This window comes from Amphiura filiformis, chromosome 1 (genome assembly GCF_039555335.1).
Source record: "Amphiura filiformis chromosome 1, Afil_fr2py, whole genome shotgun sequence".
NCBI classification, from domain to species: Eukaryota; Metazoa; Echinodermata; class Ophiuroidea; order Amphilepidida; family Amphiuridae; genus Amphiura; species Amphiura filiformis.
The window spans coordinates 3,732,929-3,805,017 of record NC_092628.1 but is presented as its reverse complement, the minus strand read 5'-3'; the positions used below and the strand labels follow the sequence as shown (position 1 = coordinate 3,805,017).

Genomic DNA, 72,089 nt, shown 5'->3' with positions numbered 1-72,089 from the left:
AACCTTAAAGATTTAAGTAGGCCTGGGAACATGCTAATTCATTCATTCAGGGACTCATCACAAAGTTAAAAAAAGTAAAACGTAGTGTTAACCCATTTTGGTACTAAAAATCATTTTCTTGGATAAAAAACCTTTTTTTCTGTTCTACTAAGAACCCTTTGAGGCAGGGCCGTCGCAACCGGGGCGGCCGGGCGGCCATGGCCGCCCCACTTTTTAAAAAAAAAAAAAAAAAAAAAAAAAATCGATTTTTTTTTTTTTTTTTTTTTTTTTTTTTAATTTTTGATTTTTTTTTTTTTTTTGATTTTTTTTTTTGGGGAGCACTGCACGGTACCAGCCTCTCATCCTTGCCACCCGAGAAGAAAATATTATGCAACCAAATATCAATGAGAAATAGTCATCAGATCATAGACTATTATAGTTTAGGGACACCTCACTAGACTCCATGTCTAGTCGATTTCTTCATTTTCAGGCTGGCCCGTGCCGCTCCTATCAATAATTATAATTGTTTTATTTTTTGTCCTAACCATTCATTAAAAAAAAACGTACAGGCTTAACCCTGAACTATACAAATCCTTGACCCTCACCCAGAACCCCCCCCCCCCAGGTAAATAATCATTGGGAAAAAAATTAATTTCCCCTATAGGCCTAATATAAAAACTTTGGCTAACCTATTTTTAGTGTTATTATGCATGAATATGCAATTTGTGTTTTAATTAATTTCTTCAGCCTCATTTCATTGAAATTACCCGATTTATATTGCTAATAAAATAAAGGAGAAACCTTCCAAAGAATTTTGGAAATACAAAAAAAATCTTTCATGCATGAATTTTTTTCTTGAATGCAAGAATAATTTTCTTGTATGTTTGCATTTTGTACTGTGTGCATGCAAAAGCTTTATCTTGTGTGTTTGAAAACTAAACACAATACATTTTGTGTATGATGACCTACTTTCAAATTTCTTACATGCAAGAAAAAAGCTCTTGCAGGGAAGAAAAATATTTAAACATGAACGATTTTCACCACATCATTCCAACATTCTTATATTATATGTGTGTAGTTCTTGCGTTAAGGTTAAAAACATCTAAATGAAATAGGCCAATTTTTGACCATATGGCAGTAAAAAAAAAAACGATACAAGTTTTGATACCCCTAAAACTAGTTTTTAGCACTTTATGTACATTTATACAAATGATGTGAGTAATTTCAATTCACATACCGGGTTTTACGCACATTGTGTACCTCAAAATGCGAGAGCTTCAGGGGCCTTCGCCCCCTGACCCCCACAAGGGGCTCTACCCCCTTGACCCCCGCTGGGGGCCTCAGCCGGCCCCAGACCCCCGCCATATGGCCGCCCCACTATTTCATACCTTGCTACGGCCCTGCTTTGAGGGTTCTTTCTTTAAGATTCTTTAAAGGTTCTTCAAGCTTAAGGCTCTACAAAGAACCTTTTTTTTTTGCTAGAGAACCTTTTTTGGTTCTACAAAGAACCCCATTGGGTTTCAGTTGGGTTCTTTGTAGAACCAAAAAAGGTTGTGTAGCCAAGAAAAAGGTTCTTTGTAGAACCTTAAGCTTGAAGAACCTTTAAAGAATCTTAAAGAAAGAACCCTCAAAGGGTTCTTAGTAGAACAGAAAAAAAAAGGATTTTTTTATCCAAGAAAATGATTTTTAGTATCAAAATGGGTTAACACTACGTTTTACTTTTCTTAACTTTGTGATGAGTCCCTGAATGAATGAATTAGCATGTTCCCAGGCCTATTTAAATCTTTAAGGTTCTTTATAGAACCTTTTAAGGTTCTTTTTAGAACCTTATTACTGCTTAGGGTTCTACATAGAGGACAAAAAAAGGTTCTAAGTAGCACCTTTTTTTCTGAGAGTATATACTAGTCCAATACCGTAGATGGTCGTAACCATTGTGCAAATCATGTTACACCAAGCAAAATTTTACGCCCAAGATAATTAATGTTTCGTTTATGGTGGTGTGGACATGGTTAAAAGTGCTAACCACTATATTGGGCATTGTTTAGGGGTATTATGTGTACCCCAAGGTGGTTGCATAGGGGGAAAGAGGATTCATCACCTGGAAGTGCAAGTCCCTTATACGTGTTTAATACCTTCACATATTAAATCAAAACCACTCAACATTTAGAAACAATTTGTTGTAATAGGCCTCAATGCATGCTTACTTGCTTATTTCGGGTGGTTTTCCCGAACCACGACAGCTTTCCATATCCTCCTGTCCTGCATCGCCGTTCCCAGGTCTGATGCTTGTAGTCCAGTGTCCTGCTTGAGAACATCTACATATGTAAGGGGTGGTCTTCCAGGGTTTCTTGTTCCGTGTTTGGGTGTCCAGGTTATCAGGTTGGCGACAGGTTCGCACTTACTCCTGAAGCAGCGTCCAGCGAAGCGTGTCCTCCTTTCTCTAATCTTCTCTGAGAGTCTTGGAAGGTCTCCATACAGCTCTTTGTTGTTTATATGCTGCTTCCAATGGATGTTGTACACTGCCCTAAGCATTCGAGTGTAACAGCCGTCCAGCTCTTTAGATAGTTTTGGAGTTATGGTCCAGGCTTCGCATCCATATGTTAACACAGACTCCACTGTTGCACTGAAAACCCGCAGTTTAAATTTCTTTGGTAGAGCAGACTTCCAGATCTTGTTTAGGCTGTTACATGCTCTCCAAGCCGCTGCCTTACGTGTTTTGACATCGTGCTCTGTGGTAGCCATCCATGCTCCAAGATATTTGAAGTCTTTCACTTGGCTGACAGTTGTTCTTCCCACTCTGAAACCATTCTGGTTGTTTCTCAGAAGTCTATCAACTTCAGGTCTTATCCTGTTGAGTATCATCCTATTGAAGGTTTTGGCTACTATTGGGGATAGGCTGATGCCACGGTAGTTACTTCCTTGACTATATAAGGTCTCCTGACTTCGGTATTGGGATTATATTTAGAATAGACCATTGATCAGGCATTTTTTTTTCAGCAATGCATCGTTGCAAAAACATAGCACCAGGTCATCCAGGTCACATCTCTTTAAGACTTCTGGTGGGATGCCGTCTTCTCCACTACTCTTTCCTTCTGCTATTGCTGTCTTTGCCTTTGTATATTCCTCATGGCTAAAAGGACCCACCTCAATCGCGAGATCATCTGTGATGGGTTCTATTATATCATCTTCTCCCTCTATATCTGGGGAACTTCCTAGTAGGTCTTTGAAGTGATGATACCAGTTGTTGACCCTTTCCATCTGAGTATCTCCTTTCAGCTGGCCCCTCATTGACGATTTTCTTCCTGTAATCATGGTAATGTCATTAATCAGTCTCCAACTCTGACTGTGTTTACAGTTGTCATGTGCCATTTCAACTTCTTTTAACTTTGTGTTGAGATCATCCTCAATTGCCTGATTATAGGCTCCTGCTAATTCAGACTTTGCCTGGTTATAACTGAGCCTGTTGTTTTCTGTTGTGCTTTCTTGATATGTCTCATAAGCATCTTTGATTTTCAGTACAGTCTTGCTGATGTTACTCTGTGATCACTTGAGAAGCACGCCTTCCTGATTTTCTTTCTAACAGGGATGATCTTCTCTGTTGCTTCTGCAGTGGCGCTTATAAATTTCTCATATCGTTCGGTAGCATTTTCATCAATATCTTCTAGAGGTTGGAATCTGTTGCGTACCTCGATTGTAACATGCTGCTGTAGCTTGTTATCAGAGCATAGAACCCTCCAGTCGTAGTTTTTCTTTCTTGGCAATGCCTTGCTCTTTCTTAGACTTAGTCTGATCCTTGCTGATACGATCCTATGATCAGATCCTATGCTAGAAAAGGTGCTATAGGCTTCAGCATCCAGCAAGCTGTTCTTCCACTACTTCCGAATCAGAACGTAGTCCAATTGGTATTTGCTTCCTGTTGGGCTCATGTACGTCCACAGCTTCCCTTTCCTCTTTCGAAAGTAGGTATTAGCGATTACAAGGTTTTTCTCAATTGCTAAATCTACCATATATTTTCCATTTCTGTTGGTTGTAGGTAAAATTTACATCTCCTGTTCCAACTCTACCATTGAAGTCTCCTACTATTACAAGGACATTGTGAGCTGGGATGGAATCAATGGCTCTTCTTAGGTTGTCATAGTGTGCTTCAATGTTGTCTTCATTGTCCACGTTAGTTGGACAATAGGTAACTATCCAGTGGCGTAGCCAGGATTTTGGAACCGAGGGGGCACAACTTGCAAATGTACCGACGGAAATATTTTTTACCGACGGAAGTTGTGATTTGTTGACCCAAAATTTTTGCATAGTTTGAAAAGTGAAGAGCAAAAAAAAAAGGATAATAGGCGCTACTAACATAAAAACACATACTTTTTATGTGCAATTGTCAATTTTTCATCATTTTCGTTACAATTCTCCTAATTTTTCTGTCCCCTGGATGGAAAATAGTATATTGTTAACCCAATTTTTTTCAACAACGCCTTCCGCCTACCGACGGCCTTACATGAACCGACGCCCATGACGAGCGGGGGGGGGCACCGGCCCCTGGTTCCCCCACTGGCTACGCCACTGTAACTATCTGCTGTTGCAGGGTTACCCTGAAAGTTGGCAGCCAGGATACGGTCTGTGTGTTGTGTCACACTAGCTAGTGAGCTTTTTGCATTAGAACTGAGAACAATGCCAACTCCGCCAGTTGCTGCACCTGCTCTATTTCTGACAGCTGAAGTTGTAATTAGCGTCTGGCCAAGGATGTCCTCATATCTGACTGGTTCTTTGTGGACTATGCGATGTTCCTGTACATGCTGTATCACCAGTATATCTATGTTGGTTGTATGATGTATATAGAATTGGCTTCATTATTAACTAAATGAAAACTATAGATGGCGCTATTTATCATAAATCATATTTCTTTATTTGCAAGGGTTTGGTGATTAATACCGCCATTAAAACAGCTGGAATAGGTGAAACAAGCAACAAGGAAATTTTATAAACATATTTTATCAAACAATAAAAGGAATTATTTGTATTAATTTGTCCTGTGGCCGATGTATAACGATAAATCATTTAATCTACGCCCTCCACTCCTACCACTTCTGTCTCCAACCAGATATGGTAAGATGTACAGGTCTCAGGACTCCCTGCTTGTGTTCACTGACCTCAATGCATGGAAGATAAAAACGGAGCAACTAAATTGAGCGTCCAATTGAAGCACACGTGAAAACGTGTCTTATCTTTGCGCGATTTAAGAACTTTTCATGAACAAATTGAATACCACCAATTGATTGCAATTGACCAGCTCTGGCAATTGACTGTGGCTCTATTTTCTTCACAAGACGCGCCCATGGCGTTTCATTTTAACAATTAATATTCAATTCAGAAAAATAGAAATAGGCTACATATAATTTTATAGTACGATAGGCCTATGGCTCGTTTATTGAGTTGAATTTAAATAATGCAATTATTTTCGTTTTTGGTAACGTGCATGGTTTAACATGTTTAACAAAGGAGTCATCAAAACGGCATGTTCGACTGGTATCCCCATTTCCCTTCGAATATGCCTACTACGCCGAAAGAACAGCCCAACTTGGAGAGCAAATCAAACATATTTATTTTTCTTGGCTCAAGTATGGAGATGAGGCCTGGAACACAAAGGAATCGTGCAGAAGCTCGTTGCAGGGCCTATTTTGGATTTTGTTTTGGAGGGGAACATTATTTTCCCATGTAAGAAATATATAAATTATGTGAAATTTAGGAATCGTGGAGTGAAATTTGGCCTATTTTCCCGATTTTGTTTCCAGCCCTCACAGTGATCCATAATGTGAAAATGTACGACATTGAAACATGGTATCAATTAAAAGTTCATTATGTTTAAATTGCATTTTCTAACAGTCCAATAATTATCCCAGTAGCTATACTGTTCATCGTCAAACATTGCCGATTGATCGGCGCAACCTATTATCGCCGATTGATCGAGTGTTCAAGATTTGAGCTTCCTTGCTATGACGAAGGAGCCGAGTCCAATGACAGCTACAACACCTCCTGCTACAAGGAGTTTGGTTTTCCAGGAATCACCGAGAAGGTTGCACATCCTGAAAAGAAATAAGAGGGAGAAGATCGTGATGATGATTATGATCAGATAATGAGTCATCATGTGGCTAAATTGTGTACAAAAGATCGATCCAATTCTTGTGAATTATTTGAAACAAAATAATTTTACCATGTAACTTTGTCAGATAAAAGTCATATTTTCACGAACAATATCAGATGTGTATCTAAAATCGGCCCAATTCATCGATATTTGACAGAATGTCGTTATGATTCATGGTGAAAATTAAGCCATTACAAATATTGAACAAAACAAGTTTAGGCCTATAAGATAAAGTCGTATTATTCCCGGGATTATTCCCAAAGATATCGGATGAACACACCCAAAATCATCATTAGTATTATCTTTGGCTTGAATCTCTCAAAAATTTTGTTGCACAATAAATGCTTCAAATTTGGAGAAAGTTTATTTTACAATTTTTTTTATCAAATTAACCTACTACTTTTGATAAATTGTTGAAGCATATGCCTCCAACAGCAAATCAATGACGAAATCGTTTGTCTTCACAAAAAGACTATTCTGTTAACCTTTTCCCCATTAAGTAGGATTTCATTAAAAATACCTACCAATTGGATGTCGAGCTTGTGGATGGATTCTTCTGGTCTGTGGTAGATTCAATCTGGTCTCCACTCTTGGTCCCTTGTTCTCTGACACCATTTCCTGGCAGCCTTCGTCGGGCTCTTCTGCCAGCCTTTCCATATTTGGCATCATACATCTCAGTCAAAGTTGGCGCTTTATCACTGAATGGGCAGGTAGATGGTGACAAACAACTCCATATCATAGCTGGTGAAGGGCTACCCTTCATTGCTTCTCTGACTTCAGACACTGCACTAGCAGATGGGCTTTTGCGTGCACGTGACATGGTTCTTTCTTCTCTCTCGCCAACATTATCTTCTGGCAGCCTTCTTCGAGCTCTTCTATGACTCTTTCCATATTTGGCATCATACATCTCAGTGAGAGTTGGTGCCTTTTCACTGAATGGGCATGTAGATGGGGACAAACAACTCCATATCATAGCTGGTGAAGGGCTACCCTTCATTGCTTCTCTGACTTCACACACTGCGGAGGCAGATGGACTTTTTCGTGCACTTGACATCTTTCATGAAAGTAGAAAAAAATGAAATTTTAAGTTATTTGAAAACTTAAACTATCTACAAAATATTAATTTAAGATGTGGAGACAAGTTGAGACACCGTGTAAATTACCTGCAACTGCAAGTCGCATCCAGGCCATATATCCAAACTATATTTATCTATAGGGGCGGATCCAGGTTTTGAAAGGGGAAGACAGTCATGAAAAAAATTCCGGCGCGCGATTATACGGCAAATACAACCCATGGGGGTGGGGTAAGAGTAGAAAAGCTGTGCAAAAATTTAAAATTATCTTTAAAAACTTTTAAAAAAAAACCTTCTGCATTCCGTCATTTACACCTGACTCGTTGAAACGGTTGCAAGGCTTACACATGCTTAGAGCCTATACTGGCTTACCAATGTGAGATGTGTAAATTCCCGTCGTGTCGTTTTAGAAACTGTTTTATCCTTGTTGGGCTATGTTGTATACAATGTACAGAGCATGCATGTTGAGCGTATAAAGAATTATGATACTAATAACTTACCTTTTATCACACTAGATTTTCCACTTCTAATCAACGGAACCCAGTGGGCACAATCGGGAAAAACTACGTTGTATGGACGTTGTAATAAGATCGGACGTCGGGCAACCAAATTCCAACGTTAACGCAAGTAATAATCTAGGACGTCAGTACACCTATTAGTGACGACGTCGCACAAACGTTGTGGTAATGTCGGCCGTAAGACGATCGTCGTACGACTTCAATACAACGTTGAGGCAACACTTCATTGCCGACATCAGTACAACTGACAATAAAGATGTTGCATTAACGTCACCTGTTGACTACCCTGCGACAGTTGTCGTACGACTTCAATATAACGTTGAGGCAACACTTCATTGCCGACATCAGTACAACTGACAATAAAGATGTTGCATTAACGTCACCTATTGACTACCCTGCGACAGTTGTCGTACGACTTCAATATAACGTTGAGGTAACACTTCATTGACGACATCGGTGCACCAATGATTGAAGACGTCGCAACAACGTCTGCCGTACGATGGTTGTCGTATGACCTCAATACTAACGTTGAAGCAACACTTTATTGACGACATCGGTACAACTGCGATAAAGACGTTGTATTAAGGTCACATAATGACTGCCGTGCAATGGTTGTTGTACGATCTCAATATAACGTTGAGGTAACACTTCTTTGACGACATCGTCTGCCATACGCTAGTCCGACGTGTAGGACCTTTTTTTCTTATTTCCCAGACAATATTCACCTCAGACTATGACCACTATCTCATATCTATGGCGCAAGAAAGACGAATCGCGAAAGTCCAGTGACCACGCCGCCCGATCGGGCGGCGTGGTCACTGGACTTTCGCGGTCAATCTTTCTTGAGCAATCAGAGCCTGAGCAGTGATAGATGGTAACTGAGAAAAAAACCAGGTCCTATTCGTCGGACTACCATACGCTGGTTGTCGTATGACCTCAATACTAACGTTGAAGTACGGTAACACTTCATTGACGACATCGCTACGACCGACGATAAATAGGCCTATGTTGCATTTGGCTTGTCTTAAAATGACAGTTTCTTACGCCGAGATTGGGAACGTCGCACAAACCTTAATATGACGGTCAGAATGCCGTCCGCGATATCGGACCAACGTTGGTAAACAGCATGACAGTTGACAGGCCTACTGTTTCCAAGTCATCGGAATGGTCAAGTTGGTCCAAAATTTTCTATTTACTAGGCGTATTAAAGTGTAACATTAAATAAAGACTATAAAAGCCCACTAGATAAACTAATAATAATAATAGGCCCTAATAATGATGAGGATGATGATGATGTTGTAACTCATGATGATGATGATGATGATGTTGATGATGATGATGATGATGGTGATGAATATAATGCTTAGTGATAATATAAACCTAATAAATATATAATTATATTTATAATAACAATAAAACTTTGGAATTCAATCGTCAGTAAGATTTTTTATTTTTAAAAAAAGAAAGAAAAAAAATCAACAAATTTAGTAAATGTTATCAATATTTACAGTAAATTTGATCAATATCCTTTAAATTATTCACTTTAGCAGGTTTAGCCATCAAAATATTGCTTATATTAACTTAAAACACTTCATCGAATATGTAAACCCCGTTAGCTCAGTCAGTAGGGCATCAGTCTCATAATCCAAAGGTCATGGGTTCGAATCCCGGAAGGTACGTCAAGGTAAGTGTTATGTATAAAATTAAGCTAGGAAATTTGCTTCCGTTGTAATATAGACAGTATTAAGTGTAAGACTCTGTGTAAGCAGAGTATATGCTACTAAATAATATTTTTCTTTCATTTTTTCATGATTTTTCGTCTCTTTGGGGTTACTTGCCAATGGTTGGATTAACGTTGGTTTAACGTTGGTCAATGGATGGATTAATAACATTGGCCCAACATCAACGATATTATGTTAGCCCAACGTCACAAATTACATCTTTATTAGGGTTGGGTCAATGTTGGATCGACGTTGGCTAACGTCTGCACAACGCTGAATGTGGACGTCGCACCAACGTTCTATTTTGGCATCAAAAAAACTTTCATATCCATCTTCCAGGCAACCGTCGTCCAACGTTAGATATTGACGTTGACACAACATAGTAGCAACCAATTGTGCCCACTGGGAAATGTATTAGCTGTTGTGCAAAATGTAGAAATGATCCAACCGTCAAATCAAAATGTTTCTACGGCAAGTAGTATTTTATCTTTGTTGGTGATCACATTGTTGTAGACGTTGCCTAGCTAGCGCGTAGCAAATCATGCGAGCAGGCAGACGTTAAACGCGAGCGGACAAAGCGCGCGTATTGCATAACTTTGATCCCGCGAATTTCGCAAACCAAGTCATCACATGACTTGGTTTGCGTTTTGTCCGCGTGTAAATTTTGTGCTACGCGGCATGGCTACGCGGCACAAAATGCGCGTGCTTTATCCAGTCGCGTTTAACGCTGCCCGCGCTGGACTTGGGCGCACGCAATAGCTAGGCAACGTCTACAACAATGTGATCACCAAACAAAGATAATATACTTGTTGCAGAAACATTTGAGTTGATATTTGGATCATCTCTGCATTCATTTTGCATAAAAGCTGATATAAAATTATTTTCGTTGATTAGAAGTGGCGAAATCTATGAGATAAAAGGTAAGAATCATATTTATTGTTTGTACACTAATGTAGGCCTAAATTATATTTATTTATTTTATTTTATTTTATTTATTTATTTGAACAGACGCTTTTGAATCAGCGGCACACGCCTAAATTGGCGGTGCGTTCATATAAAAGACAAAAAATACATTTCAAACAACAACAACAATAACTCATAGTAATCAATATAAATAATAAACAAGGAAAACGGATGTTAAAACGACGGGAATTAACACAGCTCATATTGAAAGCTTTTAACTAATAACAGTTTCAACGTCGTAAAAATAAAGGAGGTAGGCCTATCAGGGAAAGTTACTCCTATTTCCATAATTATTACAACGGTGAAACTGCTGCAAGTTTATGACACACTATAGTAGATGTTTCATTTAAATTTGTCTGGAAAAGTCACTATGGATTACCAGTTCAAAGGGTAGATTTTGGCAAGTATGATGCAGAAAGCATCCCTAGCAACGGTGGTTCCGGCCCGGGCGAACCCCTCCTCAACAAACAAGTTAAAAAGTGGGCAAAAAGTTGTTGACGATTCAAGGTTTTTTAAAGGCGATTTTGAGAATTTGATAAGTATTTTTGCACAATGTATCTACTCCATGCTTGGCGTACCCCATTTGGCTTATATAATAATCTGGATCCATCGGAGGTACGGTAAATGTTGTTTGTTCCACATCTTGAATTATAACGTTGATGATTGTAGTTAAGTTTTCAAATTGGCCTAATTTTAATTTCTAATTATTTCTTGTTTTCATGAAAGATGTCAAGTGCACGAAAAAGTCCATCTGCTTCCGCAGTGTCTGAAGTCAGAGAAGCAATGAAGGGTAGCCCTTCACCAGCTATGATATGGAGTTGTTTGTCCCCATCAACATGCCCATTCAGTGAATGCGCACCAACTCTCACTCAGATGTATGATGCCAAATATGGAAAGAGTCATAGAAGAGCTCAAAGAAGGCTGCCAGAAGATAATGTTGGCGAGAGAGAAGAAAGAGTCAAGTCACGTGCACAAAAAAGTCCATCTACCTCTGCCGTGTCTGAAGTCAGAGAAGCAATGAAGGGTAGCCCTTCACCAGCTATGATATGGAGTTGTTTGTCCCCATCAACATGCCCATTCAGTGAAAAGGCGCCAACTTTGACTGAGATGTATGATGCCAAATATGGAAAGGCTGGCAGAAGAGCCCGACGAAAGTTACCAGGAAGTGGTATCAGAGACAAGAAGACCAATAGTGGAAACCAAATTGAATCTACCACAGACCAGAAGAATGCATCTACAAGCTCAACATCCAATTGGTAGGCATTTTAAATGGAATTTGAAGAAAACAAACGAATACAGAAAAGAAGTTTTTTATACACATCATACAGATGGAGGCAAGACCCATAAACATATATCGGTTAATGCGATTTAATTTGTAATATAATTTGGCAAACTTTCTCTAAATTTGAAGCATCAATTGTGCAGCACATTTCAGGAGATTCTAGTGAACAATAATAACATGATGATGCCCAGGGATGGTGGGCGAAGATAAACTGCGTATAAATGGTATAATGATCTTTGTTTTGAGAAAATCTATCTAAGCTTATCTATACTTAACGAATCATAGCATGACGATTCATCTTCCTCATTTCTTTCTTCATTTTATTTTCAGGATGTGCAGCCTTCTTGGTGATTCCTGGAAAACCAAACTCCTTGTAGCAGGAGGTGTTGTAGCTGTCATTGGACTCGGCTCCTTCGTCATTGCAAGGAAGCTCAAATCTTGAACACTAATAACATTGATCAATCGGCGATATATGCATAGGTTGCGTACACACATCGATCAAACGCCGGGATCAATTGGCATGTATACAGCAGCTATACATAATTTGGACTGTTTGACGAAAAATGAAATTTGAACAAAATTAACTTTAATTGATACCTCAATGTTATACATGTTATACATTTGTACATTTTATCGATTGATAATGTATATATCTCCAACATCAGAGCTGGAAAATGTTTACTTGTTCGGAAGATAAGCCAAATTTTACTCTAAAATAGCAACATTGTTAAGTATTTCTTACATACATGCAGAAGCACAGTTTCCCTCCAAATTCCAACTTCCAACTTCCAAAATAATAATGAGCTTCATGGATTCCATGTTTTCAGACCTGATAGTGATATCGCCATCTCTCTTAATGAAAAAGAGTGAACCGAAAGAGAGAGTATTTGCACTCCAAAAAGAGTGAAAAACACTCCAAAAGAGTGAAATTTTTCACTACACAAGAGTTAATGTCACTCCAAAAGAATGACTTTTACACTCTTCAAATTAGGGAGCCATAATTCTATCAATCTAAACAAGTGGATCCTCAAAGAGTATAAATTTCACCTTTTGGAATGAAACTCACTCTTTTGAAGTGAAATTTCACTCTTTTTGAGCGATTTTTTGAGTGTATACTCACTCTTTTAATTCACTATCGGGCAAAAAAATAGTATAATCCGCCCAATTCGGGAACAAAATGAAGGCTTATAGTTTCTACAGGGCTTTCTCATCTCACTTGTTTTATACATATACGATCTGATCAGACCAAAGTCGGCAATAATGATGAAATTGAGATGAAGGCAAAAATAAGGAGTAAAATTAGTGAGAAAAAACACACACAAGGAAATGGACAAAAAGTTACTTTGCAACCAAGTATACAGGGCCATATGGATTTCAACATCAGTAAACGTTAATACTGAGCAAGTTGGCTAAGTATGATATTCGTTTTTGGTCTGTGTGGAATTGTCATATGCATATAGAGAAGGATAGAGGTCGTTGGAAGGCAATGTAACAATAATTTATTTATGTCCCGTGTTCAAAAAAATGAAAATTAATTGCATTAAAATCAAAGCAATGAACGAGCAATAATTATCACATTCAAGCAATGTCTATAGCTGTCTATTTTGTTCTGAATTTGTGACACGCCGTGATGCTTCCTGAGACGTTCGTCTGAGTGGTGCCCTGACCTATTAAACTACTATAATAGGCCTCGACGTCTCTCAATGATCAAGATCCAACTTAACACAACTCTGTTTTGTAGCTGTGACGCTTACTTCGGTACCATAATCTGGAAACCCATCGTTCACCTCTTCCAAGCTCTGAGTGTCCTGCTACTACGTTGGAGGACCCCGAAAATACCCCGAAAATAGTCTAGATTGGATGTAGGCCGTTAATAAAGTAATGAAATCAATCGGGAGAAATGTCAACCCAATAAGGCCTAATATTACAGGTTATAGGCCTTACCTGATTATTTTATTAACAGATTATTTTTATCATTATGTTAACCATTCTGGAGGACCTCGGGAATAGTCATGTTCTGCTGAAATAGGCCAATGCACGCGTTCCGTATTGAAATATGTATTGAAAGTAGGCCTCTTGGTCCGATGAGATACCTGTTAGTCATACTGTAGGCCTAATGCTTTCCGATGCAATGCACTGCGCCCGTCGGCACTCCGCGCGTTGATACTACGCGATAGCACCCCGCGAGCACGCGATTGTGCACCGCGAGGACGCGAACCGCGCGGACGCGAACGCGATAGCGCGCGGACAGAGGTACGGACGGACGGACGGACGGACTGACGGACGGACGGACACGCCATGATTAGTATTATGATGATATGTAGGCCCTACATACATAAAGTGTGTGTAGCTGGGAGGAAAGCCCGTCCATCAATTGAAAACGTTGACCTTTAATTGAAGATGCATATTTTTCCTCAAAAGACCTAAATTTTTTTGGTATTTTTGGGGAAAAATGTATATCTTCAATACGAATGGTCAAAATTTTCAATTGATGGACGGCTTTTCAGTAAAATAAGCCAAATAAATTCAGACTTTATTTTCCTGATCAAATAGCCCACCATGTTTTTCACAACCGGGAATCGAACCAGGTAGGCCTACCTCACGCACCAGAAGCGAGAATTCTGCACCAAGCTGATTTTTTTTCGAGACACCATGTGATTCCCTCTCATGCAATACACCGGAGCCTTTAAGTTGCAGTATCCGGTTTTTATATTGCATGTATCTTAAATGTTATTGTATAACAGCGTATTATAGGCCTACAGGACAAAGCTAGATTTTAGTGTCGGAAGGCCTACTTCTGTGCAGAAACCCGGGGCAGAAACATACTTGGATCTACGAAATAACAATTCAACAACTTCCAAGACTTGCTATATTTATCAAAATGTTGTCGAGATCCTTGCTATCGTCTGTCTTGTTGAAACGAACATCGTTCGCAGTAAAGTTTCAACTTCGCGTGATCACGACCAAGGTGGGTAGGCCTATACATAATAGGTTTTTTAAACTAAATCATGTTTTTTTTTGTTTTTTTTTTTTTGTTTTTGGCTCATTTCTAGTTCTTTCAATACTGATTTGGCTATTTTTTCCTAAATGCATCACAGATGCTACTGTATATATGATAACTCATTAATATTAACAAGTAGGCTTAGGGCCTATACAACGTTGATTAGGATTAGGGTTCAAAACCTTAAAGGGGCACTTCGTGATCCACAGCCTCATCCCACACTTACTAAAAAGTTGAAATTGCTACACAATTCGTTATGAATACGGCAGCAGCAGGGGCGTAAATCCATTTTTGAAAGTGGGGGGACACACACTGACAGTGGGGGAAATCAATAAATACAGTAAAAATGGGCGCAAAGCGGCCATCGCGTTGCGCTTGCGCGATGCAGGGGGTGTCTGAGTAAGAAACTTTTGCAAAATGAATACCTAATTGAAGCGATTTGGTGGCCCATTTTGGCACTATTAGTGTGTAAAATTTTAGTTTAAAAAAAACAAAAATTTGTGAAATGACGGTCCATGAAGCCTTTTGTGGAAAAGTTTTCCCTATTATTGTAGGCCTATTAAATTACATAAATTGGCAAATGTGGAAAGCAGAACCGAAAATGGCTACTTGTTTACCCACTACGCAGGGGTGTCTGAGGGGGGATGTTCCACCCTGAGAAGTTGAAGCCATTTGGTGCATCATAGGCCTATTTACACTATTTAAATCATTGCTTAAACAGAAAAAAGGGTTCGAACTCAATTAGCAAAATGTTAAATCTTACACAGGTCCACTGATCAGGCCCGTACCCAGGATTTTTTTTTTTTTTTTTGGGGGGGTGCTGATTTTGAAAAAGTGGACTTTTTTCTGGGGGGGCAATTTTGTAAAAAGTGGACTTTCTTCCCCAAATTTGGACCTTTTGACCAAAAAAAGCGTAAAAAAAGACTTTTGTATACTTTTGCAAATTTGGGGAGGTGCGGTCGCAGCCCCCCTGCGTACGGGCCTGCCACTGATATGAATAGGCCTATAACACCTGCCCCCCTGAATCCGCGCCTGCGGGTGTAAAAGTGAAAGCGACCACTTGTTTATAGGCCTATGGCCTATACACACAAGGGTAGGGGGTGTCTGAGGGGATGTTCCCCTTCAGACGTTGGAAAATTTTACAAAATGAAGGTCCAATTGAAGTCATTTTGTCAAAATTTTACTTGAGATTTGAGATTCACAATTACTAAAGCATGCATGGATTGATGTTGAAATCATTGTTTTGGTGATAAAATGTGACAGGCCCTGCATATAGGCGGGCCCGCAGGAATTTTCACACGCTTATGGGCCGTGGACCCACCTTCACGCAACGCCTAAAATAACCACAGGCCTATTACATAACCGACTGTGCGGTTTTTGTAGGCATGGGCAGTGTTGGGCATACTCAATTACATGCAATTTAACTTTTCTCTTCTTTTTTTCTCCCCATTCTCTTCTCTTTTTCTCCCTTTCTCTTCTCTCTTTTCCTTTTTTTTTTTTGTGTTGACTTAAAAGTGGGGGGGCATTTGATATTGTGTCCCCCCCCCCACTTTAAAAAGTGAGGGGACGTGTCCCCCTGTCCCCCACCAATTTACGCCCTTGTACGGCAGAGTGACGAATCCGCACAATCGCTGTTCTGAGTAAACGGCGTTTGAAAATATTGGTACCATTCCATCGGCCCTTCTAAAATATGAGAACATTCGTGAGCAGGGTTTACTTTAACGCACAAAACACGCGTATTTACGCGTTCAGGCACTTTGCTGACTCCTTCAAATTCCAAGTCCAACGCGTACAAAATCTTGAAAACGTACGCGTTCAGATATTGCAAGATTTGAATAGAGAAACACCCGATATTGTGTATTTATTCTCGGCTTTTGGCATTTAGGACCTACTCCCGATACGGTATGTAGGGCCCATCACATTGTCAGCATCGATCCATGCATGTTTTAGTGATTGCGAGTCTCTATTGTAGAGTGTCAGTTTGAAATCTTGCAATTGGGTTCGTGTCCTTTTTTCTGTTTAAATGATGCACCAAATGTCTTCAATTGGACTTTAATTTTGCAAAATTTTCCCTCTCAGAGGGGAACATCCCCATCAGACACCCCCATGCGTAGTGGATAAACAAGTGACCATTTTCGCTTCTACTTTCGACATGTTTAACACAATTTATAGGCCTAATAGGGAAAACGTGACAACGAAAGGCTTCAGCTTCATGGACCGTCATTTCACAATTTTCGGGTTTTCAACTTAAATTGTACACAGTAATAGTGCCAAAATGGTCCACCAAATTGCTTCAATTAGGTCTTCATTTTGCAAAATTTTCCAAGTTCTGAGGGGGGAACATCACCCTGCGTAGTTGATAAACAAATGGCCACTTTCACTTCAGCTTTCGACATTTGCTAATTTATGTTTAACACAATTTATAGGTCTACCATAATAAAAGGGAAAAACTTGCCGTCCACGAAAGGCTCCATGGACTGCTCATTTCACAAATGTTCGGCTTTTTAAACTAAAATTTTAAACATTAATAGTGCCAAAATGGTCCACCAAATTGCTTCAATTAGGTCTTCATTTTGCAAAGGTTTCTTACTTCTCAGGGGGCATTTTTAAATATTATTTTTTTTTTTTTAATTGCCACCAGCCCCTTCTGACTGCTCTAGAGCCGCCACTGCTCCAAACAGTGACGTAGATTTCTATTTGAAAAAAAAAAAAAAAAAAGTCTTGGAGTATAGTGAATCCAGAACCTTTTGGCGAAAGAATAACTTTATGGTACAAAAAATTTGCCATTTTGAAGCTAAACTGTGGAAATATGGTGCAAAAGTGAAATAAATTCGCGCTAAGCGCGCAAAAATGTGCACTTTTGGGGCTAAAATGACCAAATATGAGGTTAATTTGGTCAGAAACCCACATATAGGCCTATAGGCGTCAACATTGGGGGATGATTATATGGACCATCCCTTGGCAAAATATTGGGGAGATCCCCCCATCTACGCCTATGGCTCCAAAAACACACATATTGTTAAAAATGTCTTCAAAAATAATATTATAAAAATACCCCTTGGGCAATGTTTTGACCCCTTCAGAGAAAAAATTCACAATTGAAAGGGTCAAAAAAATTTGAAAAATACCCCTTCAGCAAAATGCTTAAAGAAAACCCTGTTCGTGAGCACTCATTTGAAATGTATTATGGAAGTGAATGTGCACTAATTATTTGCAATACTTGCAAGTTCTGAATATATCCCTCAAAACAGGTATTCGGCTTTTTGCTAAATCCAAAAAGTGTCAACCGCTGCGCAAAAAGTTACATACGGGGACGAATCCGCATTCAACTCAAGTATTACGTGTAAACTATAGCACTCATCCTTGCTGGTTGTCCTAAGGCTATAAACTCTAAACTTGGTAGGCCTATATAGGTTATAATTATTCATCCCCGTAATATTTAGTGAAAACTCCGGTTGAAATCAAGGATTTTAGAGTAGATGTAACAATATTGGCCTATATTTTGTGTATAATTTTCTGTGATTTCCCAATTTTGCGACGTATGTATAGCTACATATTGATATCAAAAATAACAGTATATGACTTGTAATATAGAAAATTCGGAATTTCCAGCTACAGTATACAATAGATCAACCTGATTTGTACAGCTAAGTATACGATTCGTCTTTTGGTCAAATTCACTTAGGTGCGATCCCGGGTGCGATTCCGAATTCATAACGAATGTCATAATGTTTGTATGGATAAACCTTTCTTGCAGATTCAGCCGTTTTACTAAGACATCGTCCAAATTTTATTATTTGTAACACAATATTGCATGATTTTTATGTATAGACGCACAGGTTACCAAGATATATAGCTCTACAACTGCATTGAGGGGTCCAAATGGCAAACTTTCGTCAGAGGGGTGGGGTGGGGGATTTATTGTCCCCGGCAGCTGCGCCACTCAGACGTAAATTCAAACCATTTTCTATTATGAGCATGCCTGCAATTCAGAATTATACGTAACTCGCAAATTTAATGTTCAAATCAAATGACATTTTGGAAATAAGATTTCTTTGTGGATTTGAACCACACCCTTTAAAGAGGATGTTAAAATCACAAATCATAACCCATAACTAAATATTGTATCTTGGGGCATTCGTACTGTATTGTTGCACGACCAGCTGCTGTATATTTTATATGAATTAATACTTGACTTGAAAATAATATTTTAAGATATCATTTTTTACAGCCCATCTTGACCAATGACATGAGAAGTAATGGCAACAAGCTGATCATCCCAGCAAATTCATCATCAAGGTAAATGGGGACATAATAGAGAGATTGCGATGTTCCAAACGCAGTACGTGGAACGTACGTTTTCACGTACGTTTTTACGTACGTTAATACGGTGTTAAATATTGCTAGTCTCGGTTCCAAACTGGATTGTGCTCATTCGTCACGAAGGAGAACAAGTTGCGGGAATAAAGACTATAATATTTGATCTAATCTAATCTAGGTCGATAGAGGGCATAGTGAATGAAAAAATAACAGTAAGCTGAGTCTCTGCCTAATTCAAACAGGCCGCTTTTGATTTTGACATCATGACTTTACTTTCAAAATGAGACTTTTTCGTCCTGAAAATTGGTCGCGTTGCATGGACTTAGACATGAGGTAAAATCAGCATATTTCAACGTAGCATCTGCGTTTTATTCTACGTTGGAATCCAAAATGGGAAATCGCAATGTCATTGTTTGTACGCAAAGTATCACACACATTTCAATGGGCAATCTCTGCGTATGAATATTGGTCCATTTTAACACACCGCTGTACCTTTATTATAATGATTTGTTACAAACAAAAAGGATCTTAATAATAATTAGACTTTCCTTCGTATGTTCATTATCTTTGACTGTCTTTAACATGTTGTGAAATGGACAAATCTTCAACGATGTATCTACGTCGATTTCGCACGTGGAATATCTTCAAAAATAGCTAAATACGTAACCTCGCTTCGATACAGGAGAGTGGTTTTGAATAGATCAACGTACGTCCGATGTCTACGTTTGGAAATCACAATGTCTCTAATAGAGAGATTGCGATTTCCAAACGTACGTATCGAACGTATGTGAAATCTATTCAAAACCACTCTCCTGTGAGTTGTGACGGGATTTTGAATAGATTCCACGTAGGCCCTACGTTCAATGCTTCGTTTGGAAATCGCAATCTCTCTAATAGTGTGGAGAGCACAGACTTAACATGTTTCTGACGCAAGTCATGGGTTCAATCCCGGCAAAGTCTGAATGTAGCCTAATACATCTCTAGGCTTATAGATTGAATCAAGAATCGGTGCATTTCCAATTGGGTAATTGACTCAATAGAATCAGTAGCACATATAGCACAATCAATCAATCAATCAATCAATCAATCAATCAATCAATCAATCAATCAATCAATCAATCAATCAATCAATCAATCAATCAATCAATCAATCAATCAATCAATCAATCAATCAATCAATCAATCAATCAATCAATCAATCAATCAATCAACGTATTTAGTTAATTATAGTGATTAATGCTTTTCTGTCTGTCTTCCCTTCTCTACCTGTCTGTATCTCTTCTCTCTCATCCACCTCTCCCCCCTCTTCTCGCTCTCTCTTTTTCTGTTTCTCTCAACCTCTCCCTCTCTCTCCTTCTCCATATCCCTCTCTCTATCCCCCTCTCGTTAATTACAGAGTGGACAAGACCAACTCATTCCACGTTTCTGGACCATTGTACACCAATTCAACCCATCAAAAAGTCTACACTGATGAATCTGGGATCGCAGCGGCAGGATATTGGAAAACCAATGGAGGTTGGTTTATATATCATTGGCCTTCAGTAATCACCAAAGCTAACCCAGGTAACGAATGGATGGAATTGTTTGCTATTGTGCTAGCTGCCAGGTTGTGGGGACCACACTGGAATAATTCCAACGTCATAATAAACACGGATAGCAAATCCACGGTAGAGGCTTGGCATCATGGTCACTTCCATTCCAAGAAAATGGAAGAGTTAAACTTGAAGCTGCGCCAGACGGCCCAACAGCATAGATTTTCAGTAGACCTGTCTTTTATCCATGGTGACGAGAATCCTGCGGATTCAATCTCTCGCGATAAGAAGGAGATATTTCGGCAGCGAAATCCATCAGCCAATTCGAGTCCGACATCCATTCCGCACGCGATTGTCAAAGATCTGTTTCCTCATTAAGAAAGTCGAGATGATTGAAGACTGTACATGTTGTCTGAGATCTTCTTGAATACGTAATATGAACAGCAAAACGCGCGAATTATATATAGCTTTATGATGACAATTTTGCAATCATTAAAAATTATTTTGTGTTTATATTGCACGGTTGAGTGCATAGCATCATAAGATCTGTGTGAGATCTAGTTGAAAAAAGGCATCTGTGATTGGTTTTTGTCAAAACCTCGAGTGTTCCCTTCATCCAATCAGAACATTTTATCGAACGAAAGCTAACACTCATTCCCCCTAAAAACACGTCTCTTTTTCATTACGTCAACAGATTCAATTCAATGTTTATAGCAAGGCGAATGTGGTTTGTAAGGCGAATGTGGTCAATTGTTTTTTGAAAACGACCTATCCAAGCACAATTTTTGACCAAAATGTAGGTTTTAAAAGTTTTAAAACCTCAAGTGGTCCTTACAATATTTTTCAAATTTTATGTCATTAAATGAAAGAGCACAATTACTAGTATATTGTCCATATCGAGGGCTTAGAGCAAGAACTAGCTATGTCCACAATTACATGTTACTCATTTCGGCAACAAATGGATGGTTAATTCTTCCCTCCATGAATGCAAGTGACTTTGGGTATATGCATGGTCACTTAAACAGTTAGCATGGTTAGTTAGACGCAAGTGACCATGTACGTACCCCCAAAGTCACTTACATTATATTACAGAGGGCAGAATTAACCGTGCATTTGTTGCCGAAATGAGTAACATGTAATTGTGGACATAGCTAGTTCTTGCTCTAAGCCCTCGATATACTAGCTCCATTACAATGAGCAATGACCAATTCTCTTTAAGGGTATACGATGTATTGTTGGTCGAAGCAGCAAAAAAAGTAGTTCACAACATCTTGCGAATGGTAGTGAGCTTTATCAAAAATTGCATTGCTCAATTCACAGCGTGCGTGTAGAAGAATTCAAATATCACAGATATACTTTTGTAGGTCCTGTGGTTCTTGAGTTTGTTGAAAAGAGGGCTGAAACAACAACACTTTTGTAAAACGTACATAACTCATTAACAACAATAAATTAAGCAAGTTTTCAAAGTATTGTAGAATGAACTTTTGCAAAACACCAAAGTGTTATTTTTCAATTGATTTTTTCGATTTTTTGGCTGCTTCGACCAACAATACCTTGTGTCCCTTAAGGGGTGGGGTATGAACGTTTGGACAGTATTTATTGTGGGACATTAGAGCACATCAGACATATCGAATTGCATTCTGAATACGAAGAATGTCCTTCTGATATCAAATAATTTTGATTTTTGAAATTCGCAATGTAATACACATTTTATGGCAACTGATTAAAAATTAATATTTTTGATATTTAACAGTACTCGAATTTAACTTAATAAATCTGATGATTTATACTTAAAGTGTATGTAGGTGGGATGAAAAGCCGACGAACAATTGAAAATTTTGACCTTTCGTATTGAAGATGTGGATTTTTTTTCCCAAAACACCAAAAACAAAATTTTCAATTGAATACCTGAGTGGAAGAAGGGCCCAACTCCAATTTTTTACCAAAATGAGTTAGACCCAGCATTTTATTGCCAGCAGACTGTTTTTCCTTGTGTGTGAAAGATGAGCCAAAATCCACTTTCCAAATAGTATTCCACATACACTTAATCATGGTTTTCATGGAAGAAAGGCCCAACTCCATGGAGTTGGGCCCTTCTTCCACAAATATTGGGTTGAAGAGGAATTTTGTTCCTCCATGAAATTTTGCTTTCACTACGATAAACTTTCTTGCTAACATATAACATGCTTCTACTTGAGCAATTTATGGATAATTTCCAAATTTCTGCAGCTTTTTATAAGACATCTGCTTACGGAACTGGCACTTGCAGTATATTAGTGGAAGAAGGGCCCAACTCCAGCTCGTATTAAGACCCGTACCGTTGTCATGGAAACATCATATATTATTTCGAATGTATGTAATACTGTATGTCCGTGTATTAAAGGTCCCCTGAAGATGAAAACATTGTGTCTATAAAACTTTTCCAAATATTCAGTTTTTCTTAATATCTCAAAAACAGTTTTGATGGAGTTGGGCCCTTCTTCCACTCAGGTATTCAATTGATCGTCGGCTTTTCCTCCCAGCTACATACACTTTAAGAATATGTCATTATTGATTTATAAAATTTACTTCGAGGACTGTTATATAAAAAAAATGTGAAAAATATCAAATGTTAATAATTTGTTATATCGTGAATTTCAAAAAATGAAAATTATTTGATATCAGAAAGACATGCTTCGTATTCAGAATGCAATTCGATATGTCTGATGTGCTCATGTCCCACAAAAAATACTGTCGAAACGCTCAAAACGGCCATTCCAGATCCCTTAAATTGCAATAATCTTGCTGTCCTGTGGAAAACGTTACTATTTTCGCCTGTTTTGTCATACGGTTGTAAATTCAATGAACTACCGGTATGACTTTGCATTAGTAAAAGAGCGCTTAAATTGATATGAAACTAGTCCCCGATAGGGCTTGAAGAATGGGGGGGGAGAATTAAGGGTTAAAGTTTAAAACATTATTTTTAAAAGTAGAATATATATTCTGTGGTGTCAAATTACATTAAGGTTACTGTTGGTCAATGTTACATTAAGGTTACGTATTGTTTTTTTGCCCTGCGGGCCCTTCTATATTGGAACTCCAGTGGTAAAGAACTCAACTATGGGAGCAGAGCCGGTCGGCCCTGCGGCCTTGATGTTGATACCAGTATATCAACAAAAAACATCAAGGCCACATGGCCGACAGGCCCAAAGCCGGAGACTCCTGATCCTCCCATAGTTCTAATATAGAAGGGCCCCGCAGGGCAAGAAAGCAATCGTAACATTGACCAATAGTAACCTTACCTTAATGTAATTTGCCACCACATAATATATAAATGTTAAGGCGAAATTATTATTTCTCCCTATAGTCAATTTCTTTATAGCCCTGTTTATGAAAAAAAAGTGAATTAAGTTTATAGGCTATTAAAGCTTGATTATTCCTCTTTACGGTACAGTTTTAAAATAAGCACTAGATTTCCCCATCTTTCTAAAATTATTCGATATCTGATCTTTATGGGACAACATGTAGGCCCTATATAGCATATTTCATATCTGTGGAGTGATCAGCCCTTACGATATCGCAGATGTGATGAGGGCAGCGAAAGATACCAGAAACATAAGAACTAGGCCACACAAGAATATCTTTTTCATGTTTTTGGGACAACCTGTATAATGTCTTGTAGTAGGGAGTTATAACGTCGGATTCAATGTTTGTGGAAAAAAAACCCTAATATCTCCAGGACATGTGCCCTGGGCGTCGTGCCGGGGCACCAAATCAACCAATTTAGCGTCTCATATCGATTCTGCGCCCTTAAAGCGGTATAGTCAAAATTATAGTCATTTTAAAGACCATCAACAAAATTCCCGGGCGCCGAAATTGTCGAGTGCAATGACGTCCTTGTGATACAATTGAGCACAAATAACTATTACGTCATTGCACCATTTCGGCGCGGGAGTTTTGAATATCGCATGTTGAGAGCCGACTGTTTTATTCTTTTTATGGTCAATATGAGTTTTAAATAAAACCACGTGATTCGTGCTTGATAATTATTTTTCTAACAAATTATAAGGCATAATGTTATGATTACCGGAGACTCCCTTTAAAAAACAGTCCATGGTCCATGCCGGGGTCCATGATTAAGTTAAACGTATTTTCGTTGTGATGTTGTTTTATCTGCGTGATAAATAAATAAATAATAGGCTATGCATATTATATATTATCTTAGTCGTACCTGTTTCTTTTATATAAAGTAAAAAAAAAAGGCAGCGCCTAGGTTAGGTTAGACTATAGGTATGTCTTAGTTGATTTTTGATAAATAAAAATACATGTTAATAATAATCATGATGATATGAACGCAATCAGTTTAACTCGAAATTATACAGATATGTTTATCACAAGTTAAATAGTCATAAACTAGAGCGGTTACCGCACCATAGCTGAACCATGTGGCTTCGGCACTATATTGTAGTATACCACTGCACCCGGGGTCACACTTTCTTGGCATTTCGAATTAGATACCCGGTACCCAAAATATAACTATTTACATGAGGAGTAGCACCCTGGTGGGGAAATTATTTTTACTATGGGCCTATTCTACATATTTTTTTATCTTTTTCATTTGACCCCACTCGGGGGTCATATCTTCTTGACATTTCAAGATATGAAAATGTTAAAGGACCCACAATATGAATATTAACCCAGGTCTATCGAGGAATACATTCTTTGCTTCTTTCTCTTTCATTTGATACCACTCAGGGTCATACCTTCTTGGCATTTCAAGATTTGATAAGGACCCAAAATATAAATATTGACTCAGGTCTTATATGAGGAGTGTGACCTCCGGTGGGGAAATTATTTTTATTACTTTGTTCTCTTTCATTTGACACCACTCGGGGCTACATACCCCCCCCCGCCGGTACTTTCTTGGCATTTTGAGATATGAAAATGACCCATATGAATATTGCCCCAGGGCTTATTATGAGTGCCACCATAGGTGGGAAAATATTTTTATTATATTCTTTTACTTCTGCTTCTTACATTAATTTGACACCACTTGGGGGTTCATACCTTCATGGCATTTAAAGATATGTCCATTTTAGACCAAAAGGTTGGTAAGTAAGTAAGTAACATACACTAGGCTGATCATCATTTCAGGGTTCAGCAAAAAGTTGATTATAATTAATGACAGTAAAATACGTATGCTATCGAATGCAACATAATTATCTTGGCATAATTCTAATGAGGGCTCACTTACTGAATATTTAGTATCTAGGCCTATATAGTCTTGTGCCCAGGGACTAGAGAGAAGCATACATGTAAATGAATTGCAATGTATTAAAATACATTACAGAAAAATAACATCATCATCATCATCATCATCATCATCATCATCATCATCATCATCATCATCATCATCATCCAACATCATCATCATCATCATCATCATCATCATCATCATCATCATCATCATCATCATCATCATCATCGTTATCATCATCGTCATAACAATAATAATACTATAACAGAACACCTTTAATTCTAAACATCTTTTCAAAATTGTCCCACATAAATGTGCAGTGAGTAGTGAGCACACACAAACCAAACCACTATGGATGAGAGTATACCAATTTACTGAGTGGGAGCTGAGATGTAGTTCCAGTGTCCATGTTTCTCTCTTTCAAGAGTTTAATTTTAATGGATTGGAAAGTTCCAAACAAGAGCTCTTAAATTATGTATTTAATTAATTATCAATTATTTCATTAATGATAACAATAATATGATTCTGCTAAGTGACAGATAAATCTAAATAATTTGATGGATATGTAGGATATAATGACAGACCACAGATTTGACAGCCCCAAATTAATTTGGAAAATGGCCAAATAAGTAAAGTCAACAAATTTGAGATCTATTTTGACATTTTTACTATAATCATTTCACATTTTACATGGATTTAATTGCACTGGACTCGGACCTGACTCGGCTTCGAGTCCGAGTCCTTTTGTGTCCGAGTCTGAGCCAAGTACGAGTCCAACGAAAAGTGGACTCGAGTCCGAGTCCTGACTCGAACGATACATCACTGCTGCCTCGATCGTACTCTTCGTGATTGGATAAAGACCCGAATCTCTCTAATATAATTTAAGCAAATTTAATAACCTGCTAGGCCTAATAGGCCTACCTATCAAGAGCCTGTTACACTCAAAAATGCAAAATCCGTTACATTTGTCCCTAGTCTCCCCTGTGGAGTTGAGTTTTGGCTCCTGGTATATGTTCAATATTTTACACACTCATAGAAATTGTTCGTATAGGCATTACTCAGTAAGTTGATGTAAGTCGTTGCGTCAACTTTCCGAGTAATGCCAACGCGTACAATTTTGAGTAACGCTGACTCGATATCATTATGTTGGTCGCACTCATTTGCACTTACTTTATTGAGTTGTTACAACTCAGAAAATGAAACTAGCCTAGGTTAGCATAATTTTCTAGAGCTATAGTATACAAAATTTTGCACTGATTACAAGAATAAATATTTGAATACTGCTAATTGTGCAGAAAATGATCCAATTACGTGAATTAAGTAACAAAGTACCAAATTGGAATAACTGAAAACAATAAGTACCAGTAACTTAATATGAACGAGTTACATCAACTTACATATGTTGTGTTACAATAACTCAACTAATTGGTTCTTTGAACCTTGTTTATTTTTCTAAGTTCCCTAAACTTGAATTCAGAAGTTGGCATTACTTAAAAAGTTGACGCAACGACTTACATCAACTTTTTAAGTAATGCCAACAAAGTTGATTAGTAGACGGAACTTTTTGAGCTTTTCAGCATTTTTAAGTTCGGATAACTAAAATGAATTTTGTTTTGGCAACTTTTACACTATTTTTGAGTTGTCCAAACTTACTCCTTTTGAATTGCGCCAACAAGGCGAACAAGTCATTTCTATGAGTACACTGTATAGACCAGGAGCCATCTTTGGGAACAGGAGCTCTTTTTAGCTCCTGGTCCACCATACTTATGATATTTTACGAAAATTTCTACATGTAATTTCCAACATCGCCCTAATTTACAGTCATAAGTGTGCCTCGAAGTTTACAAGATGGCAAGATGTGGATGGGTACATCTGGACACTGTGGACAGGGATGTGAGAGAACGGCTCAGAACTTGTTGAAGGAAAAGCCAAGTTCTTCAAAGTGGGCGTGTCATGTTGTTGGTAATTGATTGACTGTTGATTGGTGGGTTGTTTGAGGTCAAAAGGACATTGCCTCCGTTTATGACCAGACAGTGACAGTCACTGCCGAAGTTTAAAGTAAAAGTGAATCAATATTAGACTAAAAAGTTTTCACTGTAAAAAAAGTTACCTAAGAAGTGTCCGTAATAGGAACAATTATAATGATCATGAAGATGTCGACTATAAAAAGACTTAATGAAGCTTTACAATTTTTAGCCCAATTCTAATTTGGTGTAGGCCTATTTTGGTCATAAACGGGTGCTAGAAAGACTCCCATTCTGCAAAGATATTGGGCTAAAGAGTTATCAAGTTACACAAAGAGGAATTTTCAGCTTTCACCATGTTCACCTGACTCGAAGTACCAAAAAGAGGATTTATTAAACATGTTAAACCGAAGCGTTTGACACCATGGGCGGAAGTGTTTGACAATAATAGGCCTACGCATAGGCCTACTTAGCATGCTTAGTGCCGTTTACCGAGAGGAAAACTTTTTTGGTCACAAAACTATACGGAATTATCTTGAGGTGGATTCATATCATCAATGGTCGAGGTTCAATTAAAGCAAAGTTAAACACTGGTTTGACTATAGCTGTAGAAAAAGGTCTGGCCAATTATGATATAGTTTTTGTAAATGTATGACACATTTTTTTGAAACTGAATAGTTTTGATGGTGTTGTAATTGGTTCTTTGAACCTTGTTTATTTTTCTAAGTTCCCTAAACTTGAATTCAGAAGTTGGCATTAGGGACCGTTCATAAATACTTTGGTGGGGGGACTGGGCAAAGTGTGGGGGGACACAAAAAGTTTTGAGTTGCACAAAGGGGGGATGGCCAAAAAGTTTTGGTTACTAAAGGAGGGGGGTCAAAAAGTTTTAAACAAAAAATACCAAAAGAACAAGAGCATACCAATTTTTTGCGCGCTACGCGAGCATATGTACAAATAAAACCTTTTTTTGCCACGATTATGGCCCAAAATAGTGTAAAATACATTTTTGGCGCGCGTACTGGTGTCCCATTAAAGCCTTTTTGGAATCTCAAAGACTTTACACATGTATTCTACAGTCGCTATAAGAAAAGGGTGATTATGTATGTATCCCACTGATAATACCGGGTCAAAATGATGCAACCAGGATTGTCTTTGCCCCGAATTTATATTTTGCCCCTGACCAAGAAAGCTGGATACGCCCCTGATAAACAAGTCTTTAAGTATTAAAAATCTTGAGTATGTGCCCAGATGTTGCTCTGAATTTCCAATGGATAGCGACGGGGGCAGGTGGGGGCATGTGCCCTGGGCACCACTTTTAGGGGGTGCCAAATTGACCAATTGAGCCCTGAATTGACAAAGTCATTTGAAAGATCAATTTAAGACCAATATTCTTTCATTATAACCAAAATTAATTTGTGCTCCGGGCGCAATAATTATTTCAAGAATCGGGAGCGACACCTATCCTTAGCCCTGGGACTGGGTGCCACAAGCCCTAGCTACGTCACTGTCAATTTCCCTTTTTTGTGTTACTTTTATTTATTTAATTATTGGTTATAAGAATGAAACAAAAATTAGAATGCATAAATTGAAATAAAACTTCATACAAGTCACAGCGCATGTGAAAAACACCTTGAACTTTCAGGCCTATAATTGTGACTGAGTTTGCACAAATGGAGTAGCCCGCTCCCCAGACTGTTTTTAACCTCTTGGAAAGGGGGGGGGTCAAAAAAGTTTTATATATCTAAAGAGGGGGGTCAAAAAAGTTTTAGGTTCTCTGGAGGGGGGTCAAAAAGTTTTGACTCAAAATTCAAGTGCCCAGCCCCCCCACCAAAGTATTTCTGAACGGTCCCTTACTTAAAAAGTTGACGCAACGACTTACATCAACTTTTTAAGTAATGCCAACAAAGTTGATTAGTTGACGGAACTTTTGAGCTTTTTCAGCATTTTTAAGTTCGGATAACTAAAATGAATTTTGTTTTGGCAACTTTTACACTATTTTTGAGTTGTCCAAACTTACTCCTTTTGAATTGCGCCAACAAGGCGAACAAGTCATTTCTATGAGTGCACTGTATAGTCCAGGAGCCATCTTTGGGAACAGGAGCTCTTTTTAGCTCCTGGTCCACCATACTTATGACATTTTACGAAAATTTCTACATGTAATTTCCAACATCACCCTAATTTACAGTCATAAGTGTGCCTCGAAGTTTACAAGATCATCAAGATGGCAAGATGTGGATGGGTACATCTGGACACTGTGGACACCGGGTGTGGACAGGGATGTGAGAGAACGGCTCAGAACTTGTTGAAGGAAAAGCCAAGTTCTTCAAAGTGGGCGTGTCATGTTGTTGGTAATTGATTGACTGTTGATTGGTGGGTTGTTTGAGGTCAAAAGGACATTGCCTCCGTTTATGACCAGACAGTGACAGTCACTGCCGAAGTTTAAAGTAAAAATGAATCAATATTAGACTAAAAAGTTTTCCAGTTAAATGTTTGATGATTGTTCGATGAACATGTTAATTTAATTTAATGTGCTCATGATATTCAAATTGTAATCAACCACAGTCATTTTGGCCTTAGTTTTAGTAAATAGGCCTGCTGTGCAAATAGAAGTGTTTCTAAAAATAGTTCCTGTCAGATGCCGTCTGGTAATTAGAATTCCCTGCGTTTTCTTTAATGTATTTAGCACCCGATCCTTTTGGTGCCACGGCAGCCAGCGAAATATATACACATCCATGACATCATGGCGGACGAACTAGCATTTGGTACGTGTAAAATAACTATCAAAACACAGTGTTTCTGAAGTCATTTGTGCTTGACAGGATATATGACATCTAAATGCATGATTAGAGGCATATAGGTACTTTTGATGATAGGTTTTTTTGCTTTTTTACAGGCTCTATACCTTCGTACTACAGGGAAGTTTACGAGATCGTATGCCCCAATCCTGCATCACAGAAAATTGATCGGGATGTGTTCGTGAAGATCTTGATGAAATCTAGCTTGCCCAAACAGACACTGAGCGCAGTAAGTCATACATTTCATTGTATTTGTGTAGATCTAGTTGACAATTTATATACATACCATAAAACAGGCTCCGAGCGTGGAGCAATTTCATCAGGAAATCCTCTCCATCCGGCATCGAAATAAATTTAAATTCAATCAGGGTTCGATTTAGCTCGTTCACGTAGCGTTTTCGTTGTAGATTGCCTGGCGATCGGAGTGTTATCGTCAGAGCACCTTGGACTAGGTTCGATTTAGAAAATAAAATTTACATGCACAACTCGGATTTTTCCTCAAAATGGGCCGAATAACACAAAATTTTGCATGCACAGGCAAAATTCTAGATGCACAGAGCCAAAGTTACATGCATGAATCTAAATCGAACCCAGCATCCATTGCTAATGTCGAATGATCATTTCATGCGCTAGCCTAGGTACATAGCCTACAAGTACAATGTATGCCAGCCCAGGTCATGAGCATGGCCATGGATATGGACATGGTGTCAGTGAGTATCAGTCATGTTATAGCCAAAATAACAATTTCTCGATCATGAGAGGATGTACCTTCTGCGTCAGCGTACTTTCATAACATGATTTTATGAAGGTATGTTTCTTGCTTTTCCGATAATTTTTAAATTGTCTTTCGAGACAAAACCTTCCAAGCAAATACCCGTTGTTTAACCTTGTTTTTTACCCCGTAATTTTCCTCATTTATCAAAGCCCTTCCCTCCTTCCAATGTACATTATTTAACCTTGATGCAAAAGTAAAAATAATTTATAGTGCCGTCGTCGACATGCCTTATGTCGACATAATGTCGACATTGGCACGTATCCTAGTTGTAGTAACTACAAATTTCGAACGTTTGAGGACTTAGTCTCAAGTTGTAGAAGGTGCCATAGGGTATCTTCAGTGTTAATTAAATATAAATGTCCAAAAATATTAATATTGACAATAATTAACAACCTGTTTGACCTCTCCATATATATTCATACATTGCTCACCTGTGTTTTCATATCATATTTTGTGGTGAAAATTGATTACAAATGTGTAATTTGCAATCATTTTTGGAGCAACGATTTCTTCATACTGACGGCTAAGTATGCAAGTGAATGCACATTAAACACATACAAACACACTCCCGCACCTGTTGGAACTCCCAGTCGGAGCCGGGAGTTTCAATTATTGGAACTGCACGTATCCCGACATGTCGACATAAAAAAAATTATAATTTTCAAAAAATATTTTTGGCCAGAAAAGCAAGTTATAGGCCCAAAATTACTTGTTATTCAAGGTTGGAAACCAGACAAATACTGCTACTAAAAAAATGCCATTTTTTTTACAAAGTTGATAAATTTGTACATTTTGATTATTACCTTTCTATTGAACAGTCAGGGACACATTGAATTAGTATGCATTGCTAGCTGTTCAATAGAAACAAAAATGTACGGTACCACTTTATCCAACTTTGTAAAAAAAATTGGTTTTTTTTTTCAGTACGGTAACAGTATTTCTCTGGTTTCCAACCTTGAATAACAAGTCAGAATTGTGCTCAACCAAAATGTGGCAAAAATCAAATTCAAAACTTTTTAGATTTAAGGACTTGATGAGACTAAAAATTAATGAATGATTCATTAAAAGTTTTGTGTTATTGTTTATGAGCTTTCTGTGTTTAATATTTGAGTGATGTGAGTTTTTGCCATTTTTGCCGGCAAAAACCGAACCCTGCCAATTTTATCATTATTATGTATTGGATCCAATATTTTCACACACTTGGATTCATCAAAACATAATAAGAATTGGATTGCGTACTTTTCCAATCATGTTTGGTGAGCCAATATTTTGAGAAGTTAATGATGTTGTCATTGAATTTTCTATTCTATATTGTTTGGCAATAATGTCTTTTGCCAATAGTATGTTTTTAAAAGTTATAATTTTGTGTTTTTGATCGCAAAGATTGAATATTTTTATTCCCAATTTGAATTCTGAACCCTTTGCAAGGGTGCAGAATTCGGCAGAACTTTGTTGAAGATAATTTTGTAAAATGCATTCGATTCAACCGAGTCTTTAATTAGCAAGCACAATAAGGTACAATCACTCATGTACCAATTTTATACAGGTGCAAAAATGTACATACAATACATTGATGACATTTTGAAGAAATTTTTTTCAAATTTCTCATGTGACCAGCTCCGACAAAACCTGGAACAAGTTTTTGAGTTACATGTATTCACCCATTGCACAGTTCCGATATGCGAGGAGAGCCTCGATCTGGCAGTAATGCATGAATGGGAATTGAACCAGTCATATAACATTGCGTAAAGTTACGTAATACTTCCTTTCATGTCTATTGCCAGTTTGAGGCTCTCCTCGCATATGGCGGAACCGTGCAATAGGCGAATAGGCCTTTAGTTTAAAGATGACATTCCCATAAAAAAAAAGCAAATTTTGGAATTCTTAATTTCATGGTATTTGACTGTGGGACTAAATGGATTTTCATATCCTTGCGAGTACTTATTAAAAAGAGAGTTATTTATAAATAATAGTTGACCTATGATAATCCCTATTCAATCTGTGTAAGGCAGGAAACTAATTGACCCATTAATCAGAATAGCAATTTAGCAAAATATCAAGGTATCATTTTAAACAAATTATCCATATTTTGTAAAGTATTGATGCTATTTATAGTGTTGGGCGAATAAGTCGCCAATAGTTGTTAGTCACGACTATTACTTGTAGTCATTACTATGACTATTGAAAACCAAAAGTCAACTAACACAGCTATATTTTTGTGTTAAAACATCATGTTAAAAGCGCCAGATATCTGCACTAAAACCAACCAAATTTATACTTTACATAAAAAAGTGCAAAAAATCAAAAATGTCATGAAAAGTTAAAGTACAGTCCAACCTCTTTTATCCGGCCATGATGGGACCAAGCATTGTCCGGACAAGTGAACAATCCGGATAAGTGAATTACATGTAATTCTGTATTGAAAGTTCCAAGGACTGAAATTGTGACAACAAAAGATTGTGCTAATATGGGATAATAGCACTAAAAGATGGCTTTAGAGTGCTTTGTGCAATATAGATGTCATTCTAAGCATTCAGAGCATGGAATTAAGGTGTTAAATCATCAAAAACATGTTTTCCTCTGAAAATTTCACAGCCGGATAACAGAGAGATCCATATAAAAGAGGTCCGGATAAGAGAGGTTGGACTGTACTTTAATTTATCATCGGTTTGTTTACTGCACGTGTGGTTGACATTCATGACAAAATATGCAATATATACACAAGTAAAAAGCCTGCACTATCATTTAAATGCTGTGACAACTTGTTATTTCTTTATTTCCATCTTACTTGTTTCTTCATGCATTATACTAAATTTACACCAGTCTAGTCACCCGATTTTGCAGCCCAATTTTTACCACATATAGTCGTGACTATAGAATCGTGACTATAGTCGTAGTCGCCTAGTAAAAAGTGATAGTCACCCAATCACAGCTAGCTATTTATTTTTGGTATCATTTTAAAGCTTATTGTCTAGTGCTTACATTTTTATTCAAATCATGAAATGTCAAAATGTGACTTGTTGAATTTGTTCCTGGTTTGATCAGAGCGGGTCACATATGCTGGTGGGCAAGTTGTAATTTTACACAATATTTGGTAATCTGCATTTCAATAGGTGTCACAGTTTGGTGTTTGTGTATTGTGTAATTGCTCATGGGTCAAGAAAGCTACAACCATGAAGCGTCAAGCATTGCCTGTTCAAGAAGCTGAAGAAAAAAACAAACAAAACAGATGAAGGCTCAGATCAAGAAGTGGTGAAGCACGGATAACACAGTATCTGGAAGAACGGCCAGAGCTGATATACCACTACCAAAATCAGAATTGTATCCAATGAACTAAGGCTGTCAATATTAAACATTAAAATGTCTGGGAGAGCTCTGTTTTAACATTTTAAAAAATGTTTAGAAAAATTGCTAAATGTGTAAAAATAAACGTTTAAATTTGTTTGCTTAAATTTGACCAATTAAAACCCAAACTATTAGAGGTCCAAACAAGTCAACAATGGTTGATAACAAAGGCTGGAACCTTTAAGCAATTTGAAAAATTTTACTAAACAAAAGTGCACACTAAATTTCAAAAGTGCACTGCCCACACCGTATTTTCACCGAACTCTCTGTATTTTAATGGTTTGAAAATCTTAATTAATGGTGACGGTCATATCCTACTTCAATGCATGTTGAATGTCTCCATTCACTAAAACTATTAAAATACGGACAGTCCGGTAAAATACGATGTGTACTTTTGAAATTTTTGAATAATTTCAAATTGTTTTAAAAGGGTCCAGCCTTTATCATTATATTAACGATTGTTGACCTCAAATAATATTTTTTTATAAATTTTCAAAAGTGGTAATGGTGTAAAGGCTAAACGTTTCTCTTTTGTAATCAAATAAATATCCAACATGTTCATTATACATGATTGTACCTACAGTATCTCCATTCCATTTTTGCATTACAAACTCAAAACAAATGTTACAAAAAACACTTAAAATGTATTCCTGCACCTCCTGGAAAAATAACTGTGATAACATGTCCTACATGTACACTCCGTCACAAATTAATTAAGATGCCCTTGATAGTCAGCAATAATATTTTATCAACTTATACTTACCCGGATGTGTTCATGAACTTCATGTGTAACATTTTGAATTTGCAATTTAGTGATCAACGTATGAGCTAATTGGTGTTAGTGCATTTTGAAGCATAAATACTGTACTGCTTTTGCATAAAAACAATTGATTGGTTCATTAGATCTAATGAGAGGAGATTTACCAATTCCAATTCAGAACAGAATAAGCTATAAATCTGGCTAATTTGGAAACTACCAATTTGATCTGTCATAAAACAAGTTTTAAAAGTGCTTACAAATTAATTTTTTAAAATTGTATTTGCCAGGAAAAACATACAATACAAAACATAATTCATAAAAGTACAATACAATCATGATACAAATTATGTGCTTATAAATGCTCATAAATGCTCTTGGAGTTCAAAATTACATTTTTGGGTCAAGTTCCAAACCAGGAAGGATGTACTGATAGTGATACAATGTGTTTACTGATAACTCATGAAAAATAATTTTATGATATCAGTACTGTACCATAAAATGTTAGGCCATTATACAGATGCCCTACTGTAATATAGCTGTAGCCTACTCTTGTATGAGATGGCAATTATAATGGCAAAATAGTGTAATTTGTACTAAGTAAGAGGGCCATTAAATTATTACTGCACTACTGCCATGAATAATTGAATGTAAAATTGTATTGATGTCAATGGAAATGAAAAATAACCTGATTATGTAGGCATAGAGCATGTACACGTTTTATCCCATGATAACATTATGAGTTGTATGGATGATTGGCATGGGAAAGACTGATGGGGTGGGGGTGGGGAGGTGGGTCATAGATAAATTGTGTGAAGCAAACAACTAATAACCAGCAGGCAATAATTTTAACAATTTATCTTATACTTTTGTAGGAAGTAGCTTTTGAAATTAAAAGGAAAATTAAACTAGGGTGGCCACAATGCTACATTTGTAGCTATTGTGTGTACCCCTGCCTACATACACAAATGTATGGTGGAAATGTAACAGATTCTGCAGCAGTTGGAAAACTTTTGGGCATTTTGAATTCCATATAATTTGTCTCCTAATAACTTCTGTGCAAACCCGACTACCTAATTAGATGGAAAATATTCTGCTCGTAATGAAGGTGAATATAGCATTTTTGTACGGTCACGCATAAAAAAGTTACGCACAAAATAATTTTTTGTCATCAAATAAAACTATTTTCCCAAATATGTACAATTATGCTATATTCAGCTTTATAATCTAGACCCTCAGAGCAAAATCCTGTGCAAAAATCAGACAATTTGGTTGTGTGGTTTAGGAAATACAGGCCTTTGAAGGTCAAAATCGGCACATAATAGCGCCCTCAACGGTGAAAATCACACATATTTACCTTAAAAGTCCTGGCAAAAGAGTTATTTTTGTGATTTCAGCCATTTTAAAAATGTTGTAAAGAAGCAAATATAGCAATTATGACCCTGGATTTTAATATTTGCATAAATGAACATTAAATAAACAAAAACAATACATCTCATGCCTTCTTTGGCTTTATTCCCACAATTATCGCTTCGTGAATATGCAAATTTATGACAAAATCAGGATTTTCCTTAAAATGGGGTAAAAATGGCCAATTTTGTGATTCTTTAAGAAAGGCTGTATCTTCGCAACGGATTGTCCGATTTGATGATTCAAAAGGTTTTTAAAATCATTTTGCAGAAGGAGCAATCCTGACAGAAAAAGTAATTCCAGGGTTGGGTTTGGAATTTTCATGTGACCACCCTAATTAAACTTAAAGAAAAAAATAAATTCTAGATCTATTTTCGGCAAGGTGTTAGCCGGAGACCCATCCAGCTGTCTTTTGGACAGGAGGTCTCAAAGGCAGACTGGTGAAAACATCTTCAACGAGTCTTATGGATGGCACACTATTGGACAATGCGTAACCCGTCGGATAAATATCGCAGATGAGATACTTACAAAAAAAGTCATTTTTGGTAAAATTGACAACAAAAAAAGCCTCTAATTATCTTCCAAGAAGGCAATTCTGATGTATTATTGCAGGTGGTATACGTAGTACAACAGGTGCCATTTTGATATTGCAAAATATTGATAGTTAATTCCGTAATCTGCTGCGTACTCACTGGCAGATAGAATCCCAGGGCGGAACGGTCATCAGGTCTGTGGATCCTGGATAAAACTCATGATTTTCAGAGTCAGATTTTGGAGGGGAAAGGACAATAAATCACTGAACAATTCTACTTGATACATGTAGTGTGTTTATTGCCATCTGACTAATTGGGCTTGACTAAGTTGCATTAAATGCCTGCAGACTGAAAATGTAGACTTCAAATTTCAATTGAAAAGCTAGCTTTGTTTTTAAAAATGGGGAAATGTACCATTTTGTTGATCTAATAAAAATGCCACATCTTGTGAATAATCTAGCACTGAAGTTTATCATATTGGTATCATATAATCAACCAAATGGCAAAAGCAATATCGGTAAGATTATATCGGCTTGGAATATAGCTGTGTGATTTTTGACAGACAGCTAGTCAATGCTGTGTAATAATGCTTTTAGCAGTGTGCTATGACACCCTATTATCTTGTCATGAGTGGATCTTGTACTGTGATTGTATTGATGCAGCTATTTATAACTGTGTATGACAAGAACTAGCCTCACCATAGATCCCTATCTCAAATTCATTACTGGAGTGTGTATGTGTGTTTTAATGGAAGAATTTTTCAACTAATTTGCAAAGCAAAGTCATATACCTATAAATTTTTTAATTAATAAAATATAGTGAAAGTTAGGCCAAAAATACACGCTGGGCCATTTGCATGCTTTTAAAATCAGAATTGTTTTTAAATGGCAGCGAAGTGGCAGACAAACAAGAAAAAACTGGGCTAAAACACAATTTAAAAAAACGCGCCTACTACTAGTAAAAAATAGAAGAGCATGGACAATGTCACTGTCATTGCAATATGAACATCTATATTTTATTTTTCTTGTTCAAGTCACCAGCAAGTTTTTCACTAGAGTCACTGGATCATGATTCATGCTTTTGATTCATGAACCATGATCAAAATGATCACCCAGAAAGGTGTGTGATCCTGTTGTCAGGGGGTTCCGTGACCACTTTAATTACTAGCGAATATTAAACTTGTTTTAACATGTGCTCATCATGTGCCTGACGTGGGCATCCCTTTTCTATTTTGAATTAATTTAATAATAAAATACATGGAGTGCATTGAATCAGTTTCTTCCAAATAAAGAGAAAACTATCTACTGGTAGAAATAATTTAGTGTTAATGGCTTTATTAAATCAAATCATCATCAGTGGACTGTGTACTTTGTTTGTTAACTATCTTTGTATTTTACCATTCACAGTATTTTTAACTCTCTCCACATATGCAACTACAGATGACAAGTTTCTTTTTTTTTTCAAATAAAAAATTCAGAATTGTATATTTTAATGACCACATTTGAAATCAGCATGAAAAATGCATTAAAATGAGTGTCATACACAGACAAGCGGTTCACAACAAAATCCGACTAGCAAGTTCATGTACATCTAAAAAATGTATATCGTTACTTTGATTTCTCTCATTTAGTATATTGTTCCAAATCCGAACCATCATGCGATTGATCCACCACTGTTTAAACTATAATGTCTTTTAACAATTGTTTTTTTTTTATAAATATTTTATCTTGCCGGATACTCGCTGGTCGGGTATCTCCATGTCCTAGATTTTACACTGCCAGTTTGTATTACTTTATATGTATTTTGTTGTTGCTATATTTATCATTATTTGTCTTTGTTATGAAATGAGAATAAACTGGCTGATTTAATAAAATTGATATGATATTGTTTCTCTATCAATAAATTCATAAGGCGGAAAGGTATATAACATTTCAACATTTCTATTTTTTTTGTACAAAGACCAAAATAACTCTCACCCATACATGAAGTGACTCAGATGTTTAATTATTGGGATGCTTTTTGTACGTTTCATTTTCAGATCTGGGATAACGTAGACAATAAATCTGGTTACCTTACAAGAAATGGGCTGTATAAAGCATTAGCACTGTGTGCTCTGGCACAACAAGGAAAACCAGTCAATGACAAACTACTTGAAAACTATGCTGGACAAGGTAAGAACTTGACAACAGGGTTAGCATTTTAAGGGGTCCAGGACCTCTTCTTATTTTGTGCTTGGACCTCTTCAGATTAGAATGTTTTGTGTAGGAAAAGATATCTGAGCCCCTAAATTTGCTATTTTTGACCCCTTATATTTGAAGGCCAGCGCTACCCCTGCTTGACAATATATGAAGAGGTGAACAAATTGTAATCTTCACCCAGAGCAGCCAGCGCACGCATTAACGTTAAAAAAAAGTGCATCTTACTGGATTCGAACCTGGTGAAAAAAAAATAATAATAATAAGAATTTGGGATGCTTTGTCACTTATAAAAATATGAGTGCCTTGATCAGTTTTAGCAAATGAGGTGTCATTTTAAAGCGTGCAAAATGCTTTCAAAGCAGAAAGTCAAAATTGACTTCACCTGCAAAGTGCCCCCTTTTGATATGCTGCTTTTTTGATACAATTCTGTAAAGTTGTAAATCAGTACATGTAGCAAAATGTATATAAATTTAAATGCTTTGCAACATAACACATGGAAAAAGAGTATTTTCAATGAGCACAAAAGGAGAAAATGTATGTACATTTATCTACAAATCAGAAGTAAAAAAACGGCAAATCACATATGATTTTTAAGGACCTAATCTAAAGTATTTGCCATTGTTTGACAGAATTACCGAAACCATCTCTAGGAGACCTGTCAGATTTAAGGATATTGAGTGTGCAAGTAAAGAGAGAGAAATCTCCCACCCTACTAAGTTACAACTACAGAGAATTGGTGCAACTGGACTCTGTCCAAGTAGCTCTAGTCCCAGAAAAGAAAGGACTGCTGTTGAAACATGTGGAATATGAGGTGAAAAGTGAGGTGAGTCAGAGCAAATAAATAAGGAAAAAATAAGATAAAATGGAGATATTCAGTCATCTTTTTTCTCAAAATGGCAGTGTTGTATTGAGCGCTCAATATATAAACCCCCTCCCTCCCAAGCAAAACTGTATACGGTCATACATGTAGGACCTTTATATTGATGTTTTGTTTTTGACTGTTTGTTGTCCCCTGCAAAGAATTGGCGAAGGGGGCTATAGAAATGCTAGAGGTCTGTGCCAAATAGGGTTACATTGCTCATTGTGCTGGGTTAATCCAGCTGGAGCCATATTGTCTCCAGCTGGAACCATACAGTCGGTCTACTCTGAAACTACCGACGCGGATGCACACGTACCTGCAACAGAGACGCAGTAATGCCGCGGCGCAGTTGCATACGCGTGAGTTGTCACTTTGTAAAAGTTTCAAAGTGGACAAACTGTAGTGTCCAGGGTTAATGCAGCTAAGTTATAGGAAACATTGTAACATTTTAAAAATTATATTTTATTATGGCTGTTCCTTATATATTTCCATCACAGTTAGACCATAACAGGGGTGGGGGCAGGGGATTTATAGTATTCAGCAAATACTTCAGCGGTGTCCGTCTGCGATGCTATGCAGCATGACCCGCGATTGAGGTGCCGATGTGATGGTGACTTGATTCAATTAGCCAATCAGAACCACCCTTCTGTGTTTACGCCATAAACAACGCCAAATCAGCAGACCGCTGAAGAACCTTGCTGAAAACGGTATTGGTTCGCAACTACCATTTAGATATGTCATTGTGTATGGTGCAGTAGAATGTTTAAAAGATCTTTGTATCGCAGTTGACGTTTGTGCACACCATTTTCAAAGTTGTATTGCACCAGGCCAATTTAGAGTGCAAAATGCGATGCTACTGGTCAAGGTCTGATGAATTTATGTACTATTTCTTAATTGCATTTCAGTTTTATAAGACAACTGTGATGCGGCGGTATAATGATTTTGGAGCCTTATCCGATATGTTAGTGTCTAGGTTTCCCTACAGAATGGTGCCAAGATTACCACCAAAGAAAATGATAGGAGGTGAGTTTTGGTGTAATAGGAAGCTTGCATGTTTTGTAGTCAAACTAAATTGGAACTGGCAGATACTTTTAGCATCCTTTTAGCATAGCATGCAAACTAGTATTACACGACTAAGTAACCATTAGCGGTAGTCATGATTTTAGACTATGACTTAGTGATGGCAATTATTTATTGTTTTCCATCCGTGTAAATTTGGTTGAAATTGGTTTACTTAAAAGGACGTCTTCGGCAATCACAACATTATGCCTTATATGTAAGAAAAATAATTACCAAGCATGAATCATGTGAATTGATTTAAAACAAACAAAACATCCGTCTCTCAACACGCGATATTCAAAATTCCTGGGCGTTGAAATTGTCTTGTGGAATGACGTCCCAGTAATACAATGAAGGCTGAAGACAATTGAGCACAAATAATATGACGTCATTGCACTGTGTTTTTAATTAAAGCATGTGATTCGTGGTTGATTTTTCTAACAATAACATATAAGGCATAATGTTTTGATTGCCAGATACTTCCTTTAAAGTTTGTAGGCTTATTTGTGAGCATAATTTAATAATAGTATTTTGTGTATTTGGATGATTTTATACGTGTATAACTGCATGGTTCTTTTAACCGTGCCTAATTTGCTCATGCATTTTTGGCAATTGAGTTTTTAATAGTTTCAGTTTCATTTGAATTCATATCATACAATGAATTTGCAAAACATTTCCACAAAGTTGCTTAGCAACAAATACATATACCTGTATACATGTAGATATAAATCAAAACATGTACAGGTTAAGTAGAGCATTACAATGTAACAATGACGGTTACCATGGTTACGAAATGAGTGTAGACTAGAAGATGAAACAAGATTGAAATGGAGAACATTACAAAATACCCATTGAAAGGGGTTGTTTTCTTAATATTGCTACAGACAAATGCACAATTTGTAATTAATCGTGTCTTTTGGATGAGATTGGTGATAAATTTCAATAATATGTCAAATGTACTCATTTTGAAAATTATATAATGAAATTCATTATTAATTAGGCCAAAAACAATTGTTTGATTGGCGTTACAAAATATTGCCAGTTTGATTAATTGATGTTATCAGAGCTGGACATGAGATAGTTATATTTGACAGAAATTGGATTGATTGAACACTAAGGCCTAAAAAAATTTGTTTGATTGGCGTAACATTAAAAAAATGATTATTATTATATTTACACATACATTTTAAGCATTAAATTGTGTATGATAAAAGCCTTTGGAATTTGGAACTATTTTCTTTTTTTTTTTCATAATGAGTACATTTGACAAATTATTGAAATTGTTCACCAGTCTCATCCAAAAGACACGATTAATTACAAATTGTGCATTTGTCTGTAGCAATATTAAGAAAACAAGCCCTTTCAATGGGTATTTTGTGCCTTGCACATCTGTGTTTTGTGAGGTATTGCCTGAGAATTAGCTGGTAATTGGATCATGTAATCTTCAAAAATAAATTGTAACTTCTAAATATTATAGTCATCATAGGCCCATTATTTATTTATTATTTAAACCACTGTGCATCAGTTATTTGGAGAGCATTGTGGAAAATATAAAATGTTGCCTTTGTAAATGGGCAATATCACCAGTGGCATGCCTGATGGGGATGCGGGTCCCCAACAACTCAAAGAATTTAGGGTATAAAATATTGTAAAATTGCAAATTTTCTGTGCTTCATGCGAAATGAACACAATGTGTATCAACTTTCACTTCAAATAGTATGAAATTGAAAATTTTTGCACTCTCGCAGTCCTTGTTCGAGAATGCTTTGTGTACAAATCATCGGGACACCCAATGGAGCGATTTGCAACATTCGAATTTGCATCTTCCTTGGGATTTTGGATCATTGTGTCTTTATTTCTTGACAGATTTCAACAAAAGTGATCTTATAAAATTCCGCGCTAAAAGAAGCAGTCATTGGCTGCTGGCTTTAATTGCGACATATCTGTCTTTGTTTAGGGATATGTAAAGGGGGTGAAAATACTAAACCGGTATCATCTTAATTCTTGTGCTGTCTGTACTCTTGCCAAGTATTACCAGAACAAATGAGCCTAGATTTATGGCAAATATGAGCACAATAATTGAATTTGTTCTTGTTGACCTTCTCAAATAAAACACTCCTGCAGTTATTTTCCCTAACAAAGATGTAATGTCCAATCAATTTAGTTATAATTGCTTCAGGAAGAAATTATCATAAGTGTGACAGTGAAAGTGGACAACAAATGAACGCTCTATAATCGATTATTTTCGCGGGGGTTATTTTTTCGAAATTTTAACTGTTTTGAACAGTTTTGTAATGTCTTTTATTTGTGGTATGAAACAGCAAGCAACATATCAAAGCATAATGGTTGAAAATATTTAGGTGGGGTTTTAAATTTGCTGTTGTTTGTTTAGCTCGGAAAAGTGTGAAAGTTTCTCCCCACAAAAATGTCCTGTTTTCTAATGGCTAATGGATTTTGTCCTTGGAGTTTACTTAGCAATGCCTTCAACATTAGTATCAAATGTACAACCTAGCAGGAATTTTATCTTTATTATATGAAGCTATTGTGTTGGTCAGACATCTAAGCTTTTGCTCCATCTATTGCTCTCACTCCCGGATGTGGAGGGAAACTGTGCATTGGAGATGATAGGGAAATTTTGGAAATATATCCCACGGGGGAATATGAATTTCAAATGGAACACATTAGCATTTGAAACTCACTCCCTCAGGGGGAGATTCAGGCTGAATCTTTCTCAGAGGGTATATGAAAATCAAATGGAGCTACCTAATGTGCTTATTCCATTTGAAATTTATACTCCCCCTGTGGCATATATTTCCAAAATCTTCCACAGGGGTAGTGTGGATTTTAAATGGAATAGCCCATTACTGTTTTTCTTGAGCAAACTTGAGAGAATGTCAAACTGAATAATATTTATTATTTTTTTTCATAAAAAAGATTAGGCTGCTGTTTTAGATTCTGTTTAACTTAAACATTTATTACCAAAACAGCCATCTTACACTCCAGTGTCAGAGGGAGGCTGAGGAATAGCCACGGAATAGACAAGTTGTGAGAACATTCTGACCAACAGAATATTAGGGAACAACCCAAAAGTTCGATGAAGCCCTATAAATGAAAGTCCTTTCGTTAGGGAGGGAGGGGGTCAAAAAGTCCGATTACGTTTGTAAAGAAGTAGTTAAAACATCGGTCAAAGTTGATCATTTTTTAAGGATTTAATATATAATTGTAAAATTTTAGTATTTTCTGAACTACGATACTGACATTTTACAGTGGTTGCTTCAAAATGATTTCAAATAAATATAGAGTGCAGTACTCGCAAGCTGCAACTTGTAAGTTCATTTTTAAAGCATCTGTACCGCACTTTGACGGATTCTTTTTTATTTGAAAATCCAGCAAGTCCCTAATTTTTTATGAAGAAAAATATTTCAAAATAAAATAGAATTATTGTTTCTTAAATGTGATCAATATCCTAGCAATGTCGCACCCCTCCACAACCCCATCGATCATAGCGACAGCCCTGTGCCCAATGAATACGGGTTGGCATTTTCGATATTTGACACTTATGTTAGAGGGGAGGGGGAGGGGGTTAGCCTTCAAACGAAAGGACTTTCGTTTATAGGGCTTCATCAAACTTTTGGGTTGTTCCCTTATTATTTAGAATATTTATCAAGAACTGAAACTGGGTCTTCATTTACAAGGTATATTTATTTCTAATAATAAGTCATGTTTTGTTATGTATTTTTCATGGCATGCAGCTGATCGTGAATTCATAGAGGGTAGGAGAAAAGCCTTGATTCGTTTCTTGACGCTGGTCGTCCGACATCCAACGTTTCACCAAAGCGAGATAGTTAAATATTTCCTCACATATCAGGGATCTGTAAGTACATGTATGAGCATTGGGCTATTCTAGTTGAAATCCATATCCCCTATGGAAGACACATCTTAATCTCCCACACAGGGGTGTAGATTTCAAATGGAGTCACACATTCAGGTAATCCTATTTGAAATTCACACTCCTTTTGTGGTAGATTAAGGCAATCTCCTCTACAAGGGATGTATGGATTTCAATTGGAATAGTCCATTGTTGGTTTTGATTGCAGTCTGACATTTTTAAAATGGGTACAATAATATAAATGTAATAATTTTGGTTTTGTACTGAATTCTAGTACTATAATGAAAGACAAAGATAAAAACAATTTATCGCGTCTGATGTCACTGTCAATTATGATCCTTGATTGGTTAACACAGGTTAATCAGCGCGTAAAAGGAAGAACGATCTATCTGGTGCTGATCGGAGAAAAGGAATAGCACAAGGCAAAAAGCAGCTTTTCAAGGCATTGTGGACATGGTGCCTTCGGTTTAGAAAGTTTCCTACTATAAAGACCTAACTTTTGAGATGGTTTGCATGTCGAAAGGTGCAAATTAACAATAAGGCGCCCGGTTATAAATCTGCGTTCAGCAAGTCATCATCACGACACTTGTAAACAAATCGTGCTCGAATTTGATTGACAGATGACGTCAGACGCGATAAATTCTTTTTATCTGTGTCTTTAATTATTGGTATAAAATACCGTAAAACCCTGTCTACAAGCATATAGTGTGCTTCTGATGAAAGCTACATTAATTATTGAACAGTTGCCATTATGGAGTTTGAGCAAATAAATTACGGATCCAAGCATATACAAACAAGTATTATTTTAAGACCGATCAATTGTATTGGTATATTAACGCTTGCTTCGAATTAATTAAGCTTGTATAAAAAACACTATATTTGCTTGTAGACGGGGTTTTACGGTATATTTTGCACTGGTTATCACATCTTTGAATTGCTGCAAAATTGTCAAAATGAAAAACTCTGCCACTGATACGATTGGATCAATTTTATCTCATTAGGCCAAATTAAATCAAGGTTTGTCTCAAATTAGATAATATTTTATAAATGGCTGACACCATTTGCAGATTCTAAAAACTCTTTATGACATTTGCACTGACATTCAATATTTATATAATGTATATTGTGTGCCTAAAGCCGGAGTCTTCAAAGACGCAGTAACAAAATTTCGGAAAATTATATTGTGGACAAACCACAGCTGTTTGGCATGTTTTAAATGGTGAAAATAAGAACACAAATTTACTAATGTGCGCGGGACGTTTAAGACAAACATTGTATTTAACTTGCCTTATGTGTGTTATTCCTTACTTTTCAGGACATGCAACACACAATAAGGCAGCAGTTTCGAGGGCTTCCAGATGAGTTTGTGACAAGTCAACTTGCTGCTCAAGCTAAGGTATTTATTATGCATTAACTATATGACATGTTTGCCAGTCGTGTGTTACAAAATAAATAGGACTGTTGTGTATAGGAAAGTAACACACATGTGTTAATTAATTGTGATTATTAGATTATCTTAGATTATTATGTGTTCATATGTACTTCCTCTGTTAATCTTTAGCCATTTTCAACCTAATTAAGCCCATGACCTAATTAGATGTGGATAATTTGGATATGTCCTCCTGTAATTTTAAGCCAAACAAGTTATGAACATTCCGTTGATTCACCCAGTGCCGCCAACAAGGGGGGTTAAGGGAATGCGTTACCCCCGGGCCCGGGGTCCTAGGGGGCCCGTAAACATAAAGAAAGCATACCTTAATGGGCTCATAAAACCAAAGAAAATACACCTCAGGGGGCCTGTGTGATAAGGGACATCCATTTGTACGTCAACGATATGTAAGTTTGACTAATAGATCATTTTTTGACAGAATGTTTAAAGCGTTCACCTCCATAAGCGTCACAGTGTTACTTTTAAGCGTGCTATAGCAGTGTTTCAGCACATAATTATGCAGTACAAAATTTTGCCACAAATCATCACAAGCATCAACTTGGAATGGGTGTGCCATTTTGTGACAACAGTTTCTATTTCCGTTTCTGAAATGCAGCACTATCTTGTTTTTGCATGGAATTGGAATTTGTTCAGTTCTGTCCACCAAGAGGCCTCCATGGGAGATTCGCATGTAATACAATATTAAAACAGGTGATATCTTTGAATGGTTGTGGAATCAAACTATGTAGACATGTCCCTCTGACACTCTCCACTAACATGGCTGCCATTTCAATTGTTATACCATTCGATTCACCTTTTCGGTAAATCCCATAAGCCTTTGCAAGTACACCTTGAGAACTCGTCATTTGACGTCACGCCGATCTGCGCACACATCGTTTATCGAACATTGTTACTGAGCATTGCAAGTTCCCAGGTGTACTCGCAAAGGCTTATGGGATTTACCGAAAAGGTGAATTGAGTTATACATGTAAGGTGGCAGCTGGGGATAGCCGTTGCAGGTATAGCATTACCTGACTTATTTCTTGTGTTTGTTTGCAGGATCTTGTACCTATGGATACGCAGATTCAATTAGGCAATAGTAGAGAACAATTAAGGAATTTGGCTAACGGCCTCTCCCAAATGAAACAAGTAGTAGACCAAATGGCTGTCAGGTCATTGTGTGAGTATTCTGTGTGTAATCATGGTATTTATACAACATGTGTAGTAGAAAACAATGACAGAACCTGAACATGCAGCATCACCCAACTGAAGCAATAGTATAACAAAGAGTACTTGGGTCATTGCGAGTATAAAGAATGTATAATTACGTAATAATAGAGAACAATTAGGAATCTGGGCAATGGCCTTAATCAAATGAAACAAGTAGTACACCTAATGGCAATCATGTCATTATGTCGGTATTACTAACTTCAAAATAGTGCAGCTGCTAAATACGACTATTTTGCATTTTTTTGTTAAAATTATAAAAATTTTCAAAAGGTAAGCATACTACACATCAAGCTATCTTTTTCAGCTTTATAACATAATTATAGTGCCCCAAATGGCCAACAGCACCCTCTATAGCAAGGATAAAATATTTAAAATGTGAATTTAAGGGTAGACGAGGTATTGTTGGTCGAAGCAACCTAAAAATTGATTTTCCTAATATCTAGATCAATATATTATTGAAAATTAATACGTTTTGCAAAAGTTCATTCTACAAATCGTATACTTTGCAAACTTGCTTAATTTATTGTAGTTAATGAGTTATGTACGTTTTACAAAAGTGTTGTTGTTTCAGCCCTCTTTACAATGTAACTCAAGAACCGCAGCACCTATAAAAGTATATCTGTGATATTTTAATTCTTCTACATGCTCGCTATGAATTGAGCAATGCAGTTTTTGCCAAAGCTCACTACCATTCGTAAGATGCTGTGAACTACCAAATCATAACAGTTTAAAATAATTAATAACCTTAAAACCTGTTCATTGTTTTTGTCTTGTCAAATTGAAAGTAATGCATCTGAGAACTATATTTCTTTTCATATATATTCAAAAAAATTCTTATCATTTTGTGGTGGCAACTATTTTTTATCCAGTTGACCAAAATTGTTCATTTATTTTTTTTTGCAGCCAATGCAAGTGATATGCTGCTCTTTGCCAAGGAATTGAGTGGACTAAGTAATGAGAATCAGCCTGCCTCAACATGGGCCATGGGACTCAATGAAACATGGCCAAAGATTAAAGGTGGCCTCAAAGCTGTTGCTGTAGAATTTGCTGCATTGTCAGATAAATACTCAACACAGGTAAATAAAGATTAGTGCATTGCATTCTGGTAGTGACAATTTCCATTTGTTTGAAGTATATGCCAGTCTGTCTGTGTACATTTGGACATTCTTACACATTTTGCCGATTTGGTAAACTGCGTAAAATACAAGAAGAAGGGTTCTGATTGACTGTGTGACCCTGTGACCTGGTTCTATATACACAAAGTCCCTCAGCACATAAACAATAGTCCGGTATCTACGGGAAGTTAATGATGACCCCCACAGGACTCTACCAAACCAACCTTTTTAGCTTCCTTTTATGGTCCTATAACACAGTCAAGATGTTAACAGAAAATAATTCCTGGCACACCGGCCATATTCAAGGTTAAAGGTCAACACAGTGGTCAAATTTCGAAGTTGCTCAAATCTGGTTAACAAGCACTCCAAATTATTCCTCTCATTGCAAGGATTCAGAAAAAGTATAGTTTCCCACTGGCCAAGGTCTAGACAAGTGTAAAAAGAACATTGCGATATGTAAGGACAAGGTCACCTGCCCAAATCCAATAAACATTTAGTAATCGATGATAATAGTCACTGCCCAGTAATAGATTAGATATATTGACCATACCTACCTGCATGGCCAACTATGTTTCTCCTTTAAGGTAATTGTGAGTCAGTTGAACTGATGTTAAAATATAAGGTTATACATAATGCACACAGGATTTTTTGTTTGACAAACCAAGTGAATCTTTACTCACTACATTATTTCGTCCGACACATCGGAGAACTTCATCAGGTGTGACTGATATGGTCATCTGATCCAGTTTCCTGGCAAACAAGTTTGAGTAGTTTCCGGTGTTCCTTAGTCGCTTTTGTAGACTTCAGTAATGGATGGTAAACATAAAAAAGTAGGGCAAAATATTGTAGTACTAGTAGGTAAATATTCACTTTGTTTTACCAAACAAAAATCTAAAATGCTTATAATTTACTGATCAAACCTGATGCATTTATTCAATGAGCTTATACATATACTCTTCTTTTCACTTAGTATTAAATAAGCCTATAGTCTGTATACCTTCCTCGAGTCAGTAATTTAGATATTGTTTTTTTATTCTATCTCTAAATGTAGCCTAATTATTAAGTATATCGTCAGCCTGCTACGCTAATTGCCTAAGTCATTTTTTGTAATTTTGAGAACAAAGTACAAAATATGGTTCAAGCATGCATTAAAAAAAATTATTCACCAATCTTTGCACAAGAACAAATGATAATGGTACTAATAGAAGGGAATAATCCGAAATAATTGGGTGATTACCTAACTGATGCATGCTTGAACCACATTTTGTTCTTTGTTCTCAAAATTACAATAAATAATTTAGGCAATTAGCGTAGCAGGCTGACGATATAAAAGTATACATTTTCAGAAAGGAAATGATGCAAAGAATCCAACTAGCATGACAGATTCCCAGTTAACAGTTTTTGAGAAAATCTCAAAATTTGATATTACTTTTCTGACTCGAGTAAGGTATACGGACTATATACTGTTACTGATATGATTCATCACAATAACAAGGTTAATGGCAGTAACTGGTGGATTTCATGGCCCCCATCGTTAATGGGGATTTGAGGGCTTAGCAACACAAGGTCTATTTCCTCTACTCAATTATGTCCAGGTCAGAAAGGCTTATCTCCAAATAACAAGTAATTTTTTGACAATTCTAATATATTTACACAGCTATATGTGAGTGGGGTGTTAGGAGCCATATTTATCCAACCTCCCCTAAATAGCACAATTTTAACAAAAAAAGTGAAGATTGTTATTGGAAATTTTCTCAAGGGTAATATTACAACATGCAGTTATTTAGTATGACCAAAATTTTCAGTCATATTTTTCTAGAAATGGTCAATATGGAAATAAGGCCTTGTGTTTCTGAGCTCGAGTCTTGATTTACACACAAAAAAATAATAACACTTTTACAACAATTGTACTGGATGCATCTCAAAAGATAGTCAACTTTAGTTAGAAGTGATTTGAAAGTAACACTGAAGTTTTGTCTTGTATTCAACTAGTTACTCACCATCTTATATGAGCTTGTTTCTGCAAACAATGTGTGTTGGTAACTAATGGTACTTGTTCAACTTCCTTTTCACTGTGAAACAGGGCAGGAGGGAAGTCGACACAGTAGGAGAGAAACTAGCCTTGATTCTAGATCTTTTACAAGCGTATAAGGTATGTATGAGACCGCTAAGGCAAAAAAGAAGGGTGTCTCTGTTCTCACAGGAAGTTGGAAATGCAATGTGGTGTGTGGTTTTTTTCATGATGAATTTTCTATTATTTTCAGACTTTTGATGATAAACTTAAATAACTTCTTTAAAAAAGTGCATATCTGCTCACTTTTATGAACATGCACAGAGACAACCCTGTTTTGCGCATTAACTTTTTCAAGTGTGATACATGATTTAATGCATTAATGTATTTAAGATTAGATAACTGTTCAGTCAGGAAGTTTTAATTGAAATTATGTGACAATTTACATTGTGTTTTATTGTATTGTCAGGATCATTGCATTTTCAGCTCAATTGTGGTGTCAGTTGTCACTAATACTATATTGGTTTTGCTATATTTAAACTTTCTTTCTCAGTTAAGTCAAACTAAGCATTAGGAATGTTTCAGTCAAGAGAAAAAAGTGCTTTATGGCTCGAAATTCTGATACCTGGAATAAAACAAATTCTTATGATTTTAGTTTTGTGGACACTTGGCTTAAAGGTTCCTGACATACTTATATGTTTCTTCCTTCTCTCTGCAGGATCTGACAGAAAGACATGAGAAAGGTGTACTAAGAGATCACCAGGCTGCCTTAGCTAAGATGGGAGCAATCAAGAAGAAAAAGATGAGTGCTACATTAGGAGGAGGTGAAAAACTTGGAGAAGTAGAACAACTAGAATCTAGAATATTGGAGGTACAAATATAATAGGAAATGGAAAGAAAATAAACAACTAGATTGATTTAAATTTTGGATCCCAATACAAGAAATTAATTCCTACGTCGGAATGGTACTCCATCATTCATTAGCCAGAGTGAGACTGTGATCACAGTCATCAGTTCACAACCTTCTTGATCTTCGACTTGATCAGACTCGTAGACTCATGAAAGTTTGAATCTGCCCCACTCACCTTGTTGAGAGATGGCTTAGTGACCAAAATATCTTTTGTGTGAATTTGATACAAGGCTGTTTGGTATCATTGGCACAGTGATCCTTGAAACATGGTGGACTAATCTATAATGTAAATTCAATACCAGGCTCTATCATAAATCATTATTTTTATTTTTTGAAATAATTTGCAGCAAGAATCTCAAATCATGACAATGGAGAATAGGAATTACTACTCATTACACTGTCTTCAAATGGAAACGCAACTAATCCATGCCAACATTGAAATCTTAGCTGATATTATGAAAGCATTTGCACAGGCTGAACTACAAGGCCACAAAGAGGTAAATAACACTCTCAATTTATTCCCTTCCTCTGTAGTAACAATAATGATAAAATGCAGTTTTAACAATATGAATGACAAAAATGACTCATGCATTCACCAATCTCCTAAAATAATATTTGCCACCTTCTAAGTCCTAGATTTCAAATGGGCTAATCCATTTAAAGTCCACTTTCCCCAGTGGAAGATGTTGGCCACAGTGGGAGTATGAATTTCAAATGCAATAAGCCCAATCGCCATTGTGACTTCCGGTTTTTGAGAGCACTTTTAGGACACTTTGACCTCTGACATATCGGGGAAATTTCTCTAATTATTATTTATTTATCTATTATTGTAAAAATGTTATCATTAAAAATATTTAAATAATTAATTTATACAACAAATATATTTTTTGATTTGTTTTATTCTAGTAAAACTTTTAAAATTATTTTTGTATGCACAAAACCAATATTTCTGATAGGTCAAAGGACAAAGTGTCCTAAAAATGCAAAAACTGTCCCACAATGCATTGCAAACTTCTAATGCCGATTTGGCTTATTAGCACATTAAACAACTCTATTTGAAATTCACTCGCCGAAAGTTTTGGGATTCTTTCTCAGAGGGTGTATGGAATTCAAACAAAGGTGCCTAATGTGTTAATTACATTCGACAATTCATACTCCCCATGTGGAAGATATTTCTAAAATTCACAGGAGGAGTGTGGTTAATTGGAATAGCGCAATCAATGGTTTGGTACAAGTTTTTGATATTACATAACATTAGTTTTTGTAATAGATTTTGTTACTCTAATTGTTAGGCCCAGACTTGGTGGACAGAGTCTATTTGAAGTGCTTGATGTACAAAACACTTCAAAAATATCATATAAATTTGACTGACAGCTTTTTATTGTCAATTTGGGTTTGCTTGATATAAGTGTGAAACAGAATCAATTATTTACAAAAAGTTTTGTTATTTAAAGAGGTAAGGTATACCAAAGACTTGAACCGTGCCATTTTCTAGCTCCTTTATAATAAAAGTGAATTACACCAAATTTTGTAACTTTGTACAAATTATCGTTGTTGAACAGTGAAAACAGCCATATTCTAAAGGTCAAATGCAAAACCTCATGTAAAAAGTGGGCCCCAATAACAAAATCTCAAATGTGCAATTTTGCTCAAATTCTATTTTTATGGGTCCACTTGAAGAAAATGTCCCAGCACATCTCCTGGTGCTTTTCTTTTAACTGCATTAAGTGTCTGTGTATAGCCAAATAAGCAGCAATATTTTCTATGTAATCTTACTAATTTTGTACCGTTTTTTTGTGTCTCACACAAAATGTCAAAATCGCTACATAAAAGGTTTTGTCATTTGGACCCACTTTTTACATTATGAGGTTTTGTATTTGACCTTTGAAATTACATGAGGTTTTCCTGGCCAGCGATGCTATAGTGTATGTAACAGTGTTACTACTGTACATGATAGGCACTGTTTTTAACATAACTGGTTTGATTTTTGAAACATACACATGAATATCAGTTTAAATGTTTATATGGATGGAATTTCTGTGTGAATTCATTCAAGAATCGATTCTGGTAAAGATTTTTAAATGTACACTGCAGTGACTTTGTAAGAAATGATTCTCGCAAACACGATTTTGCAAGGTTCAAGATTGATCAACTTGATGAAATTCTATTCCGGATGTTTCTAAATCATGCCATGGTGGTAGCATGCTGCCCAACACCAGTCTTCATAATCAGTAATTGCATGTCATAGTCAGCATACTAAAGTAGTCTTAGTTAAGCATACATTAGTCATTGTCAAGCATACATTAATAGCCCTAGTCAAGTATACATTATTAGTCATAGTCAAACATGCATTAGTCATAGTCAAGCATACATTATTAGTCATAGGCAAGCATACATTAACATCCTGTTATTCAATATTAACATCCTGTGTTGTTGTGAAGTGACAAATGCAAATGCAAGAGTACTGTTAATCTCTAAGCTGATGTGTGGATGTCCAGAGAAGAAAAATACGGGGTTCACAAGACTCATTACTACTTGAGAATCTTTTGGGGGTTCCATTTGTCAAAAATAGGAGTTTTGGACCCCAAAAGTGCAAGTTATATAGTACCAAATATTAAAACACAGAAGATTAATGTTTTGATACCAAATTTTATTCTTTTTTGTAACATAGCATTCTCATTGAGGTAATTTTCCAGGTGGTATTTGGTTGTTGTAAACTGTAAAAGCCCAAGAATCAGTACTTATAAGGTCAATGCAGAGCAAGGTCACCTATTCACATAGGATAACCATACCACACCCCTCGCAGTCCACAAAAACACACACAAAAACAAACAAAAAACCCTCACAAATACTGCAGAAAGTTATCTTACTACAAGAGACATTCCATTCCTACAATATTATTAACAACACCTGCATGTATTCATCAATATGATAGATCAACATTAATTAAGTTGCAATATTCTTTTTCTCTGTCTTGAGGGCTTCAAATATGTGGCATGTATTTGTGTTACCATGCACTAGTCTCCTTCCGAGACAGGTTTTGTCGTTCTTAAAACAAAACGGCTGTAATTGAGCAGAAACAACATCTCTGCGATTGGCTCCAGTATTGCAGCTAAATGCAGGCAACAACCATTGACCTTTCTGCTCAGTCTGTTCACAAAACATTTGGACAGAGAATAGGCACTATTGATCACCCCACCTCCATGTTATTCACTATACTGATTTGTTAGGTAAGACAGAAACCCTCTGGGAAGGAGGCTAACCAACCGGTGGAAGCTCTATAGTCCGAAGGTTCTTTAGTCCGACGGTTCTTTAGTCCGAAGGTTCTTTAATCCGATGGTTCTTTATTACGAAGGTTCTTTATTCCGACGGTTCTTTATTTCGAAGGTTCTATAGTCCGAATTTCAAAAAGGTTCCCTAATCCGAATATTAAAAGAGGTTCTTTAATCCGAATTTTAAAAGCGGTTCTCTAGTCCGAATATGAAAATAGGCTCTATAGTCCGAATTTTAAAAGGGTTCTATAGTCCGAATATGGAAATAGGCTCTATAGTCCGAATTTGAAAAAAGGTTCTATAGTCCGAAATTGCAAAAGCGGTTCTATAGTCCGAACCGGATACCGTGTTCTTTAGTCCGAATTGGTAAGCGGGTTCTATAGTCCGAATTTTATTTTTATCATTTGTTTCAGTGTCAAATCATCACTTGTTAAATACAAATCCGCTGAAGTTCAACATGGTTGGTTTCTCTGGATATTTTTAAGTAGCATACATTAACGTTCACCTTTATTCTGGTGATATTTTCTTCATTTGTATCCGTTTTTCATTTTTTCGACCCGTTCAGGGTAGACCCTGAAAAACCGTTTCTGGCCATTTTTCAATCCGACGGCCTACTTTATTAAAAAATTGTGTTATGCAACTTGTTGGGCGATCCAAGTTCATGTGTAGGTCTCAAATATTTATTTATGCTATAACATGCCTCTCTTTTTTCCACAGAAAGGCCAAAATATCTCTAAAAATATTTTTGTTTTTACCGTAATCCATCTACATTACATCGTCATTACATCGTGATTTGGTGGTGTGCGCCCTTTTAATAGCAGTAGCGTCATATCCCGTTGCCATAGACTCTGCTTTAGTATTATCTAGCTAGAGGCGCAGTATATGTTAATGTTTTAAAAATTCGGACTATAGAACCTTTTTACTGATTCGGACTAAAGAACACGGTATCCGTTTCGGACTATAGAACCGTTTTACAATTTCGGACTAGAGAACCCTTTTTTGAATTCGGATTATAGAGCCTATTTCTATATTGGGACTATAGAACCCTTTTTAAAATTCGTACTATAGAGACTATTTTCATATTCGGACTATAGAACCCTTTTTTAAATTCGGACTATAGAGACTATTTTCATATTCGGACTAGAGAACCGTTTTTTAAATTCGGACTATAGAGACTATTTTCATATTCGGACTAGAGAACCGTTTTTAAAATTCGGACTATAGAACCTTGAAATAAAGAACCGTCGGAATAAAGAACCTCTTTTCAATTTTTTTTCGGACTAGAGAACCTCTTTTAAAATTCGGACTAACGAATGCTATGAACACGTGTTCGGACTAGCGAACTTTCGGACTAAAGAACCTTCGGATTTTAGAACCTTCGGATTATAGAGCAGTCCCCAACCAACCACGCATTTGACTGCGATTGGTCACTCTGCAATCTGCTGTTGCCGATAATGCTACAAGTGAACAGCAGTGGTATATTGATGTCACACATTTATCCCAATTCAAACCACAGAGAAAAAGAATGTTGATTTTAAACATTATATTTCATGCTACAACCCCTCCCTCATGCATTTCCCATGTTTTGTTCTTTTCTTCCATTCCATATCTCGTCATTACAGCTCCATCAAGTCTGGGAAAATTCCATGGATAAGATCAAGACCCACATGCCAACAGCCAATGGACCAGAGTGTAATAACACCTGACATTAAAAAACTATTTTTAGATTTTATACTTTTTTTTTGATGTACTTAAAACCCACCTGTGACTGTCACTTGCTGTCACTACAAATCTCACATTTTGTTGAAATACAGTTCTGTAATTCACAACTATCTGCTAGAAATATCAAGAAAATATGGCATCATTTTGGTTAAGATGTTGACAACAAGAATCATTTGAGAGCAATAGTCCCATTCCTAGCAGCATGGATCTATTTTATTGAAACATTAACATGTTGTTCACGAAAGGGGCTTTACTTCAGTCATGTATGTTCAGTATACACTAAAATGTTGAGGTTGAGTCCAAAAACTCACTGAGACTTATTAAAATGTTAGTCCATAAAATTGTTCTGTATCAGATATTTTTTCAGTAATAGGCCTACATGTATAACCCCTGTTAATTATAGCCATACTTTTTTTTTCAATAATCTAGTCACTTAACAGCTTAAACCCTCTCATCCTCATAGTATATATGTGACCGTACACCACGAATGAGCCGTAAATGTCCTCAATTGTATTCTGAGTTACAGTGTAAAATGGGCATGAAGCACCAAATTCATAATATTTCAATTTGGACCTTCGTGCCTCATTTTAATGAGATACAGTAGCACAATTGAGGACATTTACTGCTCATTCGTGGTGTACGGTCACATATTGTTAGAGGAAACAAAAGTTCTTTTACACATTGGATCAAGTTCAAAACTTATTTTTTAAAAATTCAAATTTTGTGGGAAACTTGCAAGTGTGTTGCAAGTTGCACTGTCCATAGGAAGTGGCTGGACATTTTCTGAAAGACTGCTGCACTTTTGATCAATCAGGCCAGTTTCATTGTCCAGAAGTAAAGGAAGTTAATTCAAAATGGAGAAAGTATGCAGAAACTATGATATGATGTTGTATAGATGGACTATATAGTTTTCAGCAAGTTCTTCAGCGGTCTGCCAATTTGGCGCAGTTTATGGCGTATACAGAAGTGGGGTTCTGATTGGCTGATTGAATCACATCATCATCACATCACCACTTCATTCGCTGTTCAAGCTGCGTAGCATCATGTGACCTAATTATTTTTATGCGATAATTAGAAAGAGCAGAGGGGCACCGCTGAAGGAATTCGCTGAACACAATAGCCAGCAGATTGCCTGCAATTTTCTCAAGCTGCCACAATGAACAATTGCAGTTAAAATCCATACACCCCCAATGGAACATATGTCCTTAACATTCCACACAGGAGGTGTAGATTTGGAGTCAACCATTCATTTAACCCCATTTGATATTCACACTCCCTATATTGAAGATTAAGGCCATGTCTTCCATGGGGTTGTATGTATTTTGACTGGAATAGCCCTATGAGCCAGCCAGTCCTACCTGCATAAAGTGGTTTATCTGAGCCTTGATTTGAGTCAATGTAATTTTATTTTGGTGTTTCTTCCCACTTTTTGTGAATTTGTGATATTTTTGTATTTTTTCCACTTATTCCTGAATCTTCTCATTTCCTGCCACCATGCTTGTCTATCCAGACCTAATGCTTTAATTGCTTCCTTTGTAATTACCTCCAATTCCAGAAAATGCAGAAGTGATTTTTACTCTTTTTTTTAAATTTGATTATTAATGGGAGAATGTAACACACATATTTCAGTGTACATTTGCATTGTGATGTTTGTGTACCTGGATAGAAATAATGTAGACTGCGTTGAAGTCTGGACAACCTAACATAGAGGAAATACTATTTATATATGTTGTTCAGGTTTGATGTAATTATTTTGAATACTATTTGATTGCTCTAAAAACTAGACTCCAGCCCAGTCTGCATGACTTGGCTGTGTATGTAATTATATCACGGTCAAAAATTTATTTTGAAAAATTAGTTTGCAATTTTCTTGAACTGGGAGAATTTTTGGGTAAGAAAATTCACATGATGCCAGTGAAAAGTAACTATTTCAACCATACCAAATTGTTTTACTTCCTACCAGGGTAAAGGGGTTTTAAAATTTACTCCGATTGTAACAGTAAACATTGGTATTTTATATGGCAAAAATTTGATTTTGGTGACCATATAATGCCCTTTTGCTGAGGGACTGGTTGATTGATGGCTTATTGTGAATTTTCTGATAACCCAGGTGCTTTGTTACGTATTTGATCTATTTTGATAATTTGCCTGTGCTATTTGTCACCCTGTATGCAATAATATTTTACATAAGCTAAGTTAAAATCAAATGGGGATGGATGGATGGTTAAAGAGGCTAGACTAGGGGAATTCTCACTCACCAGATGTCAATTATCATTTAATATCAGGCAGTTGCCAGTTAATCTAGAACGATATTATTTTTTGTCCACATGTATGACAATTCAATTTGGAGATTAAGTTATCAGTGTGCAGCGTTATGTGGACTGCTATTCAGATGGGAGCTCAATTTAAATTAGCAAGATGGCATGCTAGACGCTAGCCGTAACTTCATCGTCTAGCATTCACCTCGTTATTCTTTACATTCAGAACCAGCTGAATAGCACTCCACATATAGCACTTTGCTTGGAACATTTAACCTCCATACTGTGGTGGATATCTGAATGTGTTACATTCTGGGCCATATTGAGTTGCAGTTTCCATGTCTAGTCTCTTGAGAGAGTTCCTTTTGTATGCTTCCAAAATGTCCATGTTGTGTGCAAAAATGAACAATTGGCATGAAAGATGCTGCATAGTAGAAAGCAAATAAGGTATTAGCATAGTTGCTGTGGTTAATTTACCTGACCACTTTTTGCTCCAATGATAGCTGCTTTGTCAAGGAGACAGTACTAGATACAGATGATTACCGGTATAAGGAATGGGAGTGTGTATAGTTCCTCAGTTGTGTGTTTTACTCTAAACACTATTATCACATTTCTATTAGTGTATAACAAATTTGAAATTGTTGCATATTGTGAAGACTTTGGCATATGATTGACTGTATGAATTGAAATACCTTATAAACAACTTGCACAATTGAAGATGGATTTAAAGGGATTTGGAATTGGATCTAACAGTACTGTATAATCTGTTGCAAGGTTCCTTTTATGTGTTAAACATCGCATATACGCACGCAATGCTAAGCGTATGCAATAGGACCTTGTGGACAATAATACAGGCTGGTTGGTTAGCAGTACGCTTAATTTGTAAAAGGAATTCTGCACACATTTACAGTGTGTGACTCCTTTGATTGTTTCAGATAGGGATCTGTAAGGGAAGGGCTGCATTTTGTATGTTGTGAGACCATTTTCCCACACCTTGAGTCATACTAATTCTAGAGAACCTTGATTGTGTTTCATATTATGTGCATTGTTATTGTTCTCATAACCTTGGTTCTTTATTAATCTGTGAGCAACTGTAATGTGTAAAAACCTGTTTTTCTGACTCTCAAAAAATTGAATGGATGCATTTGGGTATAGTATGGGTTTGGTCCAAAGTAACATATATGGTGGAAAGTGCACCTATGGAGAAGGGTTTGAGTTTGTGGGTCAACCTGTGGCCTAGCTGTTGGCATTTGAGACTTGCAAGTTTAAGCATCAAGCAAATTATAATTACTTGCTTGGAATCTTGGATGTCATGTCACAAATTTGAGTCTTGTAAATTTGTTGAGAAATATGAACGATTACAGTATACCCAAATTACCATGATGTAGGCCAGTTGCAATGGGGTTTAGACAAGTTGTGAACCATTGCCACTGGTCCAATCTATGGCAAGTTGATCCATGACAAGTTAAGCATCAGCCTGGCCCTATGAACTTATGAAGACAATTTAGAATAAAAAAGGATGTGTGATTGCCCATTCAATCTTTTGTGTGAGTATAAATGCCATTGATTTTCAAACATAACATAAAATTGTGCCTTCAAATGTGCAGATGTATAAAACACAATGTATGGATCTCAAGAGATTACTGATATTCTCTAACTCTAATGCTTCAAAGTTCTCAATGTTCTCAATATTGTATATCCTTCTCACTTGTACAAACTCCGTAAATAAATTCATCAGGATTGTCCATAATACATTATTTACAAAAGTTCTGGTGTACAAATCCAAAAGTATTTCGGTATTAAAGATGTTATAAACATACCTCAATGACGTTTCGTACTACATCGTAGTACTTTCTCAAATTGACTGATCAACTCTCGCACTCCTCGTCTGTTTCCTGCTGGAACTCGACTTTTGGATTTGTACACCAGAACTTTTGTAAATAACTTGTACAAACTATTTTGTATGGCTGACCAGCAGCAAAGAAATACCTTGATTGTACAGGCTGAATTTTTTTATCATGGGTGAGCAAAATGTCAATTTTAAATTGATACCTGATATTTGGTGCAGTGATTGTTGTTTTTTGCCTATTATTAAGTATGGCATAAAAACAGGGTGTCCTGAAATCCCAATAATAAAAGTCTGAATTAAAGGTACTAGTTCACATCTGGCATCAGGTGTCAATGGAACACAGATGGTTTGTTAACGATTTGTGGTGATGATTGAAGTCAACGGAATACATACAAACTCTCTTAAAAGTTAGAATAGAACTTGGAAATAGAACTGCAAAAGTACCTCCATCGTTGACCATTTTCTGTGATTTCTTTTCTCCATGAAGGCACCAAATTAATCGACCTCCTTTTCCTATGCTGCTATAACTAATGACCAATCACCAAGTCAGACGCGAACTAGATTCTTTATTTGCGACTTATTATAACGCTACCTGGCTGGTTTTGGTATATATGATGGGGTTAGGGTTAGCCCTAGATAAAATGATCTTCTGAATTGGTAATGATACCAATTGTAATTTTCATTATGTTTGTACTGATACCTGACATCATATTTATATACTGGGTTGTACCTAGTTACTTTATGTAAAAAATACTTATATCCAAATATGTTACACAGATTCAATGTGATTGAAACATGCAAATTATTTTTCCATAATACTTGTTTTGTTTTAAAAACTAACTACTTGTCTTGGTGTTGAGTTTTCTTACAATGAAAGTTCCTGCAAATGGTCGATCACCAGAGTTGGTGGACATTGCAGTAATGTACACATTGTGGTTATACATAGCTGAAGGGTTAAGTTTTATTTTCATACTGGATGCATATATGTGACGTGTCATGTCAAAAGGAGACACTTGATAATTGGCATCTTGTATTTTTTGAGACATTTTTCAAGGTAATTCCTACTCTCAACATTGTCAATAATATTTTTAAAGGATGATATCTCAATTTCCAATTTTATAATACCATAACTTACGAATGCAAAATCTTTGTTTAGAAATGTCCGATTTCATTGGGGAAAACGGTGTTGTGGAGCAAAATATCTCTATATTTTTAAAAGATATGTAAAAAGCTCAAAATTGATAACCTGCCCAAAAGTGTCTCCTTTTGACATGACACGTCACATATAGTGGAATATGGTACAAAATGTATTATCTGCAACTGTTCACCTTGTCATATACGCTGAGGTATTGGGTGTTCTTGCTCTTTACTTGTTTAGTTAGTAATACTAAATTGGTGAGACTCAAAACATTATTATAGAATTTAGAACGGCACACATTGCACTTGGGCGTGGCCCTTTCTGAAAGAATACAAAAAGCATACTGGGGAATTTACGGGATTTCTTTGATGCACAAGGTATCAAAAACAAAATAATAACAGTCATACCTGTAATGAGTCTCTGGTTCTCGCAGGGCCAATATCACCAATTGTTAATGTAAAAGGCTGCCTTGTGGGATATTTATTGTCAGTGTACTATTCATATTGTTTTATGATATGTCAGCATGTTCTCTCTCTTAGGAAATGGACAATGGGATTGTAATATTGTGATAATACTTAAAATTTAATATATTAAGTTCATTTGACAGTGAATCTGAACATGTATGAAATAGAACAATGCCACTGAAAATGACACAAGGCACGACTTTTAAGATACATTTAGATCAGTATGTGGTGCACCAGATGAAATGAGGTCATTAAAAAGAAACTGGTGCATTCATGATTCTAGCTGGTGTGAATCATTCCCTCATCCATTAGGAACATGCAGACAGAAAACCATCATTTTGTTGTTCTGTGTGCTCATGGTTCAGCATGAAGTAACTCAAGCAGGAAATGCTTGTTAACACCAGTTTTTGGACAAACAATGTGCTGTTGGTATTGAATATAGTGCATATGTATAACTACAGCTGGTAAAAGTTGTTTTAGAGGCAGCAAAATCAAGTAATCCTAGAAACAATATGTGCAGGTGGAAGCAATATATCAGCATTATATGATGTCATTGATTATAGAGGCCGTCAGCGTGACGTCATATGCTGCCATCTTGTGGGTATACGCTGTGATGGTCGTTCGATCTCCGTGCGTGAACATCAAAATCACCGCGTTGACACGTGATAACAGTTGCGTGGCAAGCTGTACCCACAAGATGGCGAAAGGCTGATGGCCTCTATTGTGTAAAACGTAATGCAACAAATCTGAAGATGAATGAAGGCCTATGAAAGAAACTAGTTTAGTTATGGAGGGATGGTGAGAAACATTTTGAATCAATTCTTACAAATATCAATGTTATTTTGGCTCCACATTCAGTTCTGTTATAGATGGGCTACTAGAAAGGAGTGGGGCTTTTAATAAATCCAGTTATATTCAAAGGGCTGTAACATTATTTTTGTTTGTCCCTTTACACATACTACAATGTACATTAATATTGCAAGTTGGGCGAAATCACACTCCCAGCGCCTGCAATATTGTGAGCTGCATGTAGGATGATGGTGGCCATCTTGGATATACGGGTAATCAAAAACTTCAAAACATTTCAAATGATATTTGTCACAAGTCATTTTGAAATTCACCTCCCCTGTACATCCAAGATGGCCACCGTCATGGGCTTGTCACATTGTTGCATTGTGTGCACGGAGTGGGGTTCACAAAATCCGACTTGCTTGTAGGAAGTCATTGATTATAGAGAATACTAAGGGGAGTTATCTTTGAAATATTACCACTTACCCCAATATTCAGGATTGATAATCTGTATTTTATTTAATATTATTATATATATCATGATTTTTATTAACATTGTTTACATTTTTCACAAATTCAGTAGATAATGTCATTTTCAAAATGCTTGTCTGACTGTTCTCCTGTGATGATGATCTTTGTGATTTCAGCTCGTTAAGATTTGGGATCAGCTTGAACCCAAATGCAGCAGCCTTTACGTTGGTAGCAACGGAACACCCGGCTCGCCAACAACAACAACAACGATGCCAGGTTCACCAACCACGCCAACATCTCCTGGAATAAGATTCTGAAACCTGCTCTCTTCAAGCAAGAGTATGTAATATGTTTAATATCAGCTGCTGTTTTTTTCAATGACAACTTAGATTATCAGATGATTTATTTTGTGTTTAATTTTTTTAGTAATACCCAAGTTATATTATAATTTTTTTTCTTTGTTTTGATTATGATTATAATAATTATAATACGGCATAATACAAGGCGTAATGAGATACAACAATCCCCGAATGGACAAGAACATCTCAAATGTAGCTTTATATGAGCATATTTTGATTATTATACAAAATGAGCATTTGATGTGCAAATGCATTTTTGGATGTTTACATAATGTGTAATAAAGTATATTGTTTATGGTATAGTATGAGCCAGGTAAAAGTTTGGATGTCCATTGGGCATTACCCAAATATACTTATTTGTTATCTTGCCTACTAGATTGTAACCAAAATATGATTCAAGCTCTCCTAATATATTTGTGATGCATTCTGTCAAAACCAGGCCTAACTAGGCAACTACATATATCTTCCAGAGGTTTGATCTGCTTCACGCAAAAAAATTGCTTTACCATAAATATGAACAAAAAATGGTGACCTTCCACGATGCCATACTATTGAAAAGGCTCTATTAAGTACAGGGTTTTACCATAAGATGCACAAATCATTTCATGATGCCATACTATTTAGTAAAGCCCTTGTTTCTGAACCTCAATGCAGTCTCTTCAATAGTGTGGCCTCGTGGCATGTCAACGTAATTAGTTCATCCTATGGTAAAGCACCTTTAATATTTTGCTGTAAACCTCTGACAAGAGCGTATTTTAAGCATGCATCGTCATGTATTGACTGCGTTGAAACACACTTGTCTCTGATTGGCTGCTGAGGCGATCTGCTGTTGTCGAGTGGAAATTAATGAATGAACTTTGCACCGTACGCGTTGTTAGCTCCATATACAATATGACGGTAGTATGCGCTCGTTGAAGGTTTACTGCAAAATGAATGAAGGAAAGGAGAAACACCTAGTTACTCATGTTTTTGACAGGCTACATCACATTTGATCTAGACATTTGAATTAGCCATGTATGAGATTTTAGCTAGTCATATGCATGAACTATCATTCCAGTTGAAATCCATAAACCCCTGTGGAAGACTTCAATCTCCCACACAGGTGTAGATTTATAGTCATCCATTCAGCTAACCCCATTTGAAATTCACACTCCATATGTGGAAGATTAAGGTCATGTCTTCCATAGGGTGTATGGATTTCAACTGGAATGCCTCATTGCTATTGGTTAGTGATCATGATTTATTTTGTTGATACTTAGATTTAAAACAAAACTGCCAAATTCAACAGAAGTATGCAAAGTGCCTTCTCCCAGTCCATTTAATCCAGGTACATTATTGAATGTATGCCCTTCCCTTGTGTAAATGAACTTGATCACCTTTCATACATTGTATATGTATACCTTCTTGTTAAAGTATATATGTGTAACTTTTTAATCAGTTTGAACATATGGCTCTTGAATTACAAAACTTGGTACAATTACCGAATAGGGTGCAACTTGCTAGACTTGAGTCCAGTCCTCGTTTACGGAGTTTAGGGTTGGGGTAGGGCAGTCTTGCAATAAGACTAGTAGAGTTGCACCCTATTCGGCAATCGCTCCCAAAACTTAATGGAAGTTAACTTTAAATGCTTTTCATTTATACAAGATGTTAACGGTGAAATAGTTACTGTAAGCAGCTGACTTTGAACAGTTTTGATCTTGGCCAGGTTAAAAAAATGTTTCACAAGAAGCTTGTACATCTAAAGGATGCACTTTATTATAGATTGAACAATCACATATGACTAACAGAACAGATCCATCATGAGTTTGCAATATCTTTGCTTTCTATATCTGTTGTATATTCATGTCATTGTTTTATTGCACATGAGTGGTTTACTTCGCTCGGGCAGCTTTAGTTGCCCGAGCGAAGTAAATCACGCAGACGCGCCGGACGCAAGTTGTTAATCGGTGATGAACAACAGTGAAACATGATTGAATCCCTTTCAACAACGAAACAAGCTAAAGATGTCTAATTCACATGATTCTTTCATTCGGAATGTCCGTTTGTCATTGCCACTCAACCTTATAAGAAGATCGTGGTATTTCTCTGTTGATATCAGCAATAAAACTAAAGAATAAAGTGGTAATATTTAGCTGCTACCGTCAACATAAGAGAGTTCATGTTTACGCATATGTTCCAGGCATGACGATTTTTACGCGCTCATGCGTTACGCGTACGCGTAACCTTGCGTTCGCGTATACGCTACTGGACTCTGGATTCATCACGGGTTAACAACGGTTGGCTCCTGTACAAAGGTATAGGAAGAGTTGTTGAAAAATACATGTATTATCAGGCATTATCATTTAAGGCAGGACTTTGCAAGTTAGTGATTCATCTGTCTGTTCTTTCATGGATTTGGACACATTGCATATATAGAGGCTGTACAGTGTTATTGGCCATGGCATCTTAAAAGTCTATGAATATATAGTAAGGGACCAAGGAAAATACTTGAATGGTTGTACATGTATTATAGATTCCAAATTGCAATGTGATCCATCCAGAATGAGTTGGTGTAGCAATGTCTGTGAGTGGGATAATACCACTCAAGGTTCTAATTAGTTGTAGTATAGTGTCAAAGCAGGGCACAAAATACTGTTTTGATTACGAAAACTATTATATTGAACAATATCTATGAAAAGTAACCCTGCCATTGATATGTCTCAAAGGGGAAATTTTGGGGCAAATATATGTAGCTGTCAGCGTTTTTGTATTTGGAGCTTGGTTTCAAAGGTTTACCAGGCTACTGGTGCCACTGTCGACTGGCCCAGAAACAAAGGCCAACTCAATCAATAAAATCATTGCAACTAATTGGGAAAGAGCATTTAGCGTGCTTCAAGGCAAGAATACGAAAGCAGGGAGCTTGGGTTGGGTTATACAAAAAAACTTAGATTTAAGCCAGGACCAGTGAAGCTGATAAGATGTGAAAATTAAATGATCAGTCCCAGCATTATGAGATTTCTATTTCTATGTAGTACAGGTGGTAATAATTGCTTCTTGGACCATGTTGATTAATAATGAACTGTAATGTTTATCAGAACTCAACTTGTATTGCTGATCGATTGATCCTTTTATTGATGAATTTATTTTCAATGCATATTACTGTTTTGTCATGCAACTCATCTGAAATTCCTTGATGACCCATCCAATGTATTTCTAACAACCTTCTATCACCCCTTGAATTATATGTTTACACATTATTTCTTTATAGACACTATACAGTAAACTATTATAATCAAATACAGAATTAAAGGCTAGTTGACGTCTGACTTCATCTGCCAATCAAGCTTGGGCACGGTTTATGAGTGTCGTGTCGTGATGATGAGTTCCTAAACATGGCGGTAAAACAGGGTGTCTTATGGCTAATTTTGCACCTTCAAATACTCGAACCGTCTCAAAAGTTGCATTTTGCAAAGTACGAAATTGTTCACCATTTTCTGTGATTCCTTTTCTCTGATTGGCACCAGATGAATCAACCTTCCTTTTGCGTGCTATTAACCAGTTGAGGGTCATATAATGGAATTTGATTGATAGTGATGTCAGATGCAAACTAGCCTTTAATTCTGTTTTTAATTATCAGCATATCATGGTGGTGATTTTACAATTTTTTCTTACCAATTATTTTTTTTTGTATTTGTACATGAGATATTGTGTACTTGTTATCAAAGAACAGAATGTGTGGCTTCAAATTACCATTCTCATCTTCAGGTCAAAGTTCAATTCTTTACCACCTGATTGCCTACAAATATTACTAAGTTTATTGTTGCTCAGAGGATGATGATATTGAATATATTATCTGGGTGATTGGATCTTTATTCTTATTCTCTTTATTTTATAAAGATGCCAACATCGATAAACTTTGATATGAAAATGATTATGGCACTATGAAGCCAGCACTTGTTCTACTTGATTATGCATGAATCTATAATGTAATTTTTGTACAGCACAATTTAAGAAAGATGTCCTATTTTTTTGCAAATTGTTAAATATATGAAAAAGCAAAGATAATTTGCTTGATATAAATTGTATATGTTTAAAAAAAGAGATGTTAAATGGTTTTATTGGTGTTAACATATGGCAATATTGTATATTGTGGAATAATGGTTGTACTAATATGAACTGTGTCACCCGTGGGGGTTTTTCAATGAAAGCCTAATTGATTTCAGTCAACCAGTAAATGGGAAAACGGAGCAAGGGGTTCATATACATGTACTTATAGTTCCACATTGGGCATTGTGTGACACGTGGGGAAATTAATAGAATGTTATGCTGGCCATGTTTATATAGAGCTCCTTAAATCAAAGACTACAGAGAAGCAACATGTAGGTGCATATTCATGAATGACAAGCAAACTTGATAACTCGGGTCGGTCATTCCCTTTAAATTTCCTTGGAATCATGTTATGATCTATGGTGTATTTTGTCACAGCACATGAGACATCCAATCTGATATACATTTAGGACACAGAGCATGGACTGCCTTTTGAGGAGAGCGAGAGCATTCACTCTCTACTGCTCTCCTTTAATCTGATATAGAGAGTGATTTTTAGCTCTCCTTACATTCTATTGTAAATGCTCTAAACAGCTCCCAAGCTCCAGAAGAGCTATTTATTAATGTAGATTTAATGCTCTCCTGCAAATTCCAAAAGACAGTCCCTAAGATAATTCATAATGTTATGCAATACTGTGTCATAGATTTGGATTTTAAAGTTTCTGACATGGCCTCTATACAGAGTGTCCCAATAAAATTGAAACAGGCCTAGCTAATACAATTAATGTGCTGATTTTAAAGCAAGTGATATAACATTAACATGTATTAATATCTTTCAGTGTGTACAGTGCATTATGTTCCTGATTTTTGTTTCTACAAATGACGTTTGCAAATTTTCTTTCCTTTGTCAAAATGAAACAATTCAGATTGCTGACAAAAACCTCTTTTGTGTGTTTTTTGTGTGCCAAATTCAAGCTTAAGGACTAGAAGGGGGTCTTTACGCTTTGAAATAAAGGATGCATTCAACATTGTGAATATCATCAGGAATGTATGAAAATTGAAACAAAAACCTTCTGAGCTTTTCTCTTCACAACTTTGATATATTATTTTAATAGTTTTTGGTACATGTTGTCAGGGCCTCTCATTTTAGTTTATGTTAACAGATTTTTGTTGAACCGAGATCATTTCAAGATATTCAAGCGCTTGCAATTTCTTATGTCAACCCAAACGTCTATGCATGGGCCAGTTAAAGCCATAATGTATGATCTCATCAAATTTTGATTTTGTTATTCTTGCTCAGAATGCTGAAATAATAGTAATTAGAAAGGTTTCTGCTGAAATAATATTAGTAATTAAGAAGGTTTCTGTCCATTTTAATATTAGTAATTAAAAAGGTTTCTGTCCATTTTAAGCTGACACATGAGGTAAAGTAAGAGAAACCCCACTTTGGCTGTTTATCATGGACTTCTATGGGGGACTTCATGTCTAGTCTGAATACAATATTATATTAAAATTGCTTTTGACCAGACAAACACAATTTGGCTGATTCCATTTAGGTGTAAGTTGGGGCATTTGTATACAGTACAAATATGCCAAAAATCAGGTTCGAAATTTTTCTGTACCAATTTCATATTTAATATAAGATCATACATTATAGCTCTACATCAATTGACAACCAGTCGCTGTAGTGTGATTTTAAAGTGATGGCATTCATGTAGAACTTCACAAAGTTACTTTATTTTGCATAAGTGGACTATTCCAGGTGAAATCCCATTGGAAATTTTCTCTTCCTGTGTGGAAGATTAAGGTCATATTTTCCCTACGGGGTGTATTGATTTCGTCTGGAATTTTATCCCAATGTCAGTCTCCCAATATCAACAATGAACTCTACCTAATAATAATAATAATAAATTTCGGATTTGTATAGCGCCTTTTTCCAGCTAGATCTTGAAGGATTCAAAGCGCTGTAATTTCGCTGCCATGGTGAATCATCACAATCAGATCGCATCATCTAGGCCAGTTGCAGCCGAACCTCAGGCGCAGACCTATCCGCACTTAGATTGTAACATCCACCAATTATCTGTGCAGCTCCCCAAATTCCATTGGGTGACGGAAGTTTTTGCTAACCAAACAACTAATCACCGATTTTTTGAAAGCAGGAGGAAACCGGAGATCCGGGGAAAACCTGCGAGAGCGAGCATGGAATCGGGATAAACCAAGTGCACATGAGTCCTTGGGCGCGCCGGGCTTGAACCCGGGACCTCAGTGGTGCAAAGCGAGGAACTACCGCTGCGCTAACTCGCCTCCCACTCGCCCCTCCTACTGTGAGTTCAAAACTGTTACCTTCAACATTCCTACCCATAATCTATTATACATGTATTTAATATCATTTGTTTTGTTTAATCACTTGCTTCATTCAATGTATTTTTTTTTAATGTTGCATTATCAAGGGTGTGGTGAGGTGGTGTACAATGGTACAACTTTTGTAATATTGCCAGAGAAAGATTATATATCACTAAAAATAATTGAACAAGCAGTGTTTATGTGTCGTTTCTTGTGGTCTCTGTGTTAATTGATAGTATAAGAGGTTTATCAATCTGTAACCCCCACACCCCCATGATGAATACCGGATAAAACAAAATTCAAGCCTTATAGTAGGGATGACCATGAAAATTTTAAGTTTCTCCTGTTTTGTAGAATCATACTTTTTATTACAGAGCTCATTAAATGGAGCATTTTAGTTTTTAAATGACCTCAATAGGATAAATGGTTCTGAAGTTATGGCCAATTTTATATGCATGTTTTGAATAGGCAGTTTGGACAGATTATGGACATCAAGTAAAAATGGCACAAAATTTAATAATTTCCAGTTTCAAATTCATTATTTTCATAAACCACCTTTTAAGTAACCCTTGAAAATGGATTACATGGTTTATACACATACTTACAAGAAGAAATCATTTATAAATACGGGTTTTCATAAATGCATTGATCTGGTCTTGTGAAATTGCCTTTTTGTTCTATATTTCTTTGTACAAATCCAAGATGGCAGTCATGGAAGAAAAATTATGAACAAATTTGACCAAAAAAATGTATCACCAAATTTTGACAACTTGTTATTTAAACCACAAAACATGTAATAAAGTTGATTTGTAGTGACGTTTTTTTTGTGCGAGGTTTCCGAATTTTGCATCCAAGGCCCAAAAATTATCAGTCCAAAATAGTGCAAAATTCGGAAACCTTGCATAAAATTTATCACTACAGATCAACTTAATTACATGTTTTTTACTTAAAGGGGCATTTCGTGATCCACAGCCTCATCCCCCACTTTTCTCAAAAAAGTTGAGATTTTTATATCACTGGAAACCTCTGGCTACATAATGTTTATGTACAAAATATTTCTTGCAGATTAATTCGTTTAGCAAAGATATCATGAAATTTGAATTCGTTCTGGTGCACCAGAACGAAATTACAAGGCATTGTCTATGGAGCAGTGTAATACGCATAATCATGCATAACTCGCGAATGCAAAATCGGAAGCAACTGAAATTTTGGGAATAGGTTTTTTTCGTGGATATCTAATGAAAAATGACATAAATAGAGGATGCTAGAATCACAAAATACTCCTTTAAATAACAAGTTGTCAAAATTTGGTGACATATTTTTTACACATCGTTATGAACACGGCAGAGTGC

At 36.5% G+C, this 72,089-nt stretch overlaps 4 protein-coding genes across 5 annotated transcripts; 3 read left to right on the top strand and 1 right to left on the bottom strand.

The window, feature by feature from the left end:
- Window positions 1–5,460: 5,460 nt before the first annotated feature.
- Window positions 5,461–7,733, bottom strand: LOC140165347 (uncharacterized). The gene is made up of 3 exons (XM_072188677.1): window positions 7,695–7,733; window positions 6,646–7,175; window positions 5,461–6,062 (listed from the first exon to the last, which is right to left on the bottom strand). The coding sequence occupies exons 2-3, from the start codon at window positions 7,173–7,175 to the stop codon at window positions 5,951–5,953; spliced, it is 642 nt and encodes a 213-aa protein (XP_072044778.1). The 5' UTR covers window positions 7,695–7,733; the 3' UTR covers window positions 5,461–5,950.
- Window positions 7,734–11,135: 3,402 nt separating this feature from the next.
- LOC140165335 (uncharacterized) lies at window positions 11,136–12,336 on the top strand. Its single transcript, XM_072188670.1, has 2 exons — window positions 11,136–11,652; window positions 12,009–12,336. Exons 1-2 carry the CDS (start codon window positions 11,180–11,182, stop codon window positions 12,118–12,120), a joined length of 585 nt encoding a protein of 194 aa, XP_072044771.1. The 5' UTR covers window positions 11,136–11,179; the 3' UTR covers window positions 12,121–12,336.
- Window positions 12,337–14,400: 2,064 nt separating this feature from the next.
- LOC140169624 (uncharacterized) lies at window positions 14,401–21,421 on the top strand. The gene is made up of 3 exons (XM_072192908.1): window positions 14,401–14,646; window positions 18,911–18,978; window positions 20,396–21,421. Exons 1-3 carry the CDS (start codon window positions 14,560–14,562, stop codon window positions 20,907–20,909), a joined length of 669 nt encoding a protein of 222 aa, XP_072049009.1. The 5' UTR covers window positions 14,401–14,559; the 3' UTR covers window positions 20,910–21,421.
- Window positions 21,422–30,423: 9,002 nt separating this feature from the next.
- LOC140169617 (sorting nexin-8-like) lies at window positions 30,424–65,270 on the top strand. 2 transcript variants are annotated; one of them, XM_072192886.1, is made up of 13 exons: window positions 30,424–30,493; window positions 30,625–30,755; window positions 39,385–39,517; window positions 40,174–40,367; window positions 41,309–41,426; window positions 45,215–45,336; window positions 46,667–46,747; window positions 47,840–47,960; window positions 48,914–49,086; window positions 51,209–51,277; window positions 51,855–52,007; window positions 52,394–52,543; window positions 64,186–65,270. In XM_072192886.1, exons 1-13 carry the CDS (start codon window positions 30,472–30,474, stop codon window positions 64,324–64,326), a joined length of 1,608 nt encoding a protein of 535 aa, XP_072048987.1. In that variant the 5' UTR covers window positions 30,424–30,471; the 3' UTR covers window positions 64,327–65,270. The 2 variants fall into 2 exon arrangements, with proteins under 2 accessions (XP_072048987.1, XP_072048997.1); XM_072192896.1 differs by lacking the exon at window positions 64,186–65,270 and adding an exon at window positions 56,941–57,504.
- Window positions 65,271–72,089: the final 6,819 nt, after the last annotated feature.

Excerpts from the sequence above, each read along its gene's own strand:
- LOC140165347 (XM_072188677.1), bottom strand. The coding sequence starts at position 7,175 with ATGTCAAGTGCACGAAAAAGTCCATCTGCCTCCGCAGTGTGTGAAGTC. Across the intron at positions 6,063-6,645 it reads ACAAGCTCGACATCCAATTG|GATGTGCAACCTTCTCGGTG; the intron begins GTAGGTATTTTT and ends ATTTCTTTTCAG.
- LOC140165335 (XM_072188670.1), top strand. The coding sequence starts at position 11,180 with ATGAAGGGTAGCCCTTCACCAGCTATGATATGGAGTTGTTTGTCCCCA. Across the intron at positions 11,653-12,008 it reads ACAAGCTCAACATCCAATTG|GATGTGCAGCCTTCTTGGTG; the intron begins GTAGGCATTTTA and ends TTTTATTTTCAG.
- LOC140169624 (XM_072192908.1), top strand. The coding sequence starts at position 14,560 with ATGTTGTCGAGATCCTTGCTATCGTCTGTCTTGTTGAAACGAACATCG. Across the intron at positions 14,647-18,910 it reads TTCGCGTGATCACGACCAAG|CCCATCTTGACCAATGACAT; the intron begins GTGGGTAGGCCT and ends CATTTTTTACAG. Across the intron at positions 18,979-20,395 it reads CCAGCAAATTCATCATCAAG|AGTGGACAAGACCAACTCAT; the intron begins GTAAATGGGGAC and ends CGTTAATTACAG.
- LOC140169617 (XM_072192886.1), top strand. The coding sequence starts at position 30,472 with ATGGCGGACGAACTAGCATTTG. Across the intron at positions 39,518-40,173 it reads TGAAAACTATGCTGGACAAG|AATTACCGAAACCATCTCTA; the intron begins GTAAGAACTTGA and ends ATTGTTTGACAG. Across the intron at positions 52,544-64,185 it reads AACTACAAGGCCACAAAGAG|CTCGTTAAGATTTGGGATCA; the intron begins GTAAATAACACT and ends TTGTGATTTCAG.